Here is a 69861-nt window from a genome sequence, read left to right on the forward strand (position 1 = left end):
GCGTCCTTACTTCTCCCCGCTTCTGAATAACAGCATTTCCACAGCTCTGGACCCCGTGCTGAGCTCTGAAAATCAGTTTCAACAGGAACTTGACTAGGTATGGAATGTTTTTGTTTCATCTCTCTTCACACTCCCAAATTTGGCTGGATGGGTAATTAATGGGCCTATTTTCTTCTGCTCTTTGGAGAGCAGGAGGCTGCCTGAGGAGGAAGTACCACGGGAAATGATGGGGAAAAAAGCCCGCTGATGCCCACGTCTCCCACAGCAGCTCCCTGGCCGGTGGTGAGGGGCCCCATACAGATGGCTGTCTGTTTAAAGAATAAATCCCCCATGTCGCAGCTAATGGGGATGGATGGGCCTGCACCTGCTAAGAGAATTGAGCGGTTCAATCAATACTTTTCGTCTGTGACAACACAGTGTGTTACACAAACGCACCATCGCTCCCTGAATACGACCTTGGAAACTGGATGCTGGGGAGATGCTCATCTGAAAGCCAGTCTGGCAGCACCGTTTGCAGAAGGGAGATTTGGCCACCCCACACCCACCTCCAACCCACCCTCTCCCCCACCCCTCCCCCACCTCCATCCCCTCCCCCACACCCACCTCCATCTCCGTCTCAACTCAGCTCATCTCACCTCAGACTTGGGAGGATTCCTGGGGGGATTTTGTGCAAACTCCATTCCCATTTCCAGGAGTAATGTCAGCTCCTTCCAAAAATGTCTCCTCCACATATTGTCCGTAACACACTGCCTGGAAAAAAAGTCTTCAGTGGGCACCGTGGTCTGTGGCAGTCATTGCCAGGCCTGGAGACATACCCGCATGCTGCCCCACCATCCATAACCTCCTTTATTTCTGGTTCACGGGCAAGGGTGAGAAAACTGAGTGAAAACTGACTGCGACCAGGAAGCCAGAAGCCCTACCCAGGGCACAGAAGCCGTGGGCTGCGTGTGGCACAGGCGTGATCTGCCATGTGGGGGGGCGCCCAGACCCCAGTGGCCAATGCCTTGTACAGGAAGAGGCTGCCTTCCATTCATTCCAAGACAGGAGGGTCATGGGTCAGGGGCCGGACATGGAGGTTGACCTTCCACAGCTGGTGGACGCCTCAACTCACAGTGGACATGCAAAGCTCCAGGCTCTCTCGTTCTGAATCACAGCAGCATTCCAGAGCTGGAAAGACTCATCAGATACGTTAGGCTAGGTGACTGCCTGACACCCTGGCTCTGCCTGCCCACTGACCCCTGCTCTGCCTGCTGTGTGCCGTCTGACCTTGTGTCACAAGCTCTAGACAGGGCTGGCCCCACGACACCTCTCCCCTACTCCTGCTATAACACTGGACCTGTTGCACTGAGTCCAGAATGCTCAGGGTCCTCAGGCCACCCAGGGGACCAGATGTAAGGACAGTGAGGAGGAAAGCAGCACTGCAGACCAGACAGAGTGGGGAAGAGACAAATCTCCAGGTCCGTGAGGCGAGCTGAAGGCTCTGGGGAGTGGACGTAAGCAAGCAGATATAGGATGGGAATAAGAAAGGGGAGGCAGTGAGTGTGTGTGAAGAGTCTTAGGTTTCTGCAGCTGTGTCCACAGGGCAGCCCTGGTCACAGGGTCAGTGCCAGGCTGCTGGCCCTCCTATGGGAAAACCTGCTGTCCTTCTGGTGGGAACGAACCTCAGGAAGGAGCCTAGGCAAGAGTGAGGGGGACCCAGAAAAGGAGAGAGCCAAGAAGGGGAGCCCATATCCTATACAAAGGCTCAATCTGGGACTCTGACTGGACCCTGAAGCACACGCCCATGGAGCAGACGAAGAGCAGGTAAATTGGGATTTAGGCTCAGTCATCCACAGGTGTGACAGAGTTCACAGTTTGGGTCTAACCAAGTAAACAGCCTTAAAAATACCAACCTTTTGGAGCCATACAACAGAATCCAAAGTCTCAGAACAAAGCAATAATAGTTTCCAAGGGTATTCAACGATTGAAGAGTCAGGAAAATGTGGTATGTTTACAAGGAAAAGATCCAGAGATGGACCAAATGTGAAATCAGTGGACAAGGGCAGCCTTTTTTTTTTTTTTTTTTTTTTGCAGTACGCGGGCCTCTCACTGTGTGGCTTCTCCCATTGCAGAGCACAGGCTCCAGACTCACAGGCTCAGCGGCCATGGCTCACGGACCCAGCTGCTCCGCAGCTTGTGGGATCTTCCCGGACCAGGGCACGAACCCATGTCCCCTGCATCAGCGGGCGAACCCTCAGTCATTGCGCCACCAGGGAAGCCCGGGCAGCCATTTTTAACTATGTCAATGAGGGAAGGAAAATACCCTCACAATGAATGGAGAGATAGAAAATCAAGCAGAGAAATAGAAGATGTAAAAATATCCAAATAGAAATTTTAGAATGGAAAAATAAAACATCTTAAATTTAAAAATTTTCCAGATGGGCTTAATTAGCAGATTGGAGATGATGGTTGAAAGAACCAGTGAACTTGAATTTAAAAATTGATAGAAATCACCCAATGTGAAGAAGAGAAAGAAAAACCACTAAGAAAATGAATGGCATCTTAGAGGGCATCCTTAAAGAAAACCCTCTCAACCAAGACATTTACATCCAATTAGAGTAACTTCAACAATGAAGAATAAAGACATTTTTTGTAACAAGACAAAAAAGAGCACCCTTCTCCAGATGCTACACTACATGGAATGCTAGCGTGTTCCTCAGGCAGAATGTAACGATGCCAGGCGAAAATGTGGACCCTCAGGAATGAATGAAGGGTATCAGAAATGGCAAGTATCTAGGTCAATAGAAAGTGGGCACTTTCCCCTTAATTTCTTTAAAATACATGTGACTGGTTAAAGGAAAATGTAGACACTGTCTTTGGGGTTTATAATGCATGTGAAGTAATACATTTGACGATGATAGCATGAAGGATGAAGGTGTGACTGGATCTATGGAGTTGTAAAGTGGCACAATATTAACCCACAAAGACTGTGAAAAATTAGGGAGTGTATATTGTAATTGCTAAATAATCACTAACATAACAATGCAAAGATATACAACTCAAAAGTCCAAAGGTAAATTATAATGGAATTATTTTTAAAACAGTCAAATAATCCAAAATAAAGTAAGAAAGTAGGAAAGGAACAACAATAACAAACAACAAAAAACAGAGGAAAAACCAGAAAACAAATATAAAATAATACACCTGAATATTAATAGAATAAATACTCCTATTAGAAGTATCAGAATGGATTTTTTTGAAAAGCAAGACCCAACTCTATACCGTCTACAAGAGAAGCACTTTAGTAAGACAAAAACAGGTTGAAAGTAAATGGATGAAAACATATATACCATGCTAAGAATACAAGTAAGAAGTTGCAGTAGCTTTATTAATATCAGATAAAATAGACACCAAGACAAAGAATGTTGTCAAAGGCAGAGATGGACATTTCATAAAGACAAAAGGGCCAATTCATCAGGAAGACAAAACAATCATGAATGTGTGTGCACCTAATAACAGAGCCTCAAAATACATGGAACAAACATCGACAGAACTGAAGGAAGAGATACAAGATTGTAGTAAACTATTTTAATGTCCCCCTCCCGACAATTGACAGAAGAGCTGGAGACCAAAACTTGGAGGACCTGAACAACACTGTCTATCACCATGACATAGTCAACATGTATCAAACACTACACCCAACAAAGGAAAATGCATGTTTTTTCTAAGTGCATATGGTCTGCTCACCAAGACAGACCATATTCTGAACCACACAGCAAATAAAATAAATTTAAAAGAATTGATGTCAGACAGAGTATGTTTCCTGACCATAGTGGAATTGACTTAGAAATCAAGGACAGTAAGATATGTAGGAAACTCTCAAACATATGGATATCAACAACCAAATAATCCATGCTCAGGGAAGAAATCACAATGAAAAGTATAAAATACTTCAAACTGAATGGTTATGAAAGGGCAACTTATGACAATTTATGGGATGCAGTTAAAGCAGTGCTTTGAGGGAAATGTATAGCTTTAAATGGCTTGTATCAGAGACGAATAAAGGTCTACAATCAATAACTTAAGGTTCTACCTCAAAACTAAAAGAAGAGCAAAATCAACCCAGAGTAAATAGAAGGGAGAAAAGATAAAGATAAGGAAAGAAATCAAAGAAATAAGAAACCAACAAAAAAATAGAGACAATAAACAAAGCCAAAAGCTGATTTGTCAAGAAGCTCAAACGATTGGCAAAACCTTAGTAAGACTAACCCCCCAAAATGAGAAAAAACACAAATCATCAATGTCAGGAATAAAAGAATGGTTGCTATTTCAGATCTTAACAAGATAATAAGAAGATAGTATGAATAACTTAATGCTGATAAATTCACTAACATTAAAAATTAATAAAAGAATATCATGAGTAACTTTACGCTAAAAAATCTGACAACTTGGTTAAAAGGACAACTTCCTCAAAAAATTACCCAAATTTACACTAGATGAAGGAGAAAAGCTGAATATTTCTATAGCTATTCTTTAAAATGAGCTTTTTAAAAATAAAAACGAACAAACCTTCCCTCCAAGAAAATTCCAGGCCTAGATGGTTTCACTGGTGAATTCTATCAAACATTCAAAAAGATATAACGTCAAATTTACACAAACCCTTTCAGATAACAGAAAAGCAGGGAAAACTTCTCAACTTGTTTTATGAGGCCAGCATAATTCTATTATAAAAACAGACAAAGGGGGCTTCCCTGGTGGCGCAGTAGTTGAGAGTCCGCCTGCCGATGCAGGGGACACGGGTTTGTGCCCCGGTCCAGGAGGATCCCACATGCTGTGGAGCGGCTGGGCCCGTGAGCCATGGCCGCTGAGCCTGCGCGTCCGGAGCCTGTGCTCCGCAACGGGAGAGGCCGCAACAGTGAGAGGCCCGCGTACCGCAAAAACAACAACAAAAAAAAACAGACAAAGGCATTGCAAAAAAAGAAAAAAGCAAAGAACAACTATGAACCAATACTTCTTATGATTGTAGACAAGAAAGTCCTTAACGAAATACTAGCAACTCAGGAAATCTAGCAACATTTAAAAAGGATAATGCATTACAATTAAGTAGGGTTTATCGCAGAATACAAGGAAGGTTTAACATTCGAAAATCAATCAACATAATTTACCATATTAACAGAATAAAGGAGAAAACCCGCATAATCATGGTAATAGGTACAGAAAAAAAGCATTTGATACAATTTGACAAAATTAGATACAGAAAAAAGATATTTGACAAAATTTGATAAAACTCTCAGGGACCTCAGGATAAGAGCTATTCAGGGTAGGTATGTGAAATCTAAGCTAACATCATACTTAATGGTGGCGAAGGTTTGCCCCATAAGATTGGGAACAGGCAGGGATTCCTGCTCTCGTGGCTCCTGAAGAGTCTAGACATTGCAGAAGGAAAACAAAGAAGTAAAAGCATACAGATCTGAAAAGAAGTAAAGCATACAGATCTGAAAAGAATCCAGTCTCTCTTTGGGGTTGAAATAATTGCTTGTACTGTCTCCATAGGAACAAGGACCAGAGACCTTCACCTCTGGGACCCAGGTTGTGCCAGCCCCTCCTGCACCTCTCCCAAATCTGTGCCCTCTGAGCAAACCCCAAAAGGAAGCATGATGCTGGTGCCGTGGATCCATTATTTATGAGACAGAAGCTATGTGGAAGCCTCTGATTAACCCTCTGCTGGGGCCATCGCCTCACAAGCCCCGAAAGTGCCCCCTGTTGGGTCTTAGTTCCCACCAGGACCTGCAGCAGCCCCTCGTTTCTTAACCAAAACAAAGACTTTCAGACGTAACCCAGAAGTGGTTACCTGCGTCATCTCCATGCATCGGGATGGCCCAGAAGGCCCTCGGGGGGATCTTCCCTAAATAGCAGAGTGGCTACAGAATTTCAGACTGTCTCCAATTTTTTTGTCATTGCTGACAAAACACTAGCGGGAGAGCCCATGGAAGTTGATGTGCCTTATTTTATCTTGCCTTTTTTCTAAACCACGACCTTCGCTAGCGCATTTCATGGCCTTTGCTTTCCTTGTTGTCTTTGTTCTCAAATTGCACCCGGGGGAACCAGACAATCAGGTGAAGCTGCAGACTCCAGAGTGTGTCTCTGCGGACGCCGAGGACGCGGGGCTGAGTGGGGCCTCGCGTGGAGGAGGGGCAGCCGGGCAGGGGAAAGCCTGGCTCTGGATCCTGAGGGTCCTGGGTTTGAGGCAGTGACTCCCCTGTCCCTGCCTCAGTCTCCCCACATGTAAAATGGGGCAACAGCAGGAGACAGACAATGGCTTCTAGCCTGGGCCTGGCTCAGGCTCACTGTTTAGCAAGTGGTAGATCTCTGGCCTGTTTGTGTCCCCTGATGGCTCCTGGCTGCAAGCGTGGAATTTGGAAGGAGGTGTCCAGCCCTGGGATGGGGTGCAGGGTGGCATGGACCCTCATCCCAGCAGGGCAATGTGTTGGGCGAGAAGATCACTGCTGGACGCCACAGCCCTGCAGCTCTGATGCATATGGGGGCTCCATTTCCTCACTCTGAAAAAGTGGAAGCAGCAAGGCTTAATATAGACGCAGTGAGAATAGACTTCACACGCACGCGGTCCCCAGCGCCGTGAAGCACAGCGGGTTTAACAATTGCACCGTCCCTCCCTCTCCCCCCACCAGGAGGAAAGCCAGGGGCTGGGTGGGCTACCAGGATGGGAACCCTTCCACGGGAACCACCCAGGCCCAGGCTGAGGAGCTGGGCTGGGCCCTCAGGTGAGAAGTAGGGGGCACTGAGTGGACCCAACCCCACAGCTGCAAAGGTTGGTGAGCCCTGGCCTCAGGGTCAGGGGCCTCCCACCCGGGCTCACACTGGGTCATTCCGCCTGTCCCTGCAGCCCTGTCTCCTCTGACAACCCAGCTCGCAGAGCCCATCGGACCCCTGGGGGCTGCCCACTCCCAGTAGCCCATCTCCACCTGTGGTTATGCCCCGGACGGCAGACGGCCTCCCCCTCGGCCCCTGGACACGGCATCTCCTCCCAGGCTACTCACCCACGACCACGCCCCACCCAGAGCTCCTGACTCCCCCCACGCCCTTCTCTCTGCATCTCCCCCTGCAGGGGAAGCCTGTTTCCCCACCCAGAGCCCCAAGCCAGCTTCTAGACCATCCTTGACTCCCAAGCCCCACACCCAGCCCTCAGCACGTCCCATCCCCAGTCTCAGGACAAAACACTGCATCAGCGCTCCTTAACGTCTCCACAGGCTGCTCACTCCCAGCCAAGTCCAATCATCCCTCTTGGGATCCTTTCAGCTGCCCCAGGGCGACAGCCTCCGGTGGTCCCACTCTGACCACCCCCAGCTCCCTTCTTCACAGAGAGGCAGAGTTTCTCAAAGTGCAAGTCACACCCTGTCACCTCCCTTCTCCAAACCCCGCGGCTGCTTTGTCATTAGAACAGAATCTTTTTTTTTTTTAATATTTATTTATTTGGCTGCACGGGTCTTAGTTGCCGCATGCGGGATCTCTAGCTGCGGCATGCACACAGGATCTAGTTCCCCAACCAGGGATTGAACCCAGGCCCCCTGCATTGGGGGCACAGAGTCTTAGCCACTGGACCACCAGGGAAGTCCCGAGAACAGAATCTAAAAGCCTCTCTGTGGCTGCCGAGGTCCAGCTCCATCCTCTCATCTCCAGTCCCCGCCCCCTCTGCTCACGCCAGCCACGCTGGCCATCTCTGTCCCCCTCCCCAAAAGTCACCAAGTCTCCCCCTTCCCCAGCCTCCAGAGGGACGCTGCCTGCCCTCCTCATGGGCTCTTCAGAGGGCTTGCCTGGCCACCTTCTCCCCAAAGCCGTCCGGGCCCAGTATTCTCATCCTTACCCTCACACACCTACCACAAGCAATATTTACCCAGCCTTTTTACTTGCTTGCTTGTTTGTTTTCTGTCCCTGATCTCAGTTGGAAAACGATTCTCCAGAAGACGTCCATATCCTGATCCCTGGTGCCTGTGAACGTTACCTCTTATGGAAAAGGTGCCTTTGCAACTGGGATCAAGTTAAGGACCTCGACGTGGGGAAATCATTCTGGATAATCCAGGCGGCCCTCAAGGCAACCTCAAGTGTCCTTATGAGAGGGTGCCAGAGGAGACTGACACCCACAGAGGAGAAGCAAGGTGGAGATGGGGCAGAGAGTTTGAAGATGCCGGCCTCAAAGATTGGAGTGATGCAGCCACCAGCCAAGGAGCACTGGCAGCCACCAGCAATGGAAAGGCAGGAAAGACCCTCCCTAGAGCCTCCAGAGAGAGGCCGGCATAACTCCTGGGCAGTTAGCCTGAGCAATAGGAAGGGTGGGATCGCTGTGCACCAGAACGGAGAGCAATGTGGCAGGAGCCGGCCTGGCTTGGGTGGGGTGCACAGAGCTGTGTACCAGCCCGGTGGGGGGGTCGGGCTGGAACTCAGCTACCAGTGTGGGGTTCAGGGAAGAGTCTGCACCAGATGCAAGTCGGTGACAGCATAGAGATGTGGTTGGTGTCGGGGCCTGGAGGAAGCACCTGGCAGAGACCTTCAGGAGGCGGGAAGATGGTGAGGACCACAGAGGGCCTGGTGAAGGCCACGGGGAGTGGCCTGCCGGGTCCAGAGGAAGGAAGGGCTCCAGGGAGGAGGGGACATTAACCCGCTGGGGTGCCGCTGATTTTTTCAAGTGAGATAAAGACTCATTTTTGACAGCTGGGTTTGGCAATTTGAGCTGGACCACAGCAGTTCTGAGCAGAGACCAGGCGGAGAGCCTGTGGACACAGTGAGTGAAGACCTCGATTTCTGCAAAGGGGAGCAGAGAGGTGTGGCGATGGTGTAGGGAAGAAAGGGAAAGAGACGTCCTTAATAAGACGGGAGAAAACGGCCACCTTTCGTGGGAATGGCCCCACGGGGAGGAGCAGACACGTGTCGGGAAGGGCCGTGCGAACGGGGCAGACAGTCCCCCGGGACAGAGCAGGCACAGCGCCTGGGACTGCGGATCTCCTGGTGGGAGCCCCGATGTGCTCAGTGCCGTGCGTGTGGGGAGGGGACCACGTGTGTAAGAGCAGCTGGGGAGTCGGAGCTGGGGAGGGGGCCGAGGCCGGACTCCTGGGAGCACAGGGTGCCCTTGGAGGGAAGTCATTAGTTCACGGGGACTGTTGGAGCCAGAGCTGTCACAGGAGTCATCTGGGGGCAGGGAGGCTGGGGAAGGCCAGGGGGCTGAGGCCCGAGAGTGGCTCCAAGGATGGTTCCTGGGAGCCCAGCTGGACAGGTAGGAGGGGAGGCTGCAGGGGAGGCTTACGGGGGCTGCAACCAAGGGAGGGGGGTCTCGGCGCCACTGGCTCCTGGAGGAATACTTTCAGAGTGAACATCTCCTCCCACAAGGCCTGGGGGGTTCGTGAGAGAAGACCTATAAGCCCTCAGCACAGGCCGGGCACACGACAGGGATGAGAAAGGTGTCAACGCCGTGGTCTCTGCTGCCTTGCTCCCCACTTCCACCGTGACAGTGCATTGCATCCAGAACCGGCCACCTTTCCTCCCCAGACGACTTCCCAAGGTTAGAAGCCTGCCGACCGGCTGCACCAGCCCGCATGCTGGTGAGGGAAGGCAGCTGGGGTCCTGGGTCTGAGCCCATGGCCGTCGCCAGGCCGGTGCCCGCAGCCCGGAGACGGCTTCTGTCTGGCCAGGCCTGTCACATAGTGGGTCTCAATCAAGCCCTGCCATTCAGTTCAACAAGGACAGTGGGCACCCAGGGAGGCTGAGAAGGGAGGGTGGAGGCCCGGGGGAGGGGGGTTGGGCACAGCGCCTGGAGGAAGGAGCAGTGCATAGCCCACCGGCTCTGAGCACCGGAGGCCGGACAACTCAACTCACGTGGGTTGGGGCCACTTGCTAGGAAATTTGCAGGGAGGAGAGGGGAGAGTTAGTGCCGTTTCCTTGGCAACTTCTCTGTCACATTCTAATGAGGCTGGCAGAGGAAGCAGGCCCGTCTTAAAGGAGAACGAAGCACATAGATTTGGTGGCGTTCGGAGGAGTCTCAGCAGGAACTCAGCTCCTTCTGAGCTCTGGCCTGAGTTCCTGAGGACAGCAGTAGAGGGGCTGGGGTGACCGGGACCTGCTGTACCAGTTGAAGGGGCTCAGGCTGGCATGAAAGGACAAGAGGCCACTGATGCTTACACCAAGCCCCAAGCCCACTTCTACCTGGAGCCATTGCTCTGGGGGCTTCATGGACTCCCAGGTGGGAAAACCCGAGGGTGAGAAGAAAGACAGGAACCTCACCTGGTCAGCAGAGAGGTGTGGCCGCATCGGGGGCTGCGGCCCCCTTGCACACCGACTTCAGCCAACCCCAGAGCAGTGAACGGGAGCAAAGAACTCAGGAAGGGCTGCTGGGGGCACGGGGGTGGGCACTGGGCCCAGAACAAGGACCAAAAAACGAGGGGACTTGGGTGGCAGGAGTGGATATGAATGTGATAAACCCCGATAATGTAAAATAATACAAGCCCTGAAAATGCAGAGAAGGGAGAGGGGAGGCCAGAGGAAGAGGAAGGGAACGTGGCCCTGTCTTTCAAAGCTGATGTGGCCAATGTGGGCAGGAAGGAAGCCCGGGGCAGAGGCGCGTCCACCTCCAGGTGGGGAAGGGTCCGTGCAGACTTTTCTTCTTCCGTATTACAGGGTTCTTCCAGGAGATTGTAGCTTGTGCCGTGAAGATAAACGAGCTTTCAGTTAGCACCATCTTCAGTTTGACTTCGTTTTCCCATCCTCTGTCAAGTTCAAGGGCAAGCTAGGATTTCCTTGCTTGTGGGGGTGACAGGCCCTCCCATTAGCTCCGCTCATCTGTCCTCTGCCTCCAGCCTGTGAGCCTGGCACATCCTGAGCATTTCCTGGGGCTGCAACGCACCCGCCCCCCCCCGCCACTGCTCACAGCTGGCAGGTAAGGGCTGCCTCATCCCGCAGAAGGGGCGGGCTTGGGAGGGTGATCCCCGCACGGCAAGGGTCAGGTTTGCTTTTAGGGGACATGATCTGACACTTCTTCCTGGTATTTCCTCTGCACCTATGCACGGGAAAAATGTCTTATCACGACCACCCAGCCACAGCACCGCTTATTCTGGGCAGTGGGCTTTTGCTGCTGTGGCTACATTCTTCTTTGTATGTTAATTTTTAAAATTTATTTATTTATTTTATATTCATTTTTGGCTGTGTTGGGTCTTCGTTTCTGTGCGAGGGCTTTCTCCAGTTGCGGTGAGCGGGGGCCACTCTTTATCGTGGTGCGCGGGCCTCTCCCTGTCACGGCCTCTCCCCTTGCGGAGCACAGGCTCCAGACATGCAGGCTCAGTAATTGTGGCACACGGGCCTAGCCGCTCCGCGGCATGTGGGATCTTCCCGGACCGGGGCACGAACCCATGTCCCCTGCATTGGCAGGCGGATTCTGAACCACTGCGCCACCAGGGAAGCCCCTGTATGTTAATTTTTAAAGCAGTAAAATAACGAGTCTGTGTAACTGTTTAAAACAACTTTCTTAAGATATAATTCACGGACCATAAAATTCACCCACTTAAAGTGTAGAATTCAATGGTTTTGGTATATCACATTATTATTTTAATTGTGGTAAAAAATATAGTAAAATATATAAATAGACTTAGTAAAATTTTAAGTATAATTCAGTGGCATTAATGACATTTCCCATCTTGTGCAAATGCCACTGCTATTTCCAAACCTTTTTGTCACCCCAAACAGAAATTCTGTACCACCAGGTAATTACTCCCTATCCATCCTCCCCTCCCTCGGTCCCTGGTAACTTCGAATCGACTTTCAGATCTGTCAAACTGAAATTTGCCTATTCTAGATACCTCATGTACGTGGAACCATACAACACTTGTCCTTTCGGGACTGGCTCATTTTACACAGTGTAATGTCCTCAAGGTTTATCCTTGAAGCCTGTGTCAGAATCTTCTCCCTTTTTAAGGTTGAATAATATTCCATTCTATGAACATACTACATTTTGTTTATTCATTCATCTATCAACAGACACGGGCTTCCATTTCTTTGCTGTTGTGGGTAACGCTGCTACGAGCATGGGTGTGCAAGTATCTCTGTGAGAATCCGCTGTCAACTCCTTTGGGTATCTGCCCAGACATGGAATTACTGGTTCACATACAGTCAGTCCCCTACATACGAACCTTCAAGTTGCGAACTTTCAAAGACACGAACGTGAGTTCCATCAACGTTAGGCGTGAGTGAAATTGCAGCTCACCCTCCATCTCCTATTGCTGTGGATCCTTCAGCTCTACCATCTCCCTCCTCCTCTCCCTCCTCTGGTCAGTAATTCTTCTTGCCTGTTCACTCGATGCCAGCCCCTGGATGCCAGCTGTTGTACTGTACTACTGTACTTTTCAAGGGACTGTAGGATTAAAAACGTTTTCTTTATTCTTTGTGTTTGTTTCTTACGTATTGTTTGTGTGAAGAGTATTATAAATCTATTACAGTGCAGTACTATCTAGCCGATTGTGTTAGTTGGGGATCTAGGCTAACTTTGTTGGACTTATAAACAAATTAGACTTACAAACGCGCTCTGGGAACGGAACTCGTTCGTATGTAGGGGACTTGCTGCAGTTGTATGATTTTTAAAACAGAAAGCAATTCTTGCTACTCTTACATCTTAGCTCTCAGCCCACCTGAGGAAATCAACACAGCCTTCCTCCCCCGTCCATAAAACAAAACCCCAAGACTGGGTCACATCCCAGCTCCGTGACCATGCCGCCCATGCTTCCGAGCCTCTGTCCATCTCTGCTCCCCTGGCAGCTACTGAGGGAGAGACTGGGTGGAGTCTGGGGCGCTGCAATGCTCAGTCAGCTCCTTCCTCATCGTCCTTTCAGGCTTCTAAAACACCTGTACCCATTCCTGCCCCTGATCTTGTCAACAGCCTGTGAGACATGCAGCACGGCATCATTCAAGCCCATTCTACAGGAGTGGAAACGAGGCTCAGAGAGCCGCTCCCAGGAAGAGCCAGGACCAGGCACCAGCCCCTCCAGCTCCAAATGCAGCGTCTCTCATGGGTCGCCAGGAGCCCAGAGGTCATGCGGCCTGAGGAGAAGGAGAACACGCCGGTAAATCAGACAGAGGAAGGGCAGAGAGAAACGGGCCCCCCGCAGCTGTACCTCACCTTTCCCCCCATCTCATCTCAGATCCAGGATCCACTCAGCCTGGGGGCATCCCACAGGAACTCTCTCTGCTTAAACACCTCCAGGGCTGGGAAGCTCACTCCCTACCAGAAAGTCCAACCCGGGACCAGAAAGTGTTTCTAAATACCTATTGCCATCTTAGCTTCTCAGAAAACAGAGGTGCTTAGGGACTTCTCCCCCCAAATGGGGGATGTAAATGGAAAATGTGGCCCCCAGGATAAGCTCCCTGGCGTCTAAGACTTGGATCTGGGCTGGGAGTACATGTGAAAGGAGAGCCTGGGGGTGACGCAGAGAGGGGGGAAGGGAGAAAGCACATCTCCTCACCAGCTGGAGGGTGTGATCTCCAGGCCTGGGGGTAAGACAATGGGCGGGGCTCGGTGGTCTGGAAGCCCACCGCACTCTCCCAGGCTCCTGGTTCAGCGAAGGCATCTTGGGTACGCAGAGTTGTGTCTGGCTTCCATCTGAACCCATGTGCACACACCCCAGGGCAGACCCACGGGCCTGTGCGTGCCCACCTCCATGTATGCATGCGAACCGTGAAAACAAGGACAGACCTTCACCCACACGCCCCGCCTGGGGACAGAAGCCCCAGCACGCAGTGTCTGTTCCCTCTTCGCCCTCTTGCTAGCCACCGCAGAAGGAGAGGAAGGAGACCAGTGCCAGATGACCCACTTTCTAGCTCTGAACACCCCCCATTAACCAACCCCCCACCCGCCCACCGCCAATCATCCTTCCTGGGTCTCAGCCTCAGTTTATCTCATTAAAGGGTGGCCTCTGAGGTCACCTCCCGCAGCTGCCTTTCCCCATCCCCACTCCGCGTCCACTCGTTGAGTCCAGGGGGGCCCGGGTCTCCAGCGCCGTCCGCCTGCGTCCCGATCCCAGCTGCCAGGGCCCTGGAGCGCCGCCGCCACTGCGGCCAGCCAGGGTGGAGTTTTCTCTCCGATTAAATTTCCCCCGCCTTTTTGATGTCACATCCTGTCCCGGTCGGCTTCCCCGCCGCCGCCGCCGCCGCCGCCGCCGCCGCCCTCCCCACTCCCGCGCGTGAGCGTGGCGCGCGGGGCCCTCTGCGCCCCCCCGCCCCTCCCCTTCCCCAGCAAACTTTTGGCACCCGGGCCGCCCAGCTGCGCGCCCCAGCTTTGTGGGCGCGGGGCCACTAGGAGGAGGGGCCGAGGAGGGGCCTAGGGGCGGCCCGCCCGCAGCCCGCCGCCCGCCGCCGCCCGCCCAGCCGGGCGACCGCGGAGCCGCTCGACGCGCTCGAGATGCAGCGCAGAGGCTCCGCGCAGCAGACCCCGCGCGCCGCCTGCTCCGGGTGCTGAAGGCGCAGGGACACCACCGGGCGCCGCCGCGGAGCCAGCAGAGCCGGGAGCGCGTCCGCGTCCACGCAGCCGCCGGCCGCCCAGGGCTCCCGCACGCCAGGACGTGGGAGGTGTTCGCGAGACATGCGACCGGCCCGGAACCTCCTCAGCCTCCTCTTCCTCATCCTGATGGGCACTGAACTCACTCAAGTACGTGCATCCAACGCCATTTTCCTCCCTGCCTGCGAGGCGCCCGGCCGGCCCCGGGGAGCCCGGCAAAGTCGGGGAGCAGCTACCGCGCGGCCCGGCACCCCTACCCGGGCGCCCAGCCACCACGGGGTTGGGGAGAGGGCCAGAGTGCCAGCCGCACCTGGGGTGGAGGAAGGGGTGAAGGCTGACCCGAGAGAGCTGCCGTGTCCCCCAGGACCCTCAGCCCTGAACCCTCCCTCCTGGACTCCCTGGCCGACCACTCCCTGCTGAGAAGTTCACAGGGCAGCATTGGGGGGCGGGGGTCGTCATTCGGCTGCTACTGTCACCTGGGAGGAAGACAGAGCAGGATGCCCAAACCCCTGGCATTTTCAGAGGTGGATCTGACCTAACTCGCACCCCCTGCATCCCTCTTCTGGAGCATCCTGCATTGGCTGTAATGCTGCCCTTGGGGCTCCCTGGGCTGGCGGTGGGAATGGTGCCGCGGAGACCAGACCGGGGAGGGCAGGCGGCGCGTCTGGGGCTGGGGTGCATTGTGGGCTCCATGTGGAGGGTTGGGGGGCCGTTGTGGCCACCTGCGCGGCATGAAGTGTGAGTGGCAGGCGTGTGTGGGGACCGCTGGGCATTTTAAGTGGGCTCGCCATCCGTGAACAATGTGCCGTTAGAGAGCCTGTCTCCGGCTGGTATTCTCCATTTTAAAAATGCCATTTCGGAGCTGGCACGCCTGGGAGAAGAAGGGCTGTCTGGGAGCGCCGGACTGGAAGTGTTGCTTTGGCACCAGGGTGCTGGGAAGAGGCTGCCAGCTTCGGGAGCCAGGCTGCTCAGAGTGACATTAAAATGCCCTTTGGATGGTGCCACTGTGCCACGGTCTGTGCTGAGAGAGGCTGCAAGTCCAGGAAGTGGATGGGCTGCCAGCACCTTGGCCCCAAGAGCCAGCTGCCCCGACCCTCCTTCCCTCTCTCCCTCCGTGCCTCCCTCCCTCTCAGAATAAAAGAGGAAACAAAGGAGAGACGAGAGGGTGAGAGGTAGATCACAGGAGAGAAGGCTCTGGAATAAGCTTCCCTCGTTTTGCCTTGAAGCCCTTGCCGGCTCCCTGGCTCTGCCGGGAAGTGCAGCCTCCGCCCCAGCATCGGAAGGGTCTGTTGTCCCACCTTGGAGACCCTGCTGGTGCCATGCAGACAATCAGCCAGGCCCCCGGGAGCGGTTCTGCGTGGTCTCTGGGAGTGAAGTTTCCTTGGCTGCAGGGAAGGCCTGGCCAAGGGGCACACTCGTGCTCTGTGAATGGACACTGGATGTATGCATGTGCACACACACACTCTTCCACAAGCGCGCACCCCACAGACGTGGAGCCAGGCAGCGTGTGCCTTACTTAGACATCTCGGGAAAGAGATGGCTGGTCTGGGTGGCCCTGCAAGTGGCTGCCCTTGGGCCCTCCAAGCCCTGCTGGCCTCCTCACCTGCAGGCTCCCTGAGCCGTTCCCCGCCCTCTTCCAGAGGTTCACTTCTCAGTCTTTTTAAAGATCCCCTGGTCTTGGAAGAAACTTTTGGTTCAGCTTCAGTTGGAAGCTTTGTCTCGGTGGTGAGAGCCCTCGCCTGTCCACGCTGGCGGCGCCAACCATGTGAATGTGGCCCGCCCCTGCCCACGCGGCTGCAGCCACACCATCCCGTTCAGGACCCTGGTCAGCTCCCCGAGCCCAGGCCCTCCAGGGGCCAGGAAGGCAAACGAAGTTGTTTTCTTTGGAAGGCTCCTCTTTCTTGAAGCCTGAGCTGTGGCATCCCTCAGGGGAATGCCTTCCTCAGCACGGCCGGGAGGCAGGCCCCGCCCTCCCCGCGCCTGCCTCTGAGGCTGTGCTTTCAGAATCTTCCATTGGGAGCCCAGTATCCCTAATTGTGGTGGGATTTTGGAGCAAAGGCTCACCTGGCGAAAATACCTCCAACCAGCTCAAATCTGTGAAGGGGTCAGAGAGTGGCTGGCTCAGCCACCAGCTCCAGGGATCCCGGCTACCCCGGTCCTGCCCAGGTGGGCTTCCTCGGGGTCAGGTCAGGTGCCTCTCACCTTTATCAGTGACCTCTAAGGCAGGGACTGGGATTGGGAATGGGTGTGGGTACAGGGCTGGGCTGCTCTGAATAATCTGAGAGCTCCTTGGGAACACCCCTACCTAAGAACCTCACTTTCTAGATCCCGAAGTAATTCGATCCTAGGAAGCCACATTGCATGGTGTCAGGAGAAAGGCTGCCTACATGGGTGATGAGTAAAATACCTCTGGGCTTCAGGAAAAGGAGAGCTGAGCAGCAGTGACTGAGCTATGTCTGTCTCCCCTCCACCCTTTCCCTCTTCCACTTTAGGTAAATTGCTCCCACAGCGGCACCCTCAGTCTTAGGGCCCTTCCAAGGGACGTGGACACAAGGTTCCAGGGCCACCATGTTTATGCATTAGGACCCGTCCAAATGGGAACAAGTCAGACACGTATGGGTTTTACCTGCACTTCACAGGCGCTGCTCGAAGGATTCAGGCAGACGGGCGGGGGGAGGGGGGACTGTAGAGCACATGGCCGGGCCATCTGTTCTCCCGACAGCGTGCTTACGATGAGCCACTCAGTCAAATGCCAACTAGTGATGGATGGCCTACTACGCGCCAGGTTTGTGGCCCAGATGAACTCTGTCCTCAGATGGAAAGCTGCTTGACTGGGTCTTGTTCTGTGATTTTCAATGAAAGGCTGGTGTTTCAAGCTCCTTGAGAAGTGTCCTCGGAGCTTCCCAGCAGAATGCAGGAGAGGAGTTGACCTCTCATCTTGCGGGGGGCGGGGGGCAGCGCTGGGGGTGCCTGAGCCCCGCCCACCCCAGCCCAGCTCGCCTTCCCTTGAGAGACGCACGTCATCCCCCGTGTGTGATGGCATGAAAGGGGTGGGCAGCTCTGTGACCATGACCTTGGACCCGGCTGCCTTTCCCCTTCCCCGTCCCACCAGCCACTGTCTGGTTGCCTTGAGAAAGGCTCTGAGCTTCAGCCTGGACGTCTACCATTTTAAAACAAGGCGGATGAAGCTAGCTGGTGCTGGAAGATGGCTCCTCCCTCCAAACCCGCACTCTGGTCCTGCCCTCCCTTCCTACCACATGCAGCTCTCAGATGCCAGCTGGTCGGGCTTGACTCAGTCAAAGCTGGGCTAGCGATGCCGAGTACAGCTGTCTGTCATCCGGGCCATGTGCTTAGTGGGGAGACCTAAGGCTCTGCCGTATCCATTTGTTTAAGAGGCATGAGGGCTCTGGGGTCAGAGTGGAGGGAGCTGAGAACGCTTTGGAGAAGGGGTGCCATGTGCGCGGGGTCCAAGGTTGCACCTGGGTGAGCCGGGGCAGGAAGATGGGAAGGAACAGGTGGGCAGAAGCGGGCTGCACACAGACGCCGCAGCATGGAGAAGGGCCCAGAACCTTGGCTCTTGTATCTGGAGTTCGACAAAGGAGGGTTGAGGGATTTGCTTTATCTCAGGAGTGAAGTGGATCTCGTCTGACTAGTCCCCAAGCCAGAAGTGGTCTTTCTTAATGACATGACGACCCGACCCCTTGGGGTAGGGCGGGGTTCCAGCTGTGAATGAGCACAGGGCACCCTTGAGCGCCAGCTGTTACCGGGGCTGTCGTGTGCCCTCAGGCTTTACGGGCTGACTGCTGTGGGCTCTTCTGGAGCTTGGTTAGCTGTGTGCAGGTGTCAGCACCTGAGAAGAGACGTGAGTGGACTCGGCGGCGGGCAGGTGGGGGTGGGTGATGGGTGCTGTGTCTGGACAGGCAGGTGTCACAGAGGGGCTGGCGTGGAGTTAGCCCCTCAGAGCCCCGTCACTTCAAATCCGTTCTCTCCTTCTCAGATTCAGCCAGAGTGGAAGACCCCAACCCATTGCCCTGAACAAATTGAACAAGAATAAAACCGTCCATTCAGACGGAAGCATGAATTTTGTCACCTGCTTGAATCAAAACTTTGGCCCAGTGATCCCACTGATGTCCTGTTCATGTGCCCCAGCCCCTCGTGTCCCCCAGATTTTAGGCCCACATGTGCCCTGGATGCTGGGGTGTTAGTGGTCCAGGGAGTTGGGGGGTTCAGGACCATGGGGGTCTTTTCCTAAACCGGTTAGTTCAGCATACATGGGATTGATCCCGTCTTTGCACTGAGGTTGGCCGCTGCCTCGGGGGCTGGCCAGAGACCATCTCCAGACACGCAAACAGCCCGCACGAGAGAGTTGCTCCCGTTTTTCAGGGAGAAGGCTCTGTACCAGCAGGGGGGCGGGAGCTGTAAATCCTCAGCACCAGGCGGCTGCTTCATCTCCGGAAGCAATTTGCACCCTTGTCCCACTCACTTTAGCTCTCCGCACTAAAAAGAAAGGTAATTTTCTGCCCTGGGTTGTATTTATTACTAAAGTTATCAGGCCCTGTAATCAATATTTAACATCCCATGTAAAGTAATCCAAAGCTAATTACTGGCTCAACTGAATTAGACACACGGCAGCTGTGACCGGTGCTGCTGGGGACAGGAGACGCTTTTCGGCTCTGAGAGGTGCCCTGTAGATGCTCTCCCCCGCCGGAAGCAGCAGCCGTGAGGTCATTCCCATGGCTCAGGTAAGGGGGGAGAAAATGGAACAGAAAAATCCACATCTCTTCATTTTTTCAGATTATTACAGATCAGAAACTGGCCAGGAGCTTAAAGCAGAAGGGAGAAAACCAGTCACGAGGGTTAATATTTTTGGAGTGTCATCAAGTGTCAAACACCCCCCCACACACACACACCAGGAGCTTAATCTGGGTCGGGTAGAAGCCGCCCCAGTGACCCTGTGTTATTGTCCTCGCTCTTGAAATGAGGAAACCGAGGCTCAAGGGGCAGAGGGGGGCACGGGTTGTCAGTAACCTGCCCAGTGGCCCAGCAGGTAGGTGACAGACCCCAGATGCAGCTCCACAGTCTGTCTGACACCCGAGTTCATGTTAAGATGGAGAGAGAAGAATCAAAAGTAGAGAAACGCCTCAACACCACTGAGAACCAGTAAGAAAGGGGGCACCTGGTGCCGTCACGGCAGCTCATACGGCCTTTGGAAGAGGGTTTGAGAGCCGTGTCTCTAACTGTGTGGCCCGTTGCCCGGCCTGCTCTGAACTTGGAGCTTGGCTTTTCGCGGGGGAAGAGCCTGGGGGTGGGGTGGGGTGGGTGTCAGACCCCTTGGGGGTGGTCTGCTTCCTGCCACTGAGGCTGGGTGAACCGGACAAGCCCCTTCACCCCAGGAGGTGGAGGGCGCCTTCGAGGGTGCACTGGGTGCCCCGCCTCGGTTCTCTCCGGCCTAAAGGTTCATGCAGGGAGCCCCGCACCCCTCAAATCTCCCAGCATCTGCTTGATGACTGAGATCCAGGAATTAAGAAAAAGGACACAGACCTTCTTAGCTGATGTAACCTCTAAATCTCCAAATCGCCCCACACGCCTGTGCTCCTGGCTACGCTGTTTGTTACATTTGGCGTAATGTATAATTATGGGGCAACCGCCGCGAAGAAGGCTCCTCCTTGCTCAAAGGGTCTCCCCTTCTGCACCCAGGAAAGTCACTCCCACTTGCTTCAAGTGATGCTTTGGGGGTCTGAGGGTCAAAAAGAACAGAGGTGTGTTCATAAATATTATCAATAACTTTACTCATCACCCCAGGATGCTGCTTGTAAATCTGACAGCATAGCAGGACTCAAAGGAGGGCTCTCAGGATTGTAAACACTTCTGCTCTCTGATGGGTGGGTGCCTGTGCCCCACCCAGGCAGCCCAGCCCCCAAGTCTTGTCATGGTGACTCTGCACAGGTGGAATCAGTGGTGCGTGGCCTCTGGGGAGAGGGCATTGGTTGAGTCACCCCATAAGCAACTCGAGGGATTGCTCCAGAGTCAACACCACCCGTTGGTAGAGGGGCTGAGGTTTCTGAGGCCACGTCTGGGGTCCACACGCAGAGGGTCCGCGCTGGTCTGAGATGCTGGTGATGTGTTGAGGGCAGAGTGTGTGCTCCGGGGAGTGGCCACGTGTGGAAGCCTCTAGAATCCGGCAGCACCAAGTCCTCTGCTCTGAGCAAGTGTTACATTCTGGGGTGTTTCCTAACCCTAACCCAGCTGGACCCCAGAGCTGACTCTTAGATGTTTTTATAATGACACCACTTTCTAATTCATGTCAGGATCGATTACTTACTCAATAGAAACCAGACCGTCCTCCACTAGTTATGATGAGTTCCCTTACCCAGAAAATAGGAAATGGTCATGTTTGTGGGGCCCCAGGAGCCATGCGTTGAGCCCGGAGGGCCAGGTGCCTGCTGAACTCTCCTGTCCCTGTTGTGCCTCTCCCGAACTGGACCCCATTTCTGTTGGGGCAACTAAGACAAGGTGGGGCTGTGGCCTCCCTCCCATTGTCTGGATGTGACAGTCTGAGGCAACATTTATGAAAGGATCATGGAACTTTCTAGAGCCAGAGCAGAGGGTGTGGGAGGAGGCCAGCGTGGGCCTCGGGCAGTCAGCTGGTGGGTGGGAGGGGCGAAACAGTGCATCTATTCAATTCTCTATAGAGAACTGACAGGTAGTGAGATGATGACTAGGATTTAAAGGCATGGGGGTGGGGGTGTGAGTCAGCTTTTCCTCCCATCCCTCTCAATGCTTTGACCTCCTGGGGTCAGCTTAGTGCCCAGGGAGCTGTAGGAATTCCAAGGTGCAGCCCACATTTGGCAAGCCCAGTGTGAGTAACCCAGATCTTTTCAAAAGACTGCTTCTCAGCCATGCCTCAGGGGGTGCCATAAACCCTTTTAGGCTCCCTATCAGGACTGCAAGCTCAGGAGAAATATGATAAGGGGGTTTCAGATCTCCAGGCCGGCCCTAATTGCCTGTCCCCTGGAGAGTCTGGGAGAGATCCCGGGCCAGGGGAGCTGAAGGCGTTCCTCAACCCTTGGGTGGTCTAGACTCCAGCAGGTCTTTGGAGCAGGACTTGGCTTCATCGGTGTAAATGACCTGGATTTCATTTCCTCCCCTGAACAACCCAGCCAGGTTGGCACTCTTCTAATTTAGAGTGCCCATTGTAAATCCCACGGGACATGACTGCCATGAAATCAGATCAAAAGTTCTTCAAGATCAGGAGAGGTTTTTTTGAATTCTCTGTATCTGCTCGATTGGAGCTCACCTTCCTAGAACATAGCTCTGGGTGTTGGGAGCTGTTTTCACGTCCAGGAATACCTCTTCCGCATTTGTATGTCTGTATCAACAGCATCTCTTGTGTGTGGTCTTTAGCCAAAAGCAGCTCTTTGGAGAGGTGGCAGAGGTGTCCAGGGGCATTGAATCCCAGCTCCGTCACAGGCTCTCGTACCAGTCGCTCAGCTGAGTGTCCCCTCTGAGCACCTCTGGTCTTCTGCAAAGCGGGGATGGCGAGCATGGGCAGCCCTACTGCCCATGTCTGCTCCTGCACTGACTCACTGAATCCTTACACATCCTGCTATTATTAAACCCGTTTTACAGATGGGGAAACCGAGGCACAGAAGGGCTAATTACCTCGGCCAGGGTCTCACAACCAGTAAGGGGCAGAACCAGGGCTCAAACCCAGGCTGTCCGGCCCCAGAGTCTGTACACGGAGTGTCCACTCCGAGATGCTTCTCTTGGCGATGCATGTGCTCGGTTGGTTGTAGGGAAGTTTTCGTTCACGCACCATGCCCGGAGTCTGATCTATCGCGTTGCTGTTGCTTCTGTCCTGGGGTTTACAGCAGGCTGTACCTCGTGTCGTGGTTTTGATCTGGGGTCTGCAGCACACTGCACCCCACATCTTGCACATAGTAGGTGATAAGTAAATACCTGCAGCTTCCGCGATGGACGGCTTGAGGTTTTGGAGATTGGATTGGGTTGGATTTGAAGTTGTTCCAACAGAATAAGTGGTCCATGTCCTTCTGCAGTGGGAAGCGGGTGTGAGTGATTTGGGTCGGCACAGCTTGCGGCCCTAAATCGGTGTTTAACGTTCACTGAAGGAGAAAGGCGGAGAGTGGGGGACTGCTGCCCGCCCCCCAGACCCAGCGGCGGGCGGGACTCAGAGCACCGCGGTCGCGGAGCAGAGCCTGCAGTACCCGCTGGAGCTGGGAGATGGCGCCCTTCCCCAGCTGGTGAGATTTGCTGCTTCCAACCCAGAGGCTGCCACAGATCTGTGCATTAACCAGGAAAACAAACCAAAGGAGCCCCTTGAGGTCATGGGTCTCACACCAATGCTCAGGCCAGGACCATCCTGGCTGTAACTGAGTCCCCGCTACATAGGGGGATGGAGCAGAGAAAAGCTTAATGGGAGGCCTGGAGGAAGTACCTTTCATCTCCCGTTAGAAGCCTCCTGCAAATTCTAAAGTGCTATTAAGATGTTTGACCCAGTCAGGCCTGCGCTTCCAAGGAGACTTACATGTGTCCTGACACCGATGCTGCCGAGGGCTGGGGACTTGTGCCAGTCTGCCCTGCCCCTCTGCCTGGGCATCAGACCCCCCCACACACACACCCGGAGAGCCAGTGAGGACACCCCCCGCCCCCCAGCCACAGACCCCAGGCCCCTGACCAGGGCTTCACCTGCACCACACTCACCACGGGTGGGGCCGCTTTAGCAACCCTGCTCGGAGGCCTGAGCCCCAAACCCACACCCAGCTTCTGCACCCCTGCTGCATGCCCACCTGGACCCAGGAGCCCACACTGGGCGGTGCCACATCTGCCAGCAAAGGCCTTAGGGCTCCTGGCTGTCCCGGGCTCCCAGAAGGGCCTTTCCCCTAGCCCCCTCCCCCAGCGCTGGGGCTCGAGACCCCCCACCAGGGGCTGCTTTCGGAGCCCGCCGAGAGTTCGCCCTCCTGGCTGGGTTTCAGGGGGCTCCCGGGCTGGAGGAAGCCTGGAGCCACCGCCAAGCAGGTCCCCAGCAGCGGGGCGGAGGCCCTGGGCATGAGTGGGGTGGGTCTCAGGGGGGTGCCCGGGGCTCGCTGGCCGGCGACCTTGAGGGTGGAAGGGCAGCGGCCAGCCCATGCGCTAGGGACGCCGCCGTCTGCGCGGGCGGATTTTGACGACTTGGGAGGGGGTGGTCTGTCTTTCCTCCCGGGCCACCCCCTCCCTCCTCCATGGTGACGGGGCTCTGCAGGCCTCGCTGCCAGCAGCCAGGGGGCGGCGGGGAGCCGGAGTGGAGAGGAAAAATCCACCCATTTCCTGGGCAGATTGCGTCGGCCGCCGCCCGGACGTGTCCCCGCCTCCCGGCCGCGGCCCCCGCGCGCAGCCCGCGCGGCGCTCAGAGCCCGAGCCGGCGGCTCATCCCGGCGGCGGGCGGGTGGCAGAGGACGGTGGGCAGCGGCGGGGCGGCCACTCTCCCGGGCGCCCGGGGCGGCGCGGCCATGGCAGGGGCTCGCGGGGCGGCGGTGGCGGCGGCGGCGGCTGCGGCGGGCGGGCGGCGGCGGGCCGAGGGGGCGCGGGGACACGGCCGGGCGCCCCTGCCCGCCGCGGAGCCCGCCGCCTGAAGGCTGCCCGGGGCGCGGAGCCGGCGCCGGCGCGGCGCGGGCGCAGGAGGCATTCCAGGCGCGATGTCGGTGCCGCTGCTCAAGATCGGGGTTGTGCTCAGCACCATGGCCATGATCACCAACTGGATGTCCCAGACGCTGCCCTCGCTGGTGGGCCTCAACACCACCAAGCTCTCGGCGGCCAGCGGCGGGACGCTCGACCGCAGCACCGGCGTAAGTGCGCCCGCCGCCCGCCCTGGCGGGGCCTCCTCGCCCGCTCCCTCCCGGTCCCCAGCCCCGGGCGGGAGGGCGCCGCGCGGGGGAGCCGGGCGCAGGGGCAAGGGCACGCGCGGGGGCCACCCTGCTCCCCACACCCCAGCCTCGGCCACTTCTCCGACCGCGGTCCCCTCTGTGTGGCGCTTCCTGCCTCTGCCCGGTCCCCTCGCGGGGCCGGGGAGCCTGCCCAGGGACTCAGAGGCTTGGAGTTCTCATTCAACGAATAAGTCCCTTGTTGATGAGGTTAGGAAACTGAAGCAGGGGTCTTGGGGACTTGTCCAAGGTCACTCAGCAAGTAAGGGGTGGAGACGCGGTGGACCCCAGTCTGGCTGGGTCCAGCCGGGGCTGGGAACTGAGCCCGCCCCACTTTGCAAAAGCCGGACTGGACCGGCCGGAGTGGGTCCCGGGCGGGCCGGCTCCGGAGCTCTTGCGCTCAAAGTCCCAAGGCGTCTTTCTCTCCCCATCCCCATGCGGAGATCCACAAGGTCCCCGCCGGCGGAGGGTGCAGAAGGGCCGGGCGGGGCCCGGGGAGCCACAGCTGCGGGGCTCGCCCCTCGCCTTCCGCGCCCTCCTCCCACCCTGCCGACCCAAAAGCTTCTCGATGCCTTGGGGGAGGGGGGGAGCGGCCAGGGCCGCCTCTGGCCTGGACTGACTTAGGTGGTGGCGGGAGCGGAGGCTGAGCCGGAACCACCGGGGAACGGCCGCTGGCGGGGCCGGCGGAGGAAGGGGCGCGCCTCAGCCTTGCTCCCTCTAAGCCAAAAGGAGAGGTGAAGGACACGCGCTGCCTCTCGCGCTCCCTTTGGGCTGTCAAGGGCGCAGCGCTCGGGGAGGAGGTCTCCTGGTGACCCCTTCTAAGATCATCATGCGTTCACCTCACGTGCTCTTTCAAGAATTGCATGCAGCATTTTCTTGCTGATGACTTTGTACCTGCCTCTGGGTCCTGAGCTCCTGGGGTTGGAAATGAATGAAATGAAATGTATCTACTGTGGATTCCCTCCACCCAACTTCTCCCCATACCAACGCTGAAAATAGCCGGGAGGTGACTACCTGAGGCCACAGGGCAGGCTGCAGGGTCTGTACTCGGGGTGTTTTCGGACAGTGGTGTCTGTCTGCCCCCATGTACATGGGCGGGACCACCTGAGCTGCAAGGTGACACCAGCCATGTCACCATGTCAGCAGCCATGTGCGGCTCTGGTTTCGTGACCGTCCTTGCGCACACCTCAGGATTGAGGTTGGGTGTGACCCCTGCCACACATGTCACCAGCAACTTGGTGATATCTGCCCAATGGCTAGTGGGTGGCAGCCTGTGCAGAGTTGAAGCCCAGCATCTTTGCAGGCAGCCTTCACCAGACTGCCAGCGGGAACACTGCTGGGGCTCGGGGTCGTTGCAGCTCTGGGCTAAGAGGCTGCTGGATCCCGGCTTGTACCACTGGTACTGCTTCCCCAGTACCAGGGAGCAGCAGAGGGAGGCTGCGCCAGCCTCCCCTGCTCACCTTACGGGAGGAGATCTTACTTCTCAATTACGTGCCGTTGTGAGTCAACCAGCCACTTGCTTTCCTGCCTTGTTCCTCAACCAGCGTGCATCTCCGGTCACCCCTCCCTTCCACCTAACCTATCAGTTGGGTCAGATGCCAAAACTCCAAACATCCCCTAAATTAAAAAATCCCTTGAATTAAAAAAAAATGTTTTAAAGAGTCGTGCCTGTTTGACTCCCTTCCAGCCCTGGGGATCCTGATGGGAGACCGTCTGTGTTCCTCCCTGTTTGTACCTCCCCACGGTCGGCACATGTCTTTGGACCGCTTCTTTCTGCCCTTTCCCGGGGGCTGGACGTGGACGGTCATCCCGGTGCGCTGCTTTCTGGTCTCACCTTCTCTCCCTCCCTCTCCCTCGCCCCACCTGCTCTCCAGGTGCTGCCCACCAACCCTGAGGAGAGCTGGCAGGTGTACAGCTCTGCCCAGGACAGTGAGGGCAGGTGTATCTGCACGGTGGTCGCCCCCCAGCAGACCATGTGTTCACGGGATGCCCGCACGAAACAGCTGAGGCAGCTACTGGAGAAGGTGAGTCTATGCAGGGTGCGTGTGCGTGTGTGTGCATTTGTGTGCCCACACCGGCAGCAGGGTCCGTCCCAGCTCCAAGACCTCATTCTTCCCTGGCATGGCCCACTGGGAATACTGGTGAATGAATGAAATGGATGGATGGAGGGAGGGAGGGAGGGAGGAACGGAGACTCCCCCAGGGCTGCCCAGGAGGAGGCGAAAGCTCCACTGGGAGCCACGTGGGCTTTAGCGAGGGAGCATTTGGGGTTCCTCCCCCACACCGCCATCTCCGGGTCACGCCCACAGCCTGTGGTCCAGAGGGCTCGGAGCTGTCGCCCAGCAGAACCTGGGAGAGCTCCCTTGGAGCCCGGAAGCAGGGCCGCTGGGTGGGATCTTTGCCCCGCTGCTGAGTGGTTGGACCCAGCGACAGCCAGGGCAGACGTTCATGCCCGTGGCTGCCTTCCCGGTGCAAAAGCAGATTAAATCATCACCTTTGTAACCCAGCTGGGCACAACACTTGCGGTTTGAATCCGCTATTTCATTCGATCTTCACAAGAGCCAGGTGAAGGTGGTGAGATTTTCACCCCGTTTTAAGAAGTGGAAATCTGGGTCCAGGCAGGTGGACTGACTCTCCCAAGGCAAACAGCCAGTGAGCAGGGAGCCGGGTTGGCTCTCAACCCCGGGGCCGGCCTCCCACCTGGCCCGCGACCTCTTCCCCAGACGGAGGCTGGCACTCCCCGTGGATCTTGGCAACCTGCCACCTGGAACATTCCACTCAGGAACCCTGGGGTCTCAGGTAACCTGAGCACCAGTTGTCCTGGGAGTCACTGAGGGGAGAAGGAGAGACGGCGGGCCTACTGCTGTACTCACCGCCCTCCCCAGGGAGAGGGTGCGTTTTACATCAGGCCCCTTCACGCCCTGCGGGAGAGGGGTCACACCTCCCACACCACACACACATGCTCACGTACACACACGCACACAGACACACATCACACACAGCACATGTAACTGAACACACACAAGTACATATGCACAGTCACCACACACACCTCACATGTACACACGCGTCACACAACACATGTATATACACCACATGTAACTGAACACACAGATACACACAGAGACCACACACACAAATATGTATACACAGTCACCACACACACCTCACATGTACACACGCGTCACACAACACGTACATACACCACGTGTAACTGAACACACAGAGACCACACACATGCACAGTCACTACACACACCTCACACTTACACACACACCTTACACACCACACACGTTACACATAAACGCTCACGCAGACACACACACACACACACACACACACACACACTCTCAGTAAAGCCGAGACTTGTCCATCACCCGAGGAGCGCTGGGGGGCCTGTTCCGGGAGGAGAGCCTCCATCCCGGGGGGAGGCCCTGCAGCCGGTGGAGTCTGTCTAGTTCGGTTCAAGCCCGACTCGTGCACAGACCCTCACACGGGTTCTGGCAAAGCAGGTCCCTTTCTTGAAGTCAGTGGGGAGGATGGGGGGTCCCTGAGGCTGTCGCGGCCCTGCTGTGCGGAAGGGGCCTGGGCAGGAGGAGGGCTTGGAGGAGCTGCCGCCTGGCTCCCCTCTGAGGATCTGTGTGTTTTTGTGCTGCCATCTTTGGCCACCCCAGCAAATCACTTTAAAAGAATTAAAGAAAAATGTATGTAACAGATTCCACCAACATTCATTGACACCAGACTAGACCGAAGCGTAATGGGGCCTTTAATTATTCATTATTGTAGAGGAGGGAGGTGGAGCTCGGTGGGGCCTCGGGCAGCTGGGGGGTGGCCCCTCAAGCCCTTGGGAGGCCATGGTCAGTTCCAGACAGCTCTGTGAGCCCCTGGGAGCACAGGCCTTGGAGGCCTCCTTCCTGCCTGTGTACGCCACAGCGTTACTGCTTAAACATTTAAAGCCTGCTTTTACACCCTCGTGGGCACTGTGTTCCCACTTCTCGGGGCAGGAGCCATTTGTTGTATAGAGGGCCTGGCTGCTGCACGAGAAGGGCAGGGCTGTGCATCCCTCACTCCTTCCCCAGCCTCCTCCTTCTCGGTGGGCACCATCTGAGCATCTGTTCTGTCTGTGGGCCTGTGGTCCCAGCTGTGCCTGTGTCTCCAGCCTGGCATCCTGTTCAAACCCACCCGAGGAGCTTCCAAAGGTGGAGCCTTCGGTCCCAAGCCCAGAGGTGCTGCTTTGAACTGGCCTGCGGTCTTGAGAGGAACCTAGCACCAGTGTCTCATGAAAGCCAGGCCGTCACCCCGCGTTAGGGCTGAGGACCCATGGCAAAGGGCGGGCAGGGGCCTCAGGCTCTGTTCTCTCTGAAGAAGCTCATGGCCCAGAGCTTCAAAGTGTGGGCTCTGGAGTCAGTCCGGGCTTTGCATGGTGGCTGTCTGCTGTGTGACAGTGACCAAGGCACTTAACTTCTCTGAGCCTTTGGTCTCCTTCTGTGTAAGATGAGACTTGAAATAGCGCCCACCTCCCAGAGTTTTGTAAGGATCAGATGAGATCCATAACGCAGTGGCCTCAGCACAGTGCCTGGAACGTAGGAAACGTCCCAGAAGTATTAGCGATCAGTGGTCGCCTCCAAGCCAGCTGTGTCTGCTGCGTGCGCAGGTTCCTGCCGCTCCTCCCCCCTTGGCACCTGCAGCCACCTTGGGCGGGGTGGGGGACTGTGCCTTTGGTAGCTGTGTGACCTTGAACTCCTCAGTTGGCTTCTCGGGGACACATCCTACAGGTAAGGGAATGGACGTGCTCAGAGGCGGGGCCTCTAGACGGGGAGCTCAGAGAAGATGCAGGAGTGTGATGGTCGCCTGGGGCTTGATGATCTGCTTTCTGATCAGCCGGAGAGGGAGGTGCTCATCCAGCCTATAGTCCATAGGAGGGACGGATTAAAGCGACTGAGTGACTTAGCATCTTTAAAATATGTTTTCTAAATTTAAAATTTAATTTAAAACCTTTTGAATTTGTTAAAAGCATCCTTCTCTGGCAACTGAACAGCCCAGAGGGCTGTGTGTGGCCCCAGCAGAAGAACCAGGCTGAAGCCAGCGAGGGTCCCGCAGCTTCTGCTCAGCAGGTTTTAGCCGGCAGCCTTGTGGGTTTTGCTGTCCATCAAGAATCCCCCTAGGAGGAGGAGGAGGGGTCTTGACTGGAGCTGTCATTTTTGTTCCTTCCTCCCGCCATACGGCTGTGCATTAGGTGCTGGGCCTTGCGCTTGCAACGAGGCCCGTCCACCTCCCCCCGTTGTCCAGCAAGGCGGTTGAGACAGGGTGTGGGTCACTGCCATGCAGGCATGGTGCCAACAGGGTGATGGTGTTTCCAAGTGGTGTGCGGCCACTTCTGGCTTGGCTCATCAGGGAAACCTCCCTGGAGGAGGTGGCATTCGGGCTGGGCCTGGAAGGATAAAGGGAAATACAGCTTTTCTCAAAAGAAGTCCTCAGTTATTCAAAGTGACAGAACAAACTGTTGAGGGGGACAGGAAGACCTGAGGTAACAGAGCAAGTATATTTCAGTTTCCCCTAAAACATCAAAACAGAAAGGATCAGAGCGAGTCAGAGTCACCCACATACTGTATTTTACAAACCTGAATTTTTAAACCGAATATGTGTGCATTACTTTCAAATAACAAGCCATAGAATACCAGGCACTTTTAAGCGCTGAGTTGAGCGGTATCAGTTTTTCCTCCTTTTGGTTGCTCTTTCTCATTTATTTTATTTGCGGGGGGTGAAGGACATACCTTAAGAAGTGCAAACCACACTATCATCTCTTCTTTTACTGACCAGGCAAAGCTAAGCCTCATACCCAAATGATTCAGTTCCAAAAAAGGGAGGGTATTTTCAAATTCAGCAAAAAAAAAAAAAACAGAAATGAAGATTTGCGGTTATGGAGGTATCTTCCCACTGGTAATTGGATTCGATTCTGAGAAAATGACCCAAACAGCACTTTGGCCACCCTGAGCCTTTTCCACCTCCCTGCCACCCCAAATGCATTGGCACAGAAGCGCAAGCCAGTTTCCTGAAAATAAAATGCACTGGCAGGTGGCTGCACTAAAATTGTTTTTCTTTGAAGCTCTCTGGAACCCTGTTGAATATTAAAGTTTCATCTTGAGGCTAGACTCAGTTCAGATCTGCCTGTAAAGGTGTAGAACAGAGATTCTTCATTTGCTGGGTGATTGATTCCTGAATCTCTGTTCTGAATGTACGTGTTTTCAGAACAGTCATCTACCTATGATACTGTGGGATGTGATGGATGACGTGCAAGATGCAGACTCTGGGAGCCCAGTCCCCTGCTTCCCAAGCACTGTGCTTACGCAATCAGCCCTCTCAGCGAGACACCCAGTGAGATTTAGGGGGAAAGACATCTGTGCCTGGAGGTGGGGGAAGCCCAGCTATGTTGTTCATCTTTGTTGGTGTTTATGCCTGCCTGACTAATTTCATCCTGCAGAATAAAGAGACTAGAGACAATCACCTGCCCACCCCACCCCCCAAAAAAAGAAGAAAAAAATCACCCAAAGCCATATGCCTGGAGCTATGACCAACAGGGAACCAGAGGTCCCTGCACCCCTGGTTGTAAGAACACATCCTGGAAGATGGCAGAAGAAATGTTGACCGAACCAATTTGCTCTGTTTGGGGGGTTCTTGGTCATAACAATCCCTGCTACTGGTGATTAACTAGCAAGTCACGCACGAGCCGCTTCTGGCTCCCAGGGGGCTGGCCACGTGGAAAAGGTCACTGTCGTTCGTTAGGAGGCAAATGAGGTCTTCGGGCACCTGCTGCAGCTCCGTCCTTGAATCTGTTGCCTTTTTGACAGGTGCAAAACATGTCTCAATCCATAGAGGTCCTGGACAGGCGGACTCAGAGGGACTTGCAGTATGTGGAGAAGATGGAGAGCCAAATGAAAGGACTGGAGTCCAAGTTCAAACAGGTGGAGGAGAGTCATAAGCAACACCTGGCCAGGCAGTTCAAGGTATGTGTGCTGCTCCCCCTCCTCCTCCCTCCCCCTCCTCCCCTCCCCCCTCCCCCTCCTCCCCTCCCCTCCCCCCTCCCCCTCCTCCCCTCCCCTCCCCCCTCCCCCTCCTCCCCTCCCCTCCCCCCTCCCCCTCTTCCCCCTCCCCCTCCCCCTCCTCCCCCTCCTCCTCCTTCTCTGAGACTGCATAATTCCCCTTCATGCTCCCACTCTCCCTCCAGAATAGCAATTTGAGGCCAGGAAGGAACCCAGCAAGGATGCTCTTTTTCTTGCAAAGGGCAGCACTCCTTGGAAACCTGCCCTCACCCTGGTTTGGCGAAACTCACCTTAAAAGGGGCAGAGTTGAGGTGCGGTTTTCACACCTATTAGCTTCTGAGGCCAGGGCCCCAGGTCCCAGCCTCTCCAGCCAAGTTGCAGATTGGCTGGGAAGGCACGTGATTGGTCCTTCCCGACTCAGCAGCTGCTGCAGGTGAATCACATTAGCCAAGGATTAGCTTAATTGATTAGAGCCATTTCTGAACAGGGATCACTCAGGGCAATTCTTCATATCTGACCTAATTTAGCTGTGACAAGGCTCACTGTAGATTTGCAGGGAAGGAAGAGAGATGCCAACATCTTTCTCACTTCCGAGTAAGTGTTCCTTTTCTCCATGTAACTCTGGACATTAAAGCTGGAGTTGGTTTGACCTAAAATTATATATACATATGTACAAATATGTATATATACACCTAGAGTTTACTCAGCTTCAGAATGGTTAAATTGACAAATTATATGCCCCTTAATTAAGGTATACATGCATGTTAATTAGAAACCTAGCCCAGATGTAAATAAATGGGTCAAACTACACAGCCCCGCTGGACTGGAAACTGCTGATGCTCCTAGGTCTTCCTGCCCTTTCTATGCTAATGTTTTCCTTTGATGTATGCTCCCCGCATGAAGCAAGAAGTAGTTCGCTTGTAAAAGCAATACATTATGTAGATGAAATGGCAAGCTAATGAACTTATAAATCGATATTTAAATAAAATAATAGGTTGATTCTGTTGAGGAGAAATGAGCCAGTTGCTCCTGGTGGGTGCAGGTGGACATGTCCTTGCTTCAGACATGTCATCAAGAATTATCTCGGAAGGAGATTTTGACCTGCCCGACCCCAAAGAGCTTGTGTCTGTCCTCGTAAGGCCAGCACTCCCTTCTCTGGGGTAGACTCAGGTTCCTCTAAGGGTGTCTTCAGCATCTGTGGGGTGGCTCCTCTTTGCAAGCACTCTGTCCCGGTTCCCAAATCTGGGGCACTATGGCTCTGAGGGGAGAAAAGCAGCCCCTTGCCTTTGACCACACTTTAATTGCCTTAAACACTTTTCGGCAGAAATTGCTGTGAGGGCATCTACATAGCTGTTAAAGCAGTTTGTCTGGACTGACTCTAGCCTTGAAGTGTGACTTTTCTTTTTAAGTGACCGTGAAGATATTTGTCTGTTAATGGCTATCTGTTTAAGGCAGGCTAGTAAGCTAGTTCTTCAACAGTTTTCATTTTCTTGCTTGCAGGGCTAACTTAAAAGAGTTTTTTCAATGCTGCAGTGACTGAAGAAGCAGTCCACTCCCATGTAACCATGACAGAGGGCCAGAGAGCTTTTTTGCACCCTGCATTTTTACTATTATTTCCCGTTACTTAGCACCATACCCCTAAGGAACCTTGAATACAACCAGGATCTCTTTTGCATGCGACTGCAGATGCATTTCATGAATAGTTTGAACCCTTGTCAATGCATTTTTTGAAAAAAAAAAACCAAAAAAAAAGAAACTTTGTGTATGTGACTTAAAGCATGTAACCTTCAGATGTTGCATTCTAAACTGACAATAAAGACCTTTCCCAAATATGTTGGTGTTCTGAAGACTGTTTAATATGCTCTTCTAACTCCTGTGGACCAGAATAAATCAATCTATAAACAAAGCGGGAGTGTGGACATTTTCCCTCACCTAGGGAGAAGCCAGGCCAAGGCAGGGTGTTACAAGTTTTTGCACGCATCGCACTGAACCCAGCTTATTTTAACCTTGCAGGCGATAAAAGCGAAAATGGATGAACTTAGGCCTTTGATACCTGTGTTGGAAGAGTACAAGGCCGATGCCAAATTGGTATTGCAGTTTAAAGAGGAGGTCCAGAATCTGACGTCAGTGCTTAACGAGCTGCAAGAAGAAATTGGCGCCTATGACTACGATGAACTTCAGAGCAGAGTGTCCAATCTTGAAGAAAGGCTCCGTGCATGCATGCAAAAACTAGGTAGGCCCAGAACCCTGCGGGGCGGGGCCCTGCACCGCCCACCTCCCCACTCAGCTCGCTCAGGCTTAGGGAGTGGTGCTGAAGTGGACAGCGCCCGCCCGGCATCAGCGAGCAATGGCTGGATTAGGGCTCCTGGGTAGGGCTACCTTGACAGATAGCCGAGGGAAGTAGGCGCCACCTGTCCTAGGGCCTTGTCCAATCCTGTGCAGAGGCCAGCTCACAGAGCCCATTGAGCTGCACATCTGGAAAAATGATGTTAGATGTTACCTACCATCTGAAGAACGTGTGTGTGTGTGTGTGCGCGCGCGCGCACACGCATGCATATGTGTGTGTTGGGTGACTTTTTAAGACACACGTTTTCATAGAGCGGGAAGCATACATCTTAAGGTTCCCTCCAGCTTGCGAACGAGGGCTGATGGAGCTCCCTGAGGTACTGAGTCATGCAGAAAAATCCATCACGTCACAGTGGAAGACTTGCCATTCGCAACAAGCCAGGGAGTCCCTCCTGGTGCCTGGAAGGGGTGGGACTGGAGCCGGCGGCCCCTGGGCTCCTTGGAATCTTATTTGTGGTTGATACCCACTCACCTTACCAACTTTCGTGTTAATTGCTTTAGCAAATCTTAACGTGTCAGCGTCGGAGTCCACTTTTAAATAGCGCATTTTAAATCCCGATTCCATTTTCAGGTTTTCTTAGGAAAGATTGGCTGGCCCTTCCACCCACTGTTCTCTAACACAGAGGTTATTCATTTTCATATGGTTTACTTTTTAGAGTAACTTAGGGTAGCTTTTAGGGTAATTCTGCTTTATGAAAAAGTTTCCTTTAGGTTTTATCTGATGTTTCCTCTTGATTCCCTTTTCATCCCCCACCCCCCACACATGACAAGTGCCTTATTTTAAACTTAAAACATCCCAAAAGAACAAATACTTAGAAAAAAAATCCCCATTGCTATTAAGTGGGAGAGAGAGAATGTTCAAAGGACAAGGAGATCGAGTCAGCCAACCTTTTTGTTTGAAGAGGTTCCCACATCTAGTTTATTTTTAATGCCGTTCTAGGTGCCCTAGTAAAGCTCCCCCGCCCGGGAGAGGGCAGTGAGCAATGCTGGGAGCATTAGGACGAATCCGTTGTGATCTGTACACTTGTATCACATGAGGGTTTATCTGCTGTGGTTTTTCAGATATGCTTCACGGCACCCACGTCCTGGTGTGTCCGGGACTGGGTGACCTGGGACAGTCCCGGGGAGTGGGTCTGGGCTGGACGGTCTCTACCAGCTCTTCCCATTTCAGCATTCAGGAGTCAGCGGGAATGTTTGCAGTGTTACTGGTTATCAGGCTTATTAGTGGTTATGGGACTCCGTGAATACTTCTGGTGGGCACTGTCCTTGGGTTTCTACCCATAAAGCTCCCTCTACCCTAAGCTCCCGTCACCTCTCTCCAGACCCTCCCACGCTCCCCCTGAGGGTTCTCGGCCCCTGGGGGTTTCTTTGTTACTTATTTCTCCACAGTAGCATTTTTATTCCCTGGTAGACAGACTGTGTAGACCAGTGGGAAACCAAGATTAAACCTTCACATTTTCCATTAACGGACGAAGGGGCCACATGGAAATTCAGAGGGCAAAGTTACAGCTGATGAGAAGCTAAGGGTCTTCCCAGGAGGATTCTGCGCTTCCCAGACGAGCAGCCTTTGTGTCCGAACTCGGCCTATTTTTAGAAGCTGGGTGAATTCACTTTAGGGCTTGGGATCTTGGGGCTTTCACATGGTTCCCCTTGGGCCGCTGAAATGGCCAACTTGGGAGTAAGGAGAGAGGATGAAGAGGTCCCCGGAGCCCTGTTCTCCACCACTGAGTGCAGTCACTTCTGCGCTCAGAAAGACCTTGACCTGTAGGTGGACCTGCTGAGTCTTCGGGCAGGTGGGCGGGGATCCGTCTTTCACCAGCACTCGGGTGGGTGATGTGGGTGAACACCGAACCGAGAACCCCCATCTGGGGGAGGCAGGGTCCTAAAGTGGTAAGTGCCACTCTGTGGCCCTGAAGCTCAGCCAAGGCACTGACCACTTGGCGTTTCAGCTGCCTCTTCGTCTGTAAGCTGAAGGCGTAGGAGTCCCTGTGCCCTGGGGTCACCGTGTGAGTCCACAGACACCATTCACATCACGGGCTGCGCACTGTGCCCAGCACAGTGATAGGACACATAGGCAGGTGGGTAGGTAGTACACGATAGCTAGACATGATTGCTAGGTAAAGAGACAGCTAGACCGATGATAGGTAGGTAGGTAGGTCAGTAGGTAGTTAGACAGATGATAGATAAGTAGGTGAGTAGGTAGGTAAACAGATAATACATAGAAAGGTAGATAGACAACAGATAATAGGTAAATAGGTAGTTAAGTCAGTAGGTAGGTAGTTGGATAGACAACAGATAATAGGTAGATAGGTACGTAGGTAAGTCAGTAGGTATGTAGGTAGGATAGACAACAGGTAATAGGTAGATTTAGCTGCTGCTGCTTCTCCCGCTTCCTAGGTTTTCATTCAAGTTCCGTAACTTAAAGACCCAACCAATATCCTGTGTCTGCTTATTCTAGTCTTTATTTTAGCCTTGCAAATAGGTGCCATCTTAGCCTGTTTCTTTGCTGAGAGGTTGCCGGTGAGCATAGAACAGGGGAAGCCAGCACTGATGCTGTCCTGGGCGGTTAGGACTTCGGAAGGTGCAGTGTCTCAGAGGTCGGCAGGTTCTACCTCGGGCTCCCCCGCCCACCCCCGGCCCCCCGCCACCTCCACCTCTTGTCTCCTGGGTCTGAAGTCTGACTGTAGGTTCCTTTTGCTCTGGAGAACAGCATCTCGGTTACCTTCCTGGTGTAATTATGGGGAAGAGGGTCTCCCTGCAGTTTCCCCAACGTGCTCTTAATTAGGTCTTTATTCTCTTCAAATGGATGTTGCTGACAATTCCATACACAGGAAAAAAAAAAAAAAAAACAAGGACTGTAGGTTCCATTGGTTTTCTGTTTCCATTTTTAAATCCCTCTCTTGATGGGACTGTATGTTTTTCCTAATGGCCCAGCCAGAACGTGAATCTGAAAGTCTGATTTCTAGAACTGGATATTGGGCTCAGCATCTCTCGGGCATCATCCGGAAGGGAGGCGGGTCCCCACGGCTCCCCTGCAGTCCCTCTGGTTCCCGGGCAAGGCAAGGGAGAGGCGGAGCTGCCCGGTGACCCTGTCCCCCGAGCTTTCACTGCCACTCCGTGGAGAGCCTGCAGAATCAGATGCCCCAGCAGCTAAACCAGCCAAAAGCAGAGACTTAAGATCCAATGCAGGACACACACTCATGCACGTGTCCCAGGCATGTCACATGCCCGTTAGTGTCAGGCCTCAGTCCTGTCTGTAAAATGAGGGGAACTAGCTGACTTTAGGGCTTCCCCCAGCTGGACCGTTCTGGTTCTCCGGTGCTAAAGCCCTCTGTAGGGAAGGTCGGGGAGACAGAGAGAGGGGCCCTTACCTCCTCCCCAGAGGCCGGGATGGAGACGGGTGAGTGAGCTGCTCCCAAGGACAGCGGATAAGTTAGCCCATGCGGATTTGCACTCAGGATTGAGAGGGAAGTTTAGGGTGTCTCAGTCTGCAGGGGACCCACTAGGACAGCGAGGAGGGAGGGGACCCGAGTCCAGGTGCCGCCCACGGCAGTGACCTCAGTGGTCCCAGCAGGCAGGCAGGTGTCCCCCCAGGTTCCTTCCGGGAAGTGCTCGGGATCGCAAGAGGTCTCTCAGCGCCCTCGTCCCTGCCCAGGTGCGGAGGGGAGATGGGCGTCCAGGGCGGCCCTCGGGGCTCTGGGCCTGGGCTTGCAGGGAGGCTGCTCCGTCCCAGGCTAGCTCTTCTGCAAGGACATGCATCTGTCTGAGCTCCCAGCTTTGCCAGCTCTTCCAGCTTAACTCTTTCCAGTCTTTAGTGGGGGTGTGCAGGCCCAGCCTGGGTCGGGGATACAAGCTGGGACAGAGGCAGATGGGCCTGGAGGCCGGGTGGTCCCGGGACCCGTCTGCCTGCTGTGGAGCAGTCAGCCCCCTCAATCTGGTCTCTGGCCCGGTTCCTTGGCGGGCACGTCGCCCTGGGGCCTGCTCAGGCTCCTGTCAGAGGTCACTCGGGCTGTTGTTCAGAAGTGGCCTCCTTCTAGGAATAGCAGGAGCCACAGGATTTCATCTGCGGAGGCTGCTTTGTCCAGGCTCCCAGCTTTGCAAGGCGGCCTCCCTCCTGAGACCCGTCCTGGGCTCTCAGGGCCCTCCCAGCTGAGGGTGCTGTGCCTGGAGCCCAGCCTCCTCTGAGATGGACCTCCTCGGCTTCCTTTCCCTCCCCATCCACGAAGCCCGAGCGCTCATGACAAGAGAGGGACACTTTCGTGAACAGAACGTGCCAAGATTCTGCCTCGCGGCTCTGCCGTGGGGCTTTTTTAGATCCCATCAGTTCCCGAGGTCTTGGCAGAGCCAGTTTGGATGGAGAACCAAAAATAACTCCGTGACTCAAGCAGGGCGGGCAGCCTCCATCCCCAGTGAAGAGCTGAGCCCACAGCCAGGAGTTGGCCAAGCAGGCCTCCCGGGCCAGCTGGCCCTTCTCTGCTGCCTCCTCATCCATGATTTTAAGGCTCCCTCCGAGAGGCTGGGGGAGGGTGGGCTCAGCCCCTCGGGCCAGGGTGCACTGGGGGAGACCTCAGCCCAGGGCAGGGCGGGGCTAGGGCTGGTGCAGATGCCCTCCTCCCGCCCCCCAGTCCCCCCACAGACGGTCTCCCCTTCTCTGCAGCCACGTGTGGGCCGGACGCAGTGGGACCATCCGGGGCAGCCCCGGGCCTGGACTTGGCCACAGTCTCAGTGTGAATCCATGGCCGCTGGCCTCACTGGGCACTTATGCGTGACGGGCATCCTTCTAGAAGCTCCCCACTGGTTAACTGCTTTAATTCCCACCACCGCCTCTGGGGTGGGTATCCTTCTGGCAGATAAGGAAGCCGCCCTCAGAAGAGGCGGCCCACCTTCCCCACCCCCGTCCCCTCTGGCGGGTTACGTGGCGAAGCAGTGGGCTGAGGGCTGACGTGGATTTTCTGGGAGAGGGATCGTTATACCTCTCAGTTCCTGAGAGGTGAGTCATTTGTTCGTTCATTCATTCGTTTTGGACAGCTCCCCCAGGCGGAGCCTTGCGGGGGGAGGGGCGTCCTGCCTGGGGCCATGAGACCCGCAGGCCCGGGGCCACGCCCAGGGGGTGTGCAGGCCCAGCCTGGGTCGGGGAGGCAGGGTGGGTGCCGTCCAGAAGGGAGCGGGCTCAGCAGAGGCATCGGTGTGGGTCCAGCCACAGAAGACAGGACGGCAGGCGCGGGGTGGGGGTCTGGCTCTCCCTATGGGGGTGGGTCCGAGCGAAGGTAGGGAAGCGAGAAGAGCTGGGCAGGCGGCCGAGCCGGGCCTCCACCCGCCATCTTCACCTTCTGAGTGTGATGTAAAGGATGGATGTCTGTCTCCTTCGGGGGAGGTCGTCCCAGGCCGGGTGTGGCCACTGAAGGCTGGGCAGGGTGTTGGCGTGAGTGGACATCTCACTGGGAAGTGTGCCCGCGATGGAGCACCAGCAGGCATCCCACCCGGGGCCCCCGATCCGTGACACCCTTGGGGCCACAGTGCCTTGGGACTTCTCCTTCCAGGCAGCAGACAGGACCACTGTCCCTGACTCAGCGGTGGGGAGGCACTGCACGGGACATTCACACAGGGCACTTTGCTGGCCTCTGGGCAGCAGGGAGATGGGCTGTTTCTGGTGTTCGGAGGGTCTGCTGTCTCCCGGGGGCAGCCCAGAACCCCCCAGGGTCACAGAAACAAAGAGGGTGCTGGGGGGAGCTCAGCCTAGTGTCCTGCTTCTCCCCTGCCCTCCCTCCTCCAGACGGAACCCTCAGGGAACCCCGCCCAAATTCTCAAAACTCTCGTGAGATGAGAACTTGGTCTGGGGCTCTCGTGGGCGCGCACGCTCTCGCGAGATTTCCGAGAACCCACTTTTTTCTTCTCGTTGCCGTAGATGTTGGCAAACCTGTGCGTAACGTCCAGTCCCTTCGTCCTCTGTCCTCCCTCAGATGAGGGGTTGTGGACAGGGCCGGGCAGACTTGCTGTCTGCAGGGACCCTCGCCTGTCTGCAGACTCACGTACCTGCCCTGCAAGTGATGGCCTCGGGCCTTGAGGGGACAGTATTTCAGTGGGAAAGTATGCAATTCCTCCTGAAAGGGGAACAGGCAAAATATACACTGGGAAGGGATGGGCGAGTAAAAATAGTTGAGTTCCTTTTTCGAATCTGGGCCAGAGGCGGCAGCCTGGGGAGCGGCACCGCAGGGGCTTCTGAGCGGGGCAGCGTGACTTGATGGGAATTTGGCTGTAAAGCCGCCTTTCTTCTGCTTGCAGTCGGCTCTTAATCCTGGTCCAAAGCCTCCGCGTTGCCCAGATACAAGCTCTCCTGACAACACAAAGAGACAGAGGCATCAGGCACTGGGCTGGGGGTCCAGGGCGTCCACTTCTCCAGTCTTGTTCAATGATGCTGATGGATTTACTTGCCCCACTTTAAGTTTGGGGAGAGAGTGGGAGGCACCCCAGACAGTGCAGAGGCGGCCATGGGCCCCTCCCCGAGGCCGGGCCACCTCACTTGTTAGGATGACCCCCGGCTAAACCACGGTCCCTGGGTTAAGTCACTGGCAGTCTTCTGAAAACGTGCAAGTGTCCTCTAAACTTTGCAGACTGACCTCTACATCTGCTAATACAGTGGCAGTTTAGCAGAGCAGGCAGAGCTGGGGAGTTACACGCAGGCCTGGCCTGGAAGAAAGGGAGGGCATCCTAGAAGACACACGTCCCCACAGGGCAGGGCCCACTGCCTACGTCGAGAGGCCAGTCGGCTTCTGAGGCTCAGGAACCTTTTGCCCTTCTGAGGCTGGCTGAGTTTACTTATTCCGGAAGGCTTCAGGGCTACACACACAGGTTGGCATCCAGGTGGCAGGAGGGGGATTTCTGCTGGGCATGGTGGCTGCCCGGGACTATCAGGGGCAGTGGGAAGGGCGCTGGGCCGTCGGGAATGTCCGAGTGTCGGTGTGGCCCCGAGCGCATCCCGGAAGGAGCGCCCTTCCTCCTGCGCTGAACCGCGGATGCACTTTCTCCTTAGGAGGTCTAGCGGCTGCCGCCCCCGCTTCCCAGAGGAGAAAACTGTGTCTGGGCGAGGCTGACCGCCCCATCGGGAGGTGCAGCCCTGGCACCCCCGGCCCGAGGCCCAGGGGGCTGCGCCCCGCTCTCTGCACCCGCCCTGGCCTCCGTTGCTCTCTGCTTGGGGGAGGGGGTGGTGGCCTCTCTCGCCTTTGGGGCTGGGGGTGCCACGGGAAGAGCAGGGCAGGGATGGCTGAGAAGCAGCCGAGGGAGGGGCCGGTATTGGGGCTGGGCCCAGGCACTCACTCCCCTGCGCTGTGTCCTCTCTTGCAGCGTGTGGCAAGCTGACGGGCATAAGTGACCCCGTGACCATCAAGACCTCTGGCTCGAGGTTTGGGTCCTGGATGACGGACCCTCTGGCCCCAGAAGGTGATAACAGGGTAAGTGCTTCCTTCATTGGATCTGGGTCTGGGGCCGGGGGGCTGTGGACGAGCGAAACTTGGTGCCCCCGGGGTGGGGTTCCAGGGACTTTGGGGAGAGGCCCAGGTCCCTTGCCGAGGTCCCTGTACTAAGGCAGAGTCACAGACCACGGGGCGGGTCCGAGAACGCCTGCGACCCCCTCCCCGGGCGCGGCTCTGCCCCTGGGAGCGGAGGGGCTGCCTCCGGGCTGAAACCTTCCCATGCTCACAGACCTGCCCCCGCTCCACTCAGGAACAGCATGGCCAGGCCTTCTTGTTTTAATGACTTCTCATTTGCGTTTCATTTGCCATTCCTTTCATGGCTGATGGAAACTCATGTTCTTTTTTGATTTAGGAGAAAAGTCATGTTCTTTTTTTTCTAGACTTTCCCCCCTGGATAAAAAGCTCATAAAAGGAGAGAGAGACCACCTAGTGGCACGTCTGTCTTGATCGGGATGGGGTGGGGGCTGCGTTCTGTCGTTGGATTCCCTTCGGGGCGTGGGGAGCAGAGAGGGCTGGCTGGCTGGGAGGGTGGTGCCTGGCCCACAGGGCCCAGGTGACATCCATCCGTCACCACAGCGTCCTTTGGGAGCGTTTCAGCGAAGGGAGGTTCCTAACGCCCAGGGTTCTGGCTCTTGGTGGAGGAAAGGAGCTGTGGGCATCCCTGTCCCTTGGTGGTCCACCTGCCTGACCGCTGGCACCCGGAGAGAACCCTCGCAACAGTCCAGGGCCTCTCTTACCCAGCCCCTTGCCTGCAGGACGTTTAGAAAATAAACACTTAAAAAAAAACTCAACTCTTCCTCTGGGCAGATTGAGAAAGGAGCTTAGGAATTTGAGAACCTCTGAGCCTTGTCTGGAGGATCTTCAGTGGGGAGGGATCTTGAGACTTCTGATCTTTGCTCCTCCCCCAGCCCCATTCCCACCCTTTAGACAGTGTGATCGCTTCCTTTTAGATCAGGAAGCGGCACACTTTCTCCTTTTGGGGGAGACGCCTGGGGTCCATGACGGGCTTTCCAGCGATCTGGGCGTCTGTCTTTTTATTCCACAACCTCCAGTGGGAGGAACCCCCGTCTCTCCCCTTCCTTACCCACCCCCCAGCAGGCCAGCAGCCTCTTCCCAGACCTCATCCCCGGGTCTGCAGGCAGAGAGTTCTGGAAGGAGAGGGCCGGCTACAGGCTGCAAACCCGGGAAGTGACCGGGTCCGGTATTTTGGGGGTGAAGTTTGTTTGTGTTTTGTTTTCTGAATGGTGACGGCTAGCTGGTCCTTGGAAGTTTTCTAAGAATTTAATTGGCCAATTAATTACCAGTTAATTACCAGTGAACCATTTAATTGGCCAATTGTTACCCTGACGACTCTTCAGTTTCATCCGCATCCCCCTGGAAAACACCACTTTGGTTCCGAGTTTGGTTAGGAGTGTGCTTGCCGCAGATGTCAGTGATAATAACAGTAATGCAGACATGAAAACAAGATGGTGATGCAGACCCTGAGCGCATGATGTATATATTGAAATACAAGAGGAAGTATTGGTTTCTAGGACACAGCGACATGTGTGCCCAGCCCTCAGCTGAGCGCACCTGTGCCTGGCCTGGTTTGGTCCCACGGCTGCCCTCCAACCGGAGATCATAGTTGTCTCTGCTGTGTTGATGAGAAAACCCAGGAGGGTCACGTGACTTGTCCAAGGTCTCAGGAAAGGCTGGCCAGTGGTTTTATTAACCATTTATTAACCGCGATGTTCCAGGTTGAGTCTTCCGAATCACCCTCCTCTCCATTGCCTTCTCCCCACCTCCTGCCTGCCCTCTGCCTGCCCCACCACACACACCCCACTGACCCAGCAGGCCTCTTGGGATCCGTGAGCTGGAACCAATGACCTTGGTGCTGCAGAGGACGAACCCCGGTCTAGAGGATTTCGCCCCATCTGACACCGCTGATGTGCCTCTGGGTCCCCATGTTGATGTCAATTTCCTTTGTTGTAGTGAGCGCTCGTCAAATTATCTTTTCTCAGAGATCACGTATCAGGGCTCCTGGACTCCCCCGGACCGTGAGGATGTAGGTTCATTTGCAGAGCCGCTGAGGTGGTGATGGATGCTTTTGGAAATTAGACACCTCTTTTCTGCTTGATGATTGACCACCCTCCAGGAAAGGGGGCCCTGGTGATGGACAGAGTGCAAGCAGGAAGGCGGAAGGAGGACCTTTGCAGGAGCTGACTGCTTGGGGCGGGAGGGAGGGGACCAGCTCGCTGGCAGGGGACCCTGGGGGCCTGTTCCAAAGCTTTGGGCAGTCGGCAGTCCTGCCCCAAGCCGTGAGGTCAGCACAGCCACCAACTCACAGCCTGCTAAGTGACACGTCCCCAGGTCCTGCCACTGATCTGGAAGGGAGCTGTTTTCTTGTGTTTTGATCTTTTCCATTCTCCGTCCAGTTTTGATCACACAGAGGAGACCCATAACTCACTCCAAAAAAAATAAGTCAGTGTCAGCTTCAGTGCAGGAGGCCACAGAGGGCGAGGAAAGAGGGGTGTGGCCAACAGCCAGGTTGGGGAATTGCCTTGGGACCCCTGTCCGGGAGTCCTCAAAGGGGCTTTCGGGTCCCCCTGCCTTTGTGCTGAGCTGTTAGAACCAGGTTAGCTCGTTCATTAAGCACCACCTGTGTGCAGGCACTGTGCTGGGCTCCATTGGTCCTCCACCCTGTCCAGAAGCTTCTGATGGCACCAGAGCTCTGGAAGCCATGCTCTCGTCACCCCAGGCTGTGTCCCTCTCCCGGGAGACCAAGACGCTGAGGCACGTACCTCTGACTGTGGACCCTTCGAAGGTCCGGCATCCACCATCCCCCTTAACAGCCGTGCTTCCGCCGTAGAAGTCCCAGGCCCGCTCACATCAGACATTGGTAAGGGGACCAGCCAGCCTCTGGCCCCCAGGAAGTTCATGTTCAGAGGGGTAGTCTCATCACTAAAACACGTCTCGTTTCCCAAACAGCAGTGAGCTCAGTGTAGTGTTTAAAAGTCTTTCCCTGTCATCTAAACAGTGTCACAGCCATCCAGGTATTTTATTCCTATGGAATCCGTCTTCCTGAAGGTCGTATTATCCGAACTGCTCGGTCACACTGTTTCGTGTGGTTGGGGACGGTCTTGGGGCTGCTGACCTTGCCCCCATTTCAACCCTCACTCCCCAGTGAAGCCTCCCACCTCCCCACTCACCTGTTCAGCTAAGGGCTCCCTTTAGAGCATCTGTCCCACCCGTGCCGGCTCCTTGAGGTCAGGCCCTGCCAGGAGGACATGTGACAGATGCCTGCCCCGCCAAAGGGAGGAGAGGACGTGGTCACGTTACTAAGCCAGGCCCTTTGGGCAGCTTCCCTCCCCCGCTCCGCCCCTCCCGGGTACATCCCTGCTGATGGGGCCAGACTCGACACCATCGCCCCGCCCTGCCCTGCCCTGCCCTGCCCCGAGGTGGCCCTCTTCACTAAAAAGCACATGAAAATAATAGGGACAATTAGGAAAACCCCACCGAACCGAAATGCAGTCAAGATGTGGGAATACCCAGGTTTTCTTACAGGGGAGCTGGCAGGCCACATCCACTCAAGGCGTGGCATTTACAAAGAAAGAATCCGGAGGTGGCTTTGTTTTATCTTTTCTGGCAAAGGGACCCTCATGGATGGGGGAGCTTGCGCACTGGCCTCAGACCTGCCGAGGGCACTCCTCTCGCCACTCGCCCGGGGGCCTGCCTTCTGCTGGCAGAAGCACCCGCAGCGGGGGCTCTGAGCCCTGCCGCCCCGAGGGCCCCTTTCTCCCTTGGGCTTCCCTGGCTTCTGTCCCCCGGTGTGTTCTCAGCTCTCCCCCTCCTCAGCCTGGGGCCCCACGGTCCTTCCCGCAGGACGATGGCCACAGGGAGCTGCAGCCTACATAGAGCATGGCCCTGAGGTCACCAGCGCCCGGAGGGCAGGGAACGAGTTCCCATCACGTGGAGAACAGGAGGCGCATGGCCACCTGGGCCACCCGAGGCATCCTGCCGGGCGGTGGTGGGTGAAGCGGGCATTGTGGTCAAGCCCAGGAGTGAGCGAGTGGAGGGTCGCCGTCCCCTTCTGTCTGTGCCCGTGAACAGAACCTGCTGTATGGGGTCGGTTGGGCATTTCAAAGGACGGCCTCGGGAGTCTGGGAGGAAGTGGCCCAGCGAAGACAGGCAGTGGGTGCGTCCTGTGCGAGATGCAGTCTGCTTTCTGGTGAACAGACCGTGTGGCCCTGGGCGAGACCCTCACCCCTGGGCCTCTCCGAACTGGGGACTTGGAACAGGTGGTCTCAGGGACCCTGCCGAACGTCCGAATCCCCTGGAAGCTTTAACCAGCCGATGCCCGGCTCTAACCCCAAGGTCTGTGTCATTGTTCTGGTGTGTGAAAGCTCCCAGGGGACCCAGCCAGGTTGAGGACCCTGGTCCCAGGCCTCCGCGGTTCAGATGCAACGGTTCTGGGTGGCATCCTGGAGGGGACAGGATTCCATCTGAGCCTTGGAACATGGAGCAGGCGGGGAAGGACAAGGCATTTGAGGTGAGATCAGAGTGAGCTCGTGGGGGTGGGAGGCACTGCCAAAGGCTCATCGCAGGCCCTGGGGGTCCCGTGATGCGCTCCTCTTTTGCACAGAGGGGCTCACTGGTGGCCTAAACCCTCCAGGCCGAGAGCTGGTTGTTACACATTTAACGCCTGTGCTGATTTTCTCTCCCACCCTAAATTGCCTTTTCCAAGTGTTGCCCCCTGCAGCCAACTTGCCAGTTATCGGAGGAAAAGGCAGTTTAAAAATCCTTAGAAATTGGATGCTGACTTCACCCGGCTCTGCCCACAGGAAGGATGTGCTGATCCCTGGGTGTCCAGGGATGCATCAACCCAACCGGGTCCCCACCATCAAAGACCCACTCGTGGGAGAGGCAGACAGAGCTGAGATGGGGGGTCAGGAGAGGGTGCAGCGGGGGGCTGTCACTTGAGCTAAGTCTTGAGAGAAGCAGTGAGCTCCCTGTCTGGGAGGTAGCCAAGAGGAGGCGAGATGTCAGGGCGTCTGCACATCACCCTGCGGACCACTGACACCTTCCGCCCAGCCCTGCGCTTGCCCCGTTCTAATGCATGGCCCACATCGCTGAGGGCTGCTCTGACGGAGGCTAAGGATAATGAAAAGCCTCAAATGAGACCCAGTCTTTAAAAAAAATGTTGTTAAAAACAAAAAGCACATCTGCCTCTAAGCATCTGAATGGATGTCTCAGGAACCAGGTTACAGGTTTTGGGGGTTTTTAAAAAATGTTTTAACGCATGCGCAATACCGTGTCTGAAAACTCCCACATCCTTAATCCCTCCTGCAGCCGGCAGAGCCCTTGACGGATAAAGCAGCTGCCTTCTTGCCAGACAGATGCGCTGGGAACGGCATTAGCCCGGCAGATTTTCCTCTGACTAACTGCATTGCTTTCTAATTTGCTCCCATGTTGGTTGAAAATGACTAAAGCGTTTTGTGCAAAGTCTAGACAGCCTTCGAGTCAACTGGCATTTAAGCAGTCATCGGAAAGCTCTTCTTCTTGTGACCCCAAACTTGGGCCTCTACTGGGTTTGTTATCTTGGTTGATTTGAGCAATCAGAGCCTTCTGGAAGCCGGGAGAGGCGTGACAGGACTGGGTGTGACAGAGTGATTACACTTGGAGCATCCCAAGTGCCAAATTAATGACGTCCCCCCGCCGGACTGGTGATTCAGTCCGGCCTGCTGTGAAGGCCTGGACGAAAGGAGAGGCCTGACGCACGAGCCCCCTGGGATATCGGGCATCGCCCTTCCTGGCGACCTTGATAACGGTCATCCCTGCAGACTGCCTGGTGTTGTGGGCACTTGTCCTCCTGCGGGCCCAGGCAGCTGTGCCCTCTGCCACAGCGTCCTGCTGGAGGGTGGTGTCACATGCTGCTGGAGGGCCAGCCTTCCCAGATGACCCACAGCCTGGGGGCAGCCCCACCCACTTGGCGGGAACAGCAGAGGGTGGCTGCCAGCCACGCCCACGGCGCGGCTGCAGGTCCCAGGCTGTCGGTTCCCACACCCTTGTGCGTGGTGTCCTTTCTCCAGGCTGGACGCTTCCTCCCCTGGTGGGGAGACAGCCCTGGCCCCTGTGAAAGGCACCCCGTGGGTTTGGAGGAAGGACGTGACCCTGTTGAGTCTATTTTCTCCCAGTCCTTCCAGCTCCTTCTCTGGGTGCCGAATCACTAAATCCCAAGTCCAGGAGGGGATGCCTACCCGGGAGGGGGCCCCCCGCTTCAGCACCACTGACAGGTCCACTGTGTCCGCAGGTCTGGTACATGGACGGCTACCACAACAACCGCTTTGTCCGGGAGTACAGATCGATGCTGGCCTTCATGACCACGGACAATTTCACGTCCCACCGCCTCCCGCACCCCTGGTCCGGCACGGGGCAGGTGGTCTACAACGGCTCCATCTACTTCAACAAGTTCCAGAGCCACATCGTCATCAGGTTCGACCTAAAGACAGAGACGATCCTGAAGACGCGCAGCCTGGACTATGCCGGCTATAACAACATGTACCACTACGCCTGGGGTGGTCACTCGGACATCGACCTCATGGTGGATGAGAACGGGCTGTGGGCTGTCTATGCCACCAACCAGAACGCCGGCAACATCGTCATCAGCAAGCTGGACCCCATCTCCCTGCAGGTGCTGCAGACCTGGAACACCAGCTACCCCAAGCGCAGCGCGGGCGAGGCCTTCATCATCTGCGGGACCCTCTACGTCACCAACGGCTACTCGGGGGGCACCAAGGTCCACTACGCCTACCAAACCAACGCCTCTACCTACGAGTACATCGACATCCCCTTCCAGAACAAGTACTCGCACATCTCCATGCTGGACTACAACCCCAAGGACCGTGCCCTGTATGCCTGGAACAATGGCCACCAGATCCTCTACAACGTCACCCTCTTCCACGTCATCCGGTCTGATGAGTTGTAGTCCCCTCGACCTGGAAGCCAAGGGTCCGAGTCCTCACCCACCTGGAAATTCCTGTGGAACAGCTGCCAAATTAATATTGGTGAGACGAACAAGGCTAATTTGGAAAAATCAGCAGCAGCGTGGACTCCGGCATCACGGGGTGGCGTTGCCCCCCATGTTTCTCGAGCTCCAGCCGGAGGGCGGCCAGTGTGGGAAGAAGCCCCCGTATATACGGCTGGAATTGCAGCCCAGGGCTCCCTGGTTCCCCTGCCCTGGTCCCCTTTCTGGTCAATATATTCAAGAAGTAAGGCACTGACTGTTGGCCAGTTGTTACCGAGAACAACCCACTGTTAGGATCGCATGGACTTGTCCGTAGATCATGGTCAGCTCGATGGACCTGAGTGTCGTGTCTCATTGAAGTCCCCCTCCCCTGGGCCTTGCTCGGTGGCCGAGGGGGCCACGTAGGCTAGTGTAACTCGCATCTCATCACTGCTGCCATCCTTGACCACGTGTTGTGTCTTAGATGAACTGTGCTGAGACTCCAAGTAGCCCGTGGACCCGAGTTAGTCCCCAAGAGCGGTGGCCGGCGTGTGTGGCGTGGACAGGCTCAGTGCCACACCGTTTGAATCCGCGTACCCCGTAGATACATCGTACAATGTCCGTCTGTTGTTTCCTCGAGGTGGTGACTTGTCTGTTTAGTTGATGCCATGAATGTTGTAAATGCAATGCCGTAGTTTGGATTAGTAAGTAGATGGTTTTTGTCTCTAAAGAGGAATAAAAAAAAACACATCAATGTTCGCCCTTGTAGAGAGATGATCAATTTCATGTTGCTAATCATGAAAGGAAATACCCTCTTCTTGTTAAATTATCTAAATAGTGTAACCCCAGATGAGAAGGGCTCATCTAGGGAAACTTTGGTTTCCAACGGGAAAAAAATGCTCCTGAGGGCAGCAGTGTGCGGAAAGGACATTTTTTAAGTAAAAAAGAGGGAAACTTTGTACTATCCGGTTATCTAAGGAACAATAAAAATATTAGGAGATGGCTTTGCTTCGTTTGTCATTTCAGAGGGTCTTAAAAATGACCGAGACTGGGCTTCCCTGGTGGCGCAGTGGTTGAGAGTCCGCCTGCCGATGCAGGGGACACGGGTTCGTGCCCCGGTCTGGGAGGATCCCACATGCCGCGGAGCGGCTGGGCCCGTGAGCCATGGCCACTGAGCCTGCGCGTCCGGAGCCTGTGCTCCGCAACGGGAGAGGCCACAGCAGTGAGAGGCCCGTGTACCGCAAAAAAAAAAAAAAAAAAAAAAAAAAAATGACCGAGACTTCCAGATCCTTGCAGACGTATTCCACAGCGAGTGCCCCTCTCAGAAGAGGATAGGGCACCGTCTGAACACAAGCCCCATTGGATCCCTAGGCACTCATCCCCCGCAAGGGTCGGAGCCCGAGAATCAGCTTGGAGGTCCCCACTCCTTGGGTGAATCTGAATCCGAGGACTACACCACTGGGAGTCCCACCCCACCCCACCCCACCAGGCCCCTCCAAGACACAGCTGGAAGGAGCCTGGGACAAGCACCCGCTTCCGACGTGGCAGGGGGCATCCACAGAGACCCTGCCGAAAAGTGAGCAAAGGTAAACCCAGGCCCTCTCTGGCCAGTTTGCTCACTAGGAGCACTGGGGATCCAGGAGGTGAGTGGCCAGCCCTGTCTGGGGTCTGGGTCCTTGAGCCTTGGAGACAGAGGACCTCGTGCATCGGGGGAGCCCAGACCACCATGGCTAGGCCTGCAGATACCAAGCCAGGCTCTGTCTCTAAGTGGGCCCTGAGGTCTCTGCAGGACAGAGCCGTTCTGGAGTGCCCTGGGGATTCACATGGCCAGAGAAGGCACAGGTCAAAGTAACTCTCCTTTCACAAGACAGTTGAGGACCGGCCTTGGCACTAGATGCCAAGGCAGGGTGTGGCGTGTGGTGACCATCCACTCCCTCCCCTGCCCTTCCCTCTGCTCTGGGGTGGCTGGCCTCCTTGGCAGGGTGGACAGCAGGGCTGTGATGTGGGCCTGGGGAGAAGCCAGCAGCCCCCGTGAGCTCAGCCCAGCTGGCACCGCACCCAAACCAGAGAGCAGAGGGGCGAGGTGTTTCCAAAACAGTCTTCTTCAGTTTCCATCACTCGTCCTGGAAAGAACCTGGGCGGGTCCCCAGGCAGGGGTGTAGGCGGCACTTAGAGCGGATGTACCTGGCGTTCGTGGCACTGGTACTCTCGGAGTCAGTCTGAGAACATCTAAGAACATCCGACTCCGTCCCCGGGGCCCCTCGGAGGCTGGAGCCACTGAGACGGCAAGCCGGTCAGACAAGGAGGCAGCGGGGGCGTGGGGACCGTGTCTGCTAGTCACAGTGGGCGCCGTTGGGATCCGGCCAATTGCTGGGAAGATATGGGATGAGAAGTAGGGTGGAGGCCATGCTTGTCCTCTCCAACCCCTCCAGTGGAATAACACACTGAAGCAGAAAAGAATGACCACTGGCCGGGGCTTGCCCGCTGTTGGGAGCCCTGGATCTCAGTCAGCTCGCCCATGAGAAATTGCGTAGGTCCTGGACCACTGGGTGGGGAGGGAGGGAGATGCCAGAGGACCCTGGAAAAGTGCTGGGGGTGTGGGCCAGCAGGGCAGCCTGGCGGAGGGGCGGCGGCCTTGCATAGTCAAGGGCCACTCCTGGGACCCTTCCCCACCCCCACCTCCCGCACCAGGGGCCACGTCTCTACTGCACGCTGGGGGCCGCCTAGACACTGCACTGCGAGGGGACGGTGCCGCCTCGGGCCTGACCCAGGCCACCTCTGACCCCAGCGCCCCTCAGCCTCTCCCCTCTGCCCACACGCTGCTGTGGGGCTCACTGAGCAGGTCTCCACCTCCGGGCACAAGGCGCTCCAGAGCCCCTTGGCCCCTTCCCCTGTGCCCTCCCCACGTCCTTCCTCCCCTCCCAGCTCAGAGCTCCCGCCTTCTGGAAGCTTCCCGTTCCCCACCTCCAAGGAGGAATCACTGCTTCTCTCCTGTTCCTTTAAAGCCTTCCTCCATCACCCGTGCTCTGGACTGCCCCATCGTCCCTGCATCTGGGATTCTCTTCTACCCAACATATTCTTTAAGATTTGGGGGTTTTTTACAACTCACCAAGCCCAAGACAAAATAATCCAAAAAATCCTTTCTTGCTTTCTTGTTGCTACTGGGTTTCCTTCGCCAGATACCCTGAACCGTGAGGAGGAAGCGGGGTGGGGGATGGTAGGAAACGCCTGACCCTCAATTAGAGCCTCATTAGCTGCAAGTCCTCCCCGAGCAAGAGGACTCGCACAGGCCACTGCCACAGTCGTGGCAGGACAAGCTGCAATGAAAACTTTTAGAAGTGGGAGGCATTTTCCTACTTTCATGCTTGCAAATTACCTTGGAGGGAGCCGGCACACGCAAAATCCTCCCCGGGAGAGACAGGAGCTGGTTCTTCATAGAACAGCCCTGACTTCAGTAAGACAGTCTAAGACGCCACCGACTTTATTCCCGGTGTGAAGCCGTGATGGGAGTCTGTCCAGGCAGGATCAGGCAGGGATTGTTAAGTAATTACAGCTGCAATTATGGGCCGAACTCTTCATAATTTCCCCTTAATGGCATAGGAGACAGCAAACGTACAAATACCTGCTCTGAGTCACCAGAAGACAAAGTAACGAACGACCTGATAGGTTCAGAATGGATTTGCTGTCTCCGGCTGAGTATTTGCCGGGGAAAATAATCCTCCAGGATATTAAATACGCAAGAAAAATGGTTCCATCCGACAGCAAATAAAACAACAGGCTTGCCACTAAATCTCCCGGATTTCAATAACTGAATATACTGGCTGATGGCAGAACATCTGTAGATGAATTTTCTTTATTAAAAGTTTGGCCTGGAATCAAAACCCAGCAGTTCTTTGGTGGGTACCAGAGGCCAGAGCATGAGATGCCCAGTCCTGGGTGCAGCGGGGTAGGTTTGGAACTTTTCTAGTTTCCGCAGGTTTCTTCTTAAAGGAGGCCTGTGATGGGTGACCCCACACAGCTGCCCAAGGAATTCACCTCTAGCTCCTGGAGTCGCGATGCCCTTGTTTAGGGAAGGCGTGCGGTGAGGGTGGCCGAGCTCTCGCAAGTGACCAGGAAGGAGGCATCTCTTGGGTTCTTGGGAAGTGCAGGGTCTCCAGACAGGGGCCAGGCTCCACCCGTGAGAAGGGAAAAGAAGGCGATGGTGATCTCAGGTAACTGAACGGACCACGGTAGGGGGTAGAATGTTGTCTTTAATTGGAACACTTAACGTAATCCCACTGGCAGATTATAAGTGGTAAAGATCGGGCACAGTCACCGCTTAGAAGCCGATGTTGGCACCTGCTTCCCCCGCATCCCTTTGACCTCACGCCACCTGTAGAAGAGGCACCAGGCTCCCCGTCCTCAGATAGAAACTGTCACAGGACATCTGAGCTTCCAACCCACGAAAGAGTGTCCATGTTCACAGGACACACCAGGCCAACACGGGGACACGTCGGAAACCTTCAGGCCGTTGAGGGTCCCTGGAGAAGGTAGCAGCTGGGCCGGGACTGTAGGCAGCAGGTAGTTCCTCGGGGCCCACGGGGAAATGAACCCCCAGAGGCAGCTCCCAGAAGCTGGAGCGGGGATTTGGGAGGGAGGGGGACTTGGGTCCAATCCTTGTCCAGACACCTGTGTAGGTGTGGCCCAGGAAGACGTGACACATGTCACTGAAAGAAGCATGATCCAGGGACTGTTGGTCCGTGAAGAGTGAGGCTGAGTCCCCAGGGCTCAGGAGCTGGAAGCCGGATCATCCATCTGATGCCCTGCGTCATCAGGCCCAGGCAGAGCAGAGCCTTCTAGGTGTGAAGGGGCTGGTCTGCTCACCATCAGGTAAGACGTCCCTTTCTTGGTGGCCCAGATCTTCAGTACTGAGGAGCAGCTCTCGTGAGAACCATCTGCATTTGATTTCCTTTGGGTGAATTGTTTCTGAAAAGGTCTCCTGGAGCAGGATTTTGCTTTAATAAATCTATTGTTAGAGGTTATTTTCACAGGCTATAAGAATGAGATATAGAGTCCTTTGAACCCAATAGCAAAGAGAGGCAACAATTTGTGCCTAAACCCTGCTTGTAAATTACACTGCATCTTGCTGTTGTCACATAATTTTCCCTGAAGGTGACATTAGGGACATGGAACTCATCCTTTTCATTGATGTGTGTATCCCATTGTGTAGATGTGGCATGGTGTGTGTCACCAGCACCCCCATGGTGGGTATTTGTGTTGTTTCTAATAGTCTGCTCTTAAAAACCATTCCACGGTGAATAATCTCGTGTAAAATCACATCACGTATTGCACATGATATGTGTCTTTGGGATAAAGGGTCTGAGGGTAAACGCTTCTGTTCTTCTGCCCAGTATTGTTGAATTCCCTTCCACAGGGGTTGCACCACTTTACCTTCCTTCTAGCAGTGTACGAGAGTGCAGATTTCCCCATGGAGTGCTTGGAAAATCTTTGGGAGTTTTCCAGTCTGGGAGGTAAGACGTGGTATCTCCCAGCAATCTGAATTTTCACTTCTCTTATCAAGAGTTAGGGAAGCATCTTTTGTATGTTGCAAAGCCATTGGCAATATTTATCTGGGAACTCTCAGTTCCTACCTTTTGCCCATTTTTCCCTACTCAGCTGCTGAGAATTTTCTCCCGTATAAACGTTAGGAGTTCTTTGTACATGTGGGAAGTCAGCTTTTGTGTTTCTGGGAGTTGCAAATATCCTGTTGTTTGTCAGTCTTGATCTTGGTTATGCTGGGTTTGTTTTAAATGTGGTCAGAACGATCAATTAGCCTTCTGATGCTTTTGGCTCTCGAGACACAGTAAGGGCCGTCATAACGAATGGACTCCTGTTTCTCTGGTGCTGATGCGGGCTTGCTTCTTACGTTAAGACTGGCAGTGCCTTTGGGGTTTATGTAGTGTGACGTGTGGGTCCACTTTGACCTTTTTCCAAAAGGCTGCCCAGCTGTCCCAACATGAGTTGTTACATGGCCCAGCTCCCCACCCCGAGTCCTAGGCTGAGGGTCCCACGTACTTAGGCTCCGTTTCCGGGCTCTTCTCTTTCGGAGTCTGTGTTTGATGCTATCACTGGAAATTCTACCGTTTCCATAAATTTCCATAAATTTGCCTAGAGGTGAATATTCATGGCCTCCATGACAGGCACTGACTCCACTGCTTTTTTTAAGATTTATTTTTATTACTTATTTATGTATTTATTTATGTTTGGCTGTGTTGGGCTCTTTGTTGCGGTGTGCAGGTTTCTCTCTAATTGTGGTGTGCGGGTTTTTCTCTTCTCTAGTTGTGGCGTGCAGGCTTCAGGGCACGCGAGTTCTGTAGTTGTGGCGTGCGGGTTCCAGAGCACGTGGGCTTTGTAGTTTGCGGCACGCAGGCTCTAGTTGAGGCGCGAGGACTCAGTAGTTGTGGTGCTCGGGCTTAGCTTCCCTGTGGTATGTGGGATCTTAGTTCCCTGACCAGGGATGGAACCCGCGTCCCCTACATTGAAAGGCGGATTCTTTACCACTGGACCATTGGGGAAGTCCCCACTCCATTACTTTTTTTTTTTTTTTTTGCGGTACGCGGGCCTCTCACTGTTGCAGCCTCTCCCGTTGCGGAGCACAGGCTCCGGACGCTCAGGCTCAGCGGCCATGGCTCACGGGCCCAGCCGCTCCGTGGCATGTGGGATCTTCCTGGACCGGGGCACAAACCCGTGTCCCCTGCATTGGCAGGCGGACTCTCAACCACTGCGCCACCAGGGAAGCCCTCCACTGCTTTTAACGTGCTCTTTAAAAGGTTTGTGTACAAGGATGCCTAATCCCTGTGATTGTGAAGTCTCACCCCAGGGGTAGTTATTCAGTCTGAGTGGGATTTTTTTTGCCTTCACCAATTTCATCAGATCAGCAAAGATTAAAGTAGTTTTGGGATGCTGTGTGTCTGTGAGGCCGTTCTTTGTTGTTCTAAACAGAATGTCTAAATCCAGAGACTTGGCCAGGACTCTAAAGCAAGCTGAGGTCCCGTCTTCTGGAGGATCTTTGGGGAAATCCCTTGCCCCATGTGGCGCCTTAGCTCGGCTGTCAACCTGGGGCTGCTCTGGACCCTGCGTTCTGCTCACCCTGCCCTCGGCTGGCCGTTGGCACACATGGCCTGTCCTCCAGCTGGTGAGTCACTACACGCTTATTCATCACACAGCAGGCAGCAGAAGATGCCAGAAAGGTGTGCCCGTAAGGATCCGGGCTCACCCCACAGTCCAGCCCCAGGTGCGGGTGAGTCACTGCGGTAGGCGCTGAGCAGGGCAGCAGAGGGAGGCGGAGGGCTGGCATCCGTCGCTGCTTCTCCCTCGCTGGGCAAGGCCGGCAGGTGGGGGACGGGGCCTCTTCTCTCTGTGCCCTCGATCCCGCTGCATCCCACGTGCTCACACCTGCACCCACGTGCCCACACCTGCACCCATGTGCCCACACCTGTACACACGTGCTCCCATGTGTGCACACACCTCCACCCATGTGCCCACACCTGCATATGCGTGCACATACCGGCACACGTGCGCACACAGTGGCTAATTCCAAGCACCTGATCAGCCTCGGAGCAGCTGCAGGTCAGCAGGCAGGCCTTGGAAGCCTCCTTGGCTGCCCCTTCAAGGTTTAATTTCTACTTTGGCAAAAGGGGAGGGGCTCCTGCCTGCTTCCACAGGAGACTGCATCCTGCCTGCCCTGGTCCAGGCCTCCCAACCTGGTCCAAGCCCTGTGCCGTCGATGGAGGGAGGGCACAGCTGAAGAGTGACATCACAGGACATGGGCTGCAGTCAGGGGCCTCGGGGGAGGGGTGTGGACGGAGCATCCCTTGACTCCCGGGCAGGCGACCACTTCTCTGTGACCCTCCGCCTGGGCTGGTGGGAGCACTGGGCATGACGTCGGAAGACTTCAGGGGTTCCAGCCTCGAGGCCAGGAGCCTTTTGGCCCTCTCAAACCTCCCCCTCCTGCCTGGTGAAACCTGTGTCTTCCCTCAGATGATCCCTCGGCCATTTGCTCCCCTTCAAAGGCACCTGACCCACAGAGACTAGTTAACGCCTTAACAAGTTAGCACGGCTAGTGAGTGGCAAACCTGGGACGGGCATCCCGGACGCCCAGCCCTCGGCTCATGCCAAGTGAAGAGCCATGTTTGGAGAAATCTGTGCGATGTCATACGCTGTCTGCTAATTGGCCCGAGTCCCCACAATTGTGGGGAGGGACCTGGGCTGCCCCCAACCCCAGGCCATTTCTTGTTTCCCCTGTCGGGCCCTGGAGAGAGGGCTGTGACAACACAGGTGGCTCCGGCAGCTGACTCTGAAAAGAAACAGCAATTTCCTTATTGATCTTTTCTTTCCCACCATGGGCTTGAAAGTAAGGTCGCCGAGAAGGATGTTGCTGGGCGCGTTCTTCATTGTTTCATTTCTGCTTATTGAATCTCCGGTTATTCCTGGAGGCCCGCCCCCTGCCCGCCCACTCCCAGAGCTTCTCCCATCAGTGGTGCCCGCGGATCTCCTGAACAGCATGGTCTTTGCCAGCAACACGAGCACAGACCCCTGGGCTGTCCACGGGGCCAGAGACCGCGTGGGTGCCCACCTTCCCACGACACCGCCCACCCTGTCCCTCCACCCAGCTCCTGGCTCCCGCCACCATCTCCTTCATGAGCGGGACAGGCTCTCGTACCAGCCGCTCATCTCGCTTACGCGGGCGCCGGCGCCCCGGTTATATTGGCGGTGGCAGGCCGTAATAAAGAAGACAAACAGCGGCTGCATCGGGTCATTCAGAGGAGCTGATGTTCACTCAGGAAGGGCCGGGAAAGGAGACATTCAGTTAAAGCTCTCCTGCAGCTCAGCGGCTCCAGAAGATGATGTCCAGAAGAAGAATTTTCTCAGGTCCTTCCTCCCAGGAGGCTGTCTGTCTGCACCAGTTCCAGGAAGGCTGGCGTGAAGGCTGCCCTGGGCGGTGAGCCCTGCAATTCAGTTACTGCGCCGAGCTCCATGCTGACACCCAGCCCTCAAGGCATTCTCGGTCCAGCAGAGGAGACAAAGACAGTTCCAGAGGTGTCACGAGGCCCCAGTTCTCGGATACAAAACCCAGCAGCTGGTTTCACCCATGGCAGCGCAATAAAACAGAAAAATTCAGGTAGACTCTTCCAGCCCTCCGTGGTTCTATAAATACAGGCTTAAAGTCATCTGAAAGGCGATCTTCTGGGTAAGAAACATCCTGTTCTTAGGCGCCCACCTTCTCCCGCTCTCCTCCCCAGCACGGGCTTTCAGGGGGAGCCATCTTTACAAAGGAATCCAAAAGGGACATGGAAACTTAACACCAAGGGAGATTCTAGGGACAGTGAAAAAGGTAGTAGGTGCTGGAGGTCAGTGTGACCTGGTCAAATCCCTGCTCCACTGCTGGCAGCCGTGTGACGGTGGCCACACCACTGCCCCCGGAGGGGCGGGGTCCCCATAGGACCCACCCTCCGGTCACCACAAGGGACTTCTGAGCCGCCAGCCCTCAGGTAGCACCCAGGCAGGGCCCTGGATGTGGGGGCTGGGGCTGGCTAGCCTGGCTGCCTGTTCCTCGGAGCCCAGGGTGCTGGGCTCCAGGCTGGGCCCTTGAGGTCACGACTTCATCTGAGCATCACGGCAGTCCTTGTGACCCAGGTTGGGAGGCTCAGGTGGGAACAGTCAGGGGACCTCCTGCAGGCAGGTTGGCATGCTGACCACCTTGTGCTCACAGGCCAGCCTCCCGGACCACAGAGCAATGGCCAGAGCCACAGCCCATCTCAGAGCCACGAGGCCACGTGTTCAAGGGGACACTGCCTATGTCAGACTGCAGGTGACCATCTCCAGGGCACGCAGCTGAAGCTTCACGCCCTCTCGCTGGCTGTCCCCTCTACCTGGCACGTTGGCCCCGATGCTCACACGGCCAAGTGCTTCTCCACCTGCAGGTCAGTTTGCCTACAGGAGTGCGTCCATCAGACACCAGCTGTGGTGTTTGTGTGTCCAGCCCTCCATAGATGACAGTGTGGGAGAGGTCCACCTGCATGCATCCCCAGGGCCCAGCCCTGGGCCTGCACATAGTAAGTGTGCAGTGAACGCTTGCTGATGCATGAATGACAGGTGTGCACCTAGCACGCGCTAACACTGAGGAGGGGACAATGGCGGTTCAGTCGGGAACGGGCTTTCCAAATGCAGATCAAAATCTGGCCGGAGCCAGTTCCGCATTCCAATGGAACAGATCCTTCCAGACCTCCAGAGAGATGCACATTGAGTACTGAGTCCCTGGGAATGAGAAGTTTTCACCCACCTTGGGCACACCCGTCCTGTTGAGCAGGAGGGCTCAGGGGCCTGAGGGCATCCATCCGGTGATGATTCTTCGTGACCCTCAGAGTGGGGTCTCTGCACATCTTTCTGCTTCTCAAATCTCCAAGTTGGGCCACGACACAAAAAGGAAGAGAAGGACCCAGAAAGCCCCGAGTTCCTCCGGGGGAAGCGGAGGCCAGTCACGTCCCTTCCTGTCCTGCTTGGTTGGAAATCGCCCAGAACCCCAGGGGTCGCTAGAGGAGGTTCGGGGGGCTCCATCCCACTCTCCACCCTGCCCACTGCCCCCCATGCAGCCTCTCCCTCGGTGCCCGGCTGTAGGAAGGAGCCAGAGCAACTCGGAGGATGTGAATTATTCAGAACAGCCAAATGAAACGACGAACCTGGGCTGTGCACAGAATCAGAAAATAGATCCCGAGTCGGAAGGATTCCTAAGGTTGATCTGAAGAACAAATTAGTGGTGAGGGGCTTCCCTGGTGGCGCAGTGGTTGAGAGTCCGCCTGCCGATACAGGGGACACAGGTTCGTGCCCCGGTCTGGGAAGATCCCACATGCCGCGGAGCGGCTGGGCCCGTGAGCCATGGCCGTTGAGCCTGCGTGTCCGGAGCCTGTGCTCCGCAACGGGAGAGGCCACAACAGTGAGAGGCCCACGTACCACAAAAAAAAAAAAAAAATTAGCGGTGAGTTAGGGAAATGTTATTTGATTAGACGCCACCGGCTGTCTCGAGAATAATATTCGTAAATTGTTTTCCTCCAACCAGGTTCAGCCAGCTCCACTCTGCAGGCTGACACCCACCTCCCAGGTCCCCATTTTTATCACACGTGATCCTGGAGGACAAAGGCCCTTCCGACGTACTCACCGCCCGGTCCCCAGGCCTCACACCGAGGCCGGCACGTCACAGGTGCCCCGCAGATCTCCTTGGAATGGATTAAGTCAGATTTCCATTCCGTTCTTGTGAGCCGCTCACGTACGTCCCCACCCTGACCCCAGACTATGTCCCTGACCCCAGAAAAGCCCACGCCGTGACCCCCACCAGCCTGATGGGCCCCAGCCAGGGATCTCACCAACGTGCCTTGAGGCAATTCGCTCAAGCCGGGGGACAGAGGCCTTGCTGGCATGCAAGACCCCCGTTATTACACAGCCACCCCAACTTGGGCGCTGCCGGCTCGGGGTCTGCAGCATGCTTGGGGCCAGCCCCACCCACAGGTCAGTTTAGCTCAGCTGCCAAGCTCTTATTTGCCCCAAGACGGGGGCATCCCCTGTGGGAAAGTGGGAGCAGAGTGAGGGTGCAGGTGTTAAAACGATCAGTTAACAAACATGCCAGGCAAAGCCCTCAGGGGTCCAGAACTTTCCCTGCTTGCAGGGCAGGGAGGTGGGGACACTGGGTCTGGCCGTCCTGGGGAAGAAGACAGGGACACAGTTGTCAAGGTGGCACATGCCCTCGAGCCTGGGACAATCTCTCCACGACTCCTGGTCGACACACAAGCGTGAGAGGGGAGAGACGGACATGCCCGGGACCTGGAGGGGTGGGTCAGTGTCCCCCCAGCCCAGGCAGGCTTGCTGGGACCAGGCAAGGCCGTGGCTCTCTCAACCTCACTCCCTTTCTAAGCTCCAGGATCGAAGGCCCTTCTGTTCTGACGTCCAGGGGTTCCATCCATGGGTACCTGCTGTGTGGAAGCCCCGCCCAGAGCCATGGAGAACACAAAGAACCACCAACCCAGGTGTCTGAGCAGAGAGGCTTGTGCTCAGGGCCTGGGCCATGGCTATTCTGTGGCTGCTCTGGTGTGTCGGTTGATAGGGGCCGTGAGTATCTGCTTCTGAGCTCAGTTATCCAAACACCGTCCACCCTCCACCCTTCACTGTTTCCTGAGCACCTGCTATGTGCCTGATGCCGTGTCAGGCACTGGGCACACAGTGGTGAAGGCAACTGCAAGGACCCCCCTCCGTGGGCCTACCGCATGGTGGGGGGGATAGACTTATCAACAAACACCAGGCACGGTGGTGGAGGCGGAAGGAGCAACGGGGAGATGCCATCGAGGGGCCCAGACGAATCAGGATGGGCGATCAGGAGGCTGGCACCCTCTCGGAGGCACAACAGCCCAGCTGGATCCAAGTCCCCAAGATGGACACAGACCTGGAGAGTGAAAAGCCAAAGGAAGCCAGCAGGTGGCTGGAGCCTGGAGGGAGGGTGAGAAGATGCGGGTGAAGAAGCAGAGTCAGAGACCCATGTGGGTGACCCCTCCCAGGGGCTTTGCTGAGAAGGGGTGGGCCCAGCGCAGATCTGCTGAAGTGGGGCATGTCCACGGCACCTTCAGAGAGCAGGAGAAGCCAGAGGTGCAGGAAGGGGGGGGGGCCGGGCAGTCAGGAGAAGGACACTTAGAATGTCGAGAGGGGAGGACACAGGAAAACCGGCCCGAGATGGGGGCTTCTGGGGGGATAACAGGAGTTCCTTCCTGTCTGTTCCTGTTTCTCAATGAGCTGAGTCAAGGTCAACGTCAGTGGAAGGAGACGGACGAGGATGGGGTTGGACTCCAGGGAGAGGAGGCGGAAGTACATTGGTTTGAAAGGCAGGGCGACACCTGGTGCACTGACCGTGCTGGGTGCCCGTTTGGAATCTGCGGTCAGAATTCAAAGGAGATCCACAGCACCATGCCCCACGGTACCATTTCTCCGGGTACTCCCAGCTGGTCCACGAAGACACGGCTTGCTGGGGGGCAGGGCCAGGGAGCGGGAGAGTGAGGAGGGCAGCCCATGGCACTGGCCAAGACAGCGTCCGGAGAACCCAGCGGGCTGAGCAGGGGAGGAGCCATGTTTCAGAGTGAGAACGTGGCCACGTCCGAGGACTTGAGGTCTGAGATGGAGGCTTGGAACCAGGATTCAGGAGGAGGGGCTGCCCCGGGCTGTCAAGGGCATGACCCAGCACCAGGGCGGCCAGGCTGGGGGATGAGCAGGCCCACGGGGTCAGGAGCCGAGGGGCCACTGGGATGGGACCCAAACGGGGCCACGAGGGAGGGCGCTGCCCAGCATGGTCCATGCGGGAAGAGGCAGGGTCTTTGCAGAGAGGAGGAGAGAGGTTTTGACAATGTGGAGACAGGAGGACCCACCCATGGCTGGGGGGGCAGTACGGGAAACACAGCCTCCCCTCAGCAGGCTGCAGGGAGCAAGGCCTCAGCCCCGGGGACGGGCAGGTGTCCAAGCAGGAGGGTGGAGTGAGGCGTCTTCGGACGGCAGGCCCTAGTTCAAGGCTTCCCCGCGGGATCAGGGAGGCCGGGGTGATGTCAGATGGGGGAAAGTGTCCACGTCAGGTGTGGCGAAGGGAACCAAGGCCCAGAGCTAGGACAGGGAGAGGTGGGGGGAGGAGGGGGCGTGGAATCAACGGGAGCAGCAGAGAGCCATGGCCTGACAAGCCACCTCCAGTCTCGGGAGCCTCCCCACTGCTGGATGAGGAAGGATTGCACCGCTTCAGCCTTAAGAGATGGAGCCAGCAAGGGGCCTGGCAGGTTCAGGGAGCGGGTTCAGGAAGCCCAGTGGTGAGCTTCCCGGCACTGGGGGTATGCAAGCAGAGGTGGGGTGTTGGGGAGACGTGCCCTCTGTGCGAAGGGAGGTGATCTCCATTTCCTTCCCAGCCCCCATGGTGTGTAAATCTGAGTCTCCAGAAGCCTCGCCCACTGAGTTGATTAAGGGGGAACCTGCAGGCTGCGGGGCCTGGCTGGGTGGGGGTAATCTCCCTGGCACTGCTCCTCCAAGAGGCATGGCCCTACGCTGGGACCATCTGATGTGTACAGTGCCAGATCATTTTTCCATAACATCAGCATCATGGCTGAGAAATCTCTCTGGCTCCAGAGAGGCCCACCAGGCTCCCCGCAGCCAGAGCCCCCCACCCCCACCCCTCCCCCACCCCAAGATGACATTTCAGCCTAGTCTCAAAGTCAGCAGAATATGATTGTATTGATTGAGATGCTGGGCTTGTCGATTTCCAACTGTGGGGAGAAGTTCTCACTTTCCTGTCTCTTCCTTAAGTCGTAAAATGGATAGTGCATATAAAAGGGCGACATAAAACACTGGCCAGGCGAGCTTCGCGGAATCGCTGACTTTATAAATCAGGGAAGTGAGCTGCACTGGAGCCTTGGTCTCCCTTGCTGGATGTGAAATGGTTGAGTTCCAAATTGGGAGGGAAGTCGGCCCAGATGTTCCCGAGGTTGCCAGAGGGCACAGGACGGAGCTTCAGAGGGGTGACGGGGTTTTCCAAAAGGCACCTGCCAATGCGGGGGTATTTTAAAGGCAGAAGATGACAGCCCCATGCCAGCCGAGCCTCGGGGATTGGGAAGCATTCTTGCTTGGCTTGGGGAATCAGCGGGGCCTGGCACTGACCTTCCAAGCTCGGTCAAAGCTACCCACCTTCTGGACACTTATCATTTCCAAGGAAGAGACCCCTCTCGTGTGAAGCAACCGTTGTCTCCGACCCACAGACCTATGGGCTGTGTTAATCTTTCTGATACTTTACGAGGAAGGGCAGTGGACTAATGGCCCGGGTTTCCTCCCCGCCTCTCCCTTCCACGCGGGGCCACAGGGATCCAGGATCTCCATCCCTCCATCCCTGAGCCTCCAGAGCACATGCCATGTGGTTGTCACCGGCCAGAGTCAGTCCGTGGCCCCAACTCGAGTGCAAGGGAGGCTGGGAGTTGTAGTTTCCCGGATTCTGGGGAAGCAGGACATGGCGGTGGGGGGGGGGGCGCTGACAGGGACCAGTCCTTGCCACGGTTATTGAAATCAAATCATATCTGGGGCCACGCTCGGAAAACACTGTGTTGGCTTCAGAGAGGTTGGGGTGCAGTGCGGGGTGACCTTGGGAGGTCACTCAGCCTCTCTGAGCTCGTGTCTGCATTACCCCAGTGGAGAGGTTCGCCCGGGCCGGCAGGGCTGTGAGGACCAGACACCAACCCTGGCCCAGTGCCAAGCTTGGCCACTATGTGCGTGTGTGTGTGTGTGTCGCTGCTGCATTTCACCTTCACGAGCGGCACAAGCCCCGACAAGTGGCCCTAGCAGACCACCTTCCCTTTACCCTTCATCCCTAAAGGAGGGGCCAGGGTGACTGGCTCCAACCCAGCACCCACACGGTGGATGAATGGCCAAAGGTGGCCCCTCCAGAGAGGAAGAGGGCCTTCCTAAGGACACACGCCAGCTTGCTGGGGCCAGGCCCGCAGTGGGCACCGTCGGCAGGCAGAGCGTGACGTCCCTGGACCCTGGCTACGTGCCTCCTGCAGTCAGTCCTGTCCCCCGTGAGCTCGGTGCTTCCACTTCCCCACAGGCGCAGGCGAGCATGCTGACATGCTCCCGGCCCTCCGCCGAGAGTGCCCCCTGCAAAGGGGCTGGACCTCCATGGGCAGCGGGCAGCCCCGGGGGCGCTGAGCAGGGAACAGGACACACCCGGCTTTTTGTTTTGTTTTGTTTTGTTTTTTTGCGGTATGCAGGCCTCTCACTGTTGTGGCCTCTCCCGTTGCGGAGCACAGGCTCCGGACGCGCAGGCTCAGCGGCCACGGCTCACAGGCCCAGCCGCTCTGCGGCATGTGGGATCTTCCCAGACCGGGGCACGAACCCATGTCCCCTGCCTCGGCAGGCGGACTCTCAACCACTGCGCCACCAGGGAAGCCCCACACCCGGGTTCTTAAGGAGATGGGTCCAGGGGTCATGGGGCAAGGCTGTGAAGCAGGCAGCCTGAGATCACCACTCCGATTTCCACCACAGAAAATGGAAATTCAGTGGCTCCTGAAATTCCGACAAGAGGAAGTCAAGCCAGAGCCAGGACTAGGGGCTCCCCTCCAGGCCTGGAGGGGCCATGTTGAGGGAGGAGCCCACACCGGGGCCTCTGTAGCAGCAGCACAAGTGAGCAGACTCCCACTCCGTTTCTCCAGGAAACCAACCCGGGGCAAAGGAGGAACCAGGTGGGGAGGGGTCAGAGCCCAGGCCTGGATGGCGGCAAGTCGGGGTCCTGGCAGAAGGCCCTGGTGGGAGGCTGTCGCTCCTGCTGGCATCCCTGGGAAGAGCCGGAGCGTCGAACAGGAGAGGCCTGATGGGGCGAGGGGGCCCAGGGACCCCGGTCAAGGGCAGTAAAGAGCCCTCTGCGTCACTGGGCCCTCCAGCTTGGCTTTGGCGGTGCTGACACCGCCGTCGGCAGCCTGTTTCCGAGCATCTGGCCGTATTGTCCAGTTGCTTAACGATGGCGGGAGAAACAGGGACTGATCACACATGTTAACACGTAATTGATTCCGCCTCTGTAATTACGTTTTGCAGCCAGTGGTGAAAGAGCACTGTGACTCCAGCTTGTCTGATGGTGGTGGTTGGCCTTGGGCCTTAATGAGCATCGGACCTCCCGGAGCCTCAGCCAGTTGGGTTATTCAAGGCCCACGGGTGCTATTCTCAGGCTGAGCAGAACTGGGGTGACAGGGGTCAGGCTGTGACTCTATAGTAGACAGAATAGCAGCCTTCCAAAGAGGCCCACATCCTGATGCCCAGAACCTGTGAATAGGTGACTGTCACGTCAAAAGGAACTCTGCAGACGCGGCCGAGTTAAGGGTTTTGAGATGGGAGGTTACCCTGGAAGAAGTGGATGGGCCCAGTGCCATCACGAGGGTCCCTACTGGAGTGGGGAGGAGGTCAGAGCAGAGAGAAGGAGTGAGGACCGAGGCCGAGGTCAAGGAGGGAAGACGCTGCCGGCCCCGAAGCCGAGGAACGCGGGCAACTCCAGAGCAGGGACAGGCCGGGAAGTGGACTTTCCCCTGGAGCCTCCACAAGAAACCGTGACACCTTGATTTTAGGACTTATATACGTGTGTGTTACTTAAGGCACTGAGTTGGTGCGATTTGTTACAGCAGCCCCAGGAAGCTTATACAGGTCCTCTCAGTGTACCCAGTGCCTCTCTGCTGCCCACTCAGGTCCGGGGGACACTGCAAAGAGAGATGGACTACAGGGGTGGTGGAGGGAAGGGGGTCTCTGTCCAGAGACACAGAAACGCCCCCGGCTCAGACACCTGCCTCTGGCTGTTCCCTGAGAAAGGAAGCCTAGGCTTCTCCTGCCAGAGCCACACCTGCTCCCACACCTGGGAGGGGTAGCAGGTGCTTTTAGGTAGAGAGAAAGGGGGTGTGCATTGGGGAGGGGAAGAGAGGTGGGCAAGGAGGGGCCCCGGCGGGTCTGGGGTCCCCGGCGGGTTGGGGACGCCCATCATCCCAACAGACCCTGGGCTACATCACCCTTGACAGCCAACGTGAGGGCCCCTGGTGCAGGGTGTTCACGGCTCTGGCCAGCGGTCAGCGCTGGGTGGGGGGGTGGACCCAGCTCCTCCCCTCGGGCCCCAGAGCCCCTCCACCCCAGGGTCACAGCACACCAGCAGGCAGCTGGTTTACTCCTTGGCCCCCTGCTAAGGTCCACGAGGGCTGGGGCCACGTCCACAGCCTCCACCTCAGCGTCCCCCAGACCCCAGCATAGGCTGGGCACAGAGGGAGAAACGGGGGGCGGAGATGAGGGGCAGGATTGGAGGCAGAGGAGAAAGGGGTGGAGGGGGGCCAGGATGGAGGGTGCTCCTGGTCTCTGACCCCAGCTGGCTGCAGACAGAGCAGAAGGCTGCCTTTGACACCCCAAAGAGCCCCAGAAAAGCTCCGAGGGCTTTTCAGTCCTGAGCCTTCAAGGATGGATCAATAGAGGGTGGTGACCTTGTTTTTTAACTTCCAGCAACTTCGAGGGGATTGAGGTGCCCCCACCTCCCAGAGAGGGAAGGAAAAACCCAGGAAGGAGCTCAGGCACCTGTGACCACACCCCAGCAGGGAGCCGGCCAGGAGAAAAGGCTGTCAGACAGGGACCCAACCTTGTCAGACCAGGAAGCCAGAAGCTGCTGGAAATCACCCTCTAATCCCTGTTCTAACCCCAGGCTCTAATTTCTGGCAGGATTGGGCTAAAAGACACCTAGGGGGTGAGCGACGAATTTAGACGCGTGCAAAAGTGCGGAGTCACGCTTGCCGGTTTGGAAAACAGGGAGAGCTAATTAAGTTACTGCCAGAGAGGAAGAGGTCGCAGCAGAGGAAGCAGTGGAAAAAACCCGGTGTAACGTTAGTGAATCGCCACGGGGCAGTGTGAGCCCCATGGCCACCCCCATGGCCACCCCCGACCCCCAGGCCTAGCAGAGCTCGCCAAAGGGGGCTGGGATCACAGGGCAGCCCCTCACGTTATAGGCAGTGAGGCCTCTGGGAGGGAGAAGCCCAGGCCCCCTCTCCCCCAGGGGAAGAGGAAGAATGAGAAGAAAACTCAGGGGGCTGCCTGGTGAGTCCTGGGGGCCCTGCAGAGTGTTGGCTCTGGTGCGGTCACAGAACCTTCCCTTCTACTATTCCGTGATTCTTCCCACCCTCCTCCAGTCTCTGGGGGGAACAGCCTGTTGGGCCGTCCTGGGGGACCCCAGGCACTCTGGTGTCCCGGGTGGGGGCGTGTCTCTCCCTGTGTGCCCCACACCAAGTCGTCCTGCCTGGGCACCGCGCTCATGGACTAGCCCTTGCTGACCGCACTCTTGCTGTGCTCCTCCTGGGCCCCTGCCTCCTCAGCTGGATTAAGGGCCCATCGTGTTCCACTGTCACCTCATCTTAACCTAGTGGGTACATCTGCAAAGACCCTATTTCCAAATCAGGTCACATTCTGGCGTCCTGGAGGTGAGGACGTCAACACAGGGAGTTGGGGGACACAAGTCAACCTGTAACAAGATGGCATCCCACATCATACTTATTCCCCCGCTCCGATCCATCCCAAATCACCCTCAAATGATCACAGGGACACTTCCTTCGCCTCCCACGAAAGTGCTCAGGGTCCATCTCGCCCCCCCCCCGCACTTGGCCCCCCAAGTCTGGCACAGACTCGGGCACCCATAGGGCATCAGATGAAGCTCATGAATGGACTGGAACGTGCTGTGGGCATCTTTTACTCCACTGACTCCAGCCAGAGCCCCTGTGAAAGCCTCTTTAGTCCAGCTGAGGGGAGGATCCTGTCTGGTGATCAGGAAGGAATCCACAAGTCCCGGGAGTAGAGGGATCGCCCACCCCTCCCACTGCCAGGTGGGCCCGGGTGAGCCAGCCCAGAGGGCATGAGGACAGCGGACAGTTCACCCTGGACCGTGTCCCTCAGAAGCCCCGCCCAGCCCGGGAGCTCCGAGATGCGGTGTGCTGGCTGTTTCTTTAGAAATGAAATCTCTTGTGTTTCCAGAAGGCTCTCCAGCCCACATCACCTCACCTCCCCCTTGGTTTCCCCAAGGTCATACATGGGAAGTCCGACCTTCCTGCTTCGGAAGAGGCAGGCAGTCAGCACCAAAAATACGCCTGCAGGAGACAGGGCACTGGGGCCTCAGGTCGCAACGGCGGGTGTGGGCCGGGCCCCAGGCTGATGCAATTTTCTGTCTCTGGGGGAGGGAGGGCTGCCAGGGCCCGGAGGGTTGGCAGTGTGGCTCATCCGCATCAGGTCCCCCGGCTCCGACCAGGGCCCAGAAGGAGGTCCCGGAGATTCTGAGTGGAGGCTGCAGGCACGGCCTCTGGCTCTCCTGCTGGGCCTCCCCGGACCCAGCGGCACATTCCCCAAGCCACGGGCTGGAGCCTCCCCTGGAGAAGGCCCTGCTCTTCCTCCTGAGGGTTGCCGCCTGCCACCTCCCATCCTTCCCCATCCTCTCTAGCTGGGGAGAGTCTGGCAGCAGACTGGCCGGCGTCCACTGGGCCAGACCCTTCCAGGCGTGCAGCCCCACGTACCCGGTCCAACCCGGCCTTTCCTCCTCACCGCAGACTTACACCTCAGCTACCCGCTGATGCCTGCGCTTAACGGGGTCTCCGTCCCCAAAGCCCCTAAGCCACCACATTCCTCCTGATGCTCAGACCAGAATCCTGGGAGGTGCTGTTCGTAGATTCCTCTCTCCAGACAACATCAGGTGATGTCCACTCAGCTCCCAAAGCACCTCCAAATCCATTTGGGTCCCCCTGTCTAATCCCACCTTCACCTCCTGGGCCCGAGCCAGTGCCACCAGAGGTCCCCCACCACCTCCTCCGCTCCCTGCCATCCGTCACCAGCCACCAGGGCTGCACCTGCTGCTCCCACGGCGTCCCCACACCTTTCTTAGAACACCTGGTGCACCTGCGCCCCGCCTGGCGCCCTCCTGCCTGCAGGCTTTGTCCTTCAAAGCTCCTTCGGAGATGGAAACAACCTAAGTGTCCATCATCGGATGAATGGATAAAGAAGATGTGGCACATACATACAATGGAATATTACTCCGCCATAAAAAGAAACAAAATTGAGCTATTTGTAAAGAGGTGGATAGACCTAGAGTCTGTCATACAGAGCGAAGTAAGTCAGAAAGAGAAAGACAAATACCGTATGCTAACACATATATATGGAATTTAAGAAAAAAAAATGTCATGAAGAACCTAGGGGTAAAACAGGAATAAAGACACATACCTACTTGAGAATGGACTTGAGGACACGGGGAGGGGGAAGGGTAAGCTGTGACAAAGCGAGAGAGAGGCATGGACATATATATACTACCACACGTAAAATAGATAGCTAGTGGGAAGCAGCCGCATAGCACAGGGAGATCAGCTCCGTGCTTTGTGACCACCTAGAGGGGTGGGATAGGGAGGGTGGGAGGGAGGGAGACGCAAGAGAGAAGAGGTATGGGAACAGATGTATATGTATAACTGATTCACTTTGTTATAAAGCAGAAACTAACACACCATTGTGAAGCAATTATACTCCAATAAAGTTGTAATTAAAAAAAAAAAAGCTCCTTCCCCAGCGGGAAGCTCCTCCCCCTGGAATGCCCTGCCCAGCTCTCAGACCCTGGATCTCAGAGGGGCCTCTCCTTCTGTCATTAGATGTCAGCCTAACGTCCCCTCCTGGGAGACTGCGTCCCTGGACGCACCCAGGTGCCGCCCCCCTTCCCATGTACTCCAACCATCTGCTTCTCTGCCCAGTCGCTCGTACGGTGATCTTCCCCGTTTCCTCATTTGTTCATTCACCCCCCAACTCCCACACACTGGAGGATACGCTGTACAAGGGACAGTCCACATGGGTGGGTGGTCTCACTCACTGCTGCCCCCACCCAGGCCCCCGGCCGCCCTGTGATGTCACTGAGTGTCGCCCAGGACCCCACAGCTGGGAGAGGGCAGAGCCTGTGGCAGGCTCCACGCACTCCCCGAGGCGCCCGGCGGGCAGGCCATGCTGTCCTCTTCCCCCCG

The 69861-nt window shown here is 56.1% G+C and overlaps 1 protein-coding gene across 3 annotated transcripts; it reads left to right on the forward strand.

Moving 5' to 3' along the window:
- The first annotated feature begins 14441 nt into the window (after window positions 1-14441).
- On the forward strand, window positions 14442-49281 carry OLFM1 (olfactomedin 1). Of its 3 annotated transcripts, none has more exons than XM_082617249.1 (6): window positions 14442-14674; window positions 26316-26465; window positions 31289-31444; window positions 33494-33713; window positions 41168-41274; window positions 47585-49281. In XM_082617249.1, the coding sequence occupies exons 1-6, from the start codon at window positions 14609-14611 to the stop codon at window positions 48257-48259; spliced, it is 1374 nt and encodes a 457-aa protein (XP_082473375.1). In that variant the 5' UTR covers window positions 14442-14608; the 3' UTR covers window positions 48260-49281. The 3 variants fall into 3 exon arrangements, with proteins under 3 accessions (XP_082473375.1, XP_082473374.1, XP_082473376.1); XM_082617248.1 differs by lacking the exon at window positions 14442-14674 and adding an exon at window positions 24106-24366; XM_082617250.1 differs by lacking the exons at window positions 14442-14674; window positions 33494-33713; window positions 41168-41274; window positions 47585-49281 and adding exons at window positions 24110-24366; window positions 32981-33301.
- The last annotated feature ends 20580 nt before the right edge of the window (window positions 49282-69861 follow it).

Source organism: Mesoplodon mirus (assembly GCF_964341445.2).
Source record: "Mesoplodon mirus genome assembly, chromosome: 1".
NCBI lineage: Eukaryota > Metazoa > Chordata > Mammalia > Artiodactyla > Ziphiidae > Mesoplodon > Mesoplodon mirus.

What these genes read in the sequence shown, in the direction of transcription:
- OLFM1 (XM_082617248.1), top strand. Translation starts at nt 24,217, where the DNA reads ATGTCGGTGCCGCTGCTCAAGATCGGGGTTGTGCTCAGCACCATGGCC. An exon ending in CGCTCGACCGCAGCACCGGC is followed by an intron (nt 24,367 to 26,315) that starts GTAAGTGCGCCC and finishes CCTGCTCTCCAG; the next exon opens with GTGCTGCCCACCAACCCTGA. An exon ending in ACCTGGCCAGGCAGTTCAAG is followed by an intron (nt 31,445 to 33,493) that starts GTATGTGTGCTG and finishes TTAACCTTGCAG; the next exon opens with GCGATAAAAGCGAAAATGGA.